This window comes from Pyrus communis, chromosome 11 (genome assembly GCF_963583255.1).
Source record: "Pyrus communis chromosome 11, drPyrComm1.1, whole genome shotgun sequence".
Lineage (NCBI taxonomy): Eukaryota > Viridiplantae > Streptophyta > Magnoliopsida > Rosales > Rosaceae > Pyrus > Pyrus communis.
This window is the reverse complement of record NC_084813.1, coordinates 7,944,533-8,016,621: the sequence shown is the minus strand read 5'-3', so window position 1 is coordinate 8,016,621 and position 72,089 is coordinate 7,944,533. Positions and strand designations below refer to the sequence as shown.

The 72,089-nt window shown below is 37.2% G+C and overlaps 1 protein-coding gene, 1 non-coding gene and 2 pseudogenes across 2 annotated transcripts; 1 reads left to right on the top strand and 3 right to left on the bottom strand.

Annotated features, from left to right (window-relative positions):
- Nucleotides 1-7,912: 7,912 nt before the first annotated feature.
- Nucleotides 7,913-8,023, bottom strand: LOC137709597 (small nucleolar RNA R71). Its single transcript, XR_011064889.1, has one exon. It is a non-coding gene; the product is annotated as a small nucleolar RNA R71 (small nucleolar RNA).
- Nucleotides 8,024-25,136: 17,113 nt separating this feature from the next.
- On the top strand, nt 25,137-29,623 carry LOC137708766 (katanin p60 ATPase-containing subunit A1-like). Its single transcript, XM_068447919.1, has 7 exons — nt 25,137-25,459; nt 26,496-26,967; nt 27,253-27,450; nt 27,871-28,115; nt 28,290-28,448; nt 28,590-28,677; nt 29,095-29,623. The coding sequence occupies exons 1-7, from the start codon at nt 25,338-25,340 to the stop codon at nt 29,374-29,376; spliced, it is 1,566 nt and encodes a 521-aa protein (XP_068304020.1). The 5' UTR covers nt 25,137-25,337; the 3' UTR covers nt 29,377-29,623.
- An 8,407-nt stretch (nt 29,624-38,030) lies between these two features.
- Nucleotides 38,031-39,277, bottom strand: LOC137708768 (uncharacterized; annotated as a pseudogene).
- Nucleotides 39,278-39,492: 215 nt separating this feature from the next.
- Nucleotides 39,493-41,222, bottom strand: LOC137708963 (protein ANTAGONIST OF LIKE HETEROCHROMATIN PROTEIN 1-like; annotated as a pseudogene).
- Nucleotides 41,223-72,089: the final 30,867 nt, after the last annotated feature.

Below are 72,089 nucleotides of genomic sequence, written 5' to 3'. Positions count from 1 at the left end.
GTAAACAAGCCTCTCGAGAGTGAAAAATTTGGAAATTCCATATTTCTTGGAGGAAGATGATGAACAGTGGTTCATCTCTTCCACTCTCACCCTGAGCAAGTACGAGTACAACGCTAGGCTTTTGGGGATGTTTGCTACACCGTTTGATTCATCTCAGGGAGTTCAATCCAACAGAGGTCAAAAGAACGACGTCGGATCGCTAGAAGGGGGTGCGTGTGTGTCATGCGCCACTTACGGCGAGTGGGTTCGCGCAATATTAAATTAATTAATAAAATAAAAAAAATTTTGCACCGTTGCTTTGGGCAGTTCGTGGGTCGTGTTTTGCGGACACGACTGGCGAGTGAATCATTATGGTTCACTAACCTATGTAGGTGTATATTTAGTTTTGGTATTTGAGACACTTTTAATTTACTAAAATTAGGGAAACGTTCTTAATTAACCTTTAAAAATATCCAACAATGCCATGATTTTAGGAAAATCAAAATGAGATAATGTCGATCAAATTTGCTCATGTTTATTGAGCATTTTAAATTAGCAAGGAATATTCTTTAGGAGAATATTTAAAAAAGATTACCTAATTAATAAAAATTGGATTGGGTTCACTAATGGTCACCTCTGATTTGATGTGGTGTCTAGGAAAAATCTTTAAGAAGACACTTTGGGTGTCAAAAATGTTCGGTTTTTAAAAGCTTCGCGCTGTCACCCCTTTCGGATTTGACCTGGCTGCACTTACGGAGGCTTATCTGTCAAGCCCATTGTCTAAAAACCCTAATTGTGCACTCAATTGGATATTACATGAAAAATGGATAAGTTTAAAACATAATCATGTTTAAATAAGATTTATTTCGAAAATAATTAGAAAATATGATCTTAACTCTTAGAATTGAATGGTAATTACGAGCGATTTAGCGGATTTTTCAATTTCAACCTAGAAGAAAAAGTGAAATGTTTTCTAGTAAGTTTTTCAAATAAATAAATGTAAGATGTGTAATTAATAATGTCAAAATTATTTCACCCTTGTAGAAAGAAATGGTTGCCAAAAATGTCGTTGCTGATTTGACCAAAGGAGAAAAGCTAGTTGGAACCAACTATGATATTTGGCATAGGAAGATCCAATATCTTCTTAATGAACAAGAGCTCTTGGAGCCTTTGGAGGCTTTGATGGATGAGCCTGATCTTGGGAGAGATGGAACCACTACGGCTCAGTATACAACGGCTAGAGTAAGGTCTTATAAATCTTGGTTCAAGAAAGATCGAAGTGCGTGCTTTACTATGTAGCAGCATGCATGATGATCTTATTGGTGAGTATGAAGGGTACTCGATTGCCAAGGAGATGTGGGACCATTTGAATTTTTCTTTTGGTACTAGGCTGAGAAGTCTAGTGCTAAAGTTTGAGGTTTACATGATGGATCCAAGCACTCTGTATTTGAACATCGTAGGAAGATGTCTAGCATAGCACGAGATTTGAAAGCTACTGTGAGTATCCTTACCCATGAACAACAAGTCCAAGTTGTGAGTAGGTCATTCCCAGACTCGTGGGGTGCCCTTAAACAAATCATGACGCACAATAATGAGATTAAGAACTTTCATGACATCTCGCGTCATGTTGAACTGGAAGATGAGTGCCGAGTGTCGATTCAGAGTACTGCCCTTTTGACTCAAGGTGGGTCTAAAAAGGGTAACCAGTTCAAAGGAAAGGGCAAGACCAAGTATGAGAAAAAAAAAATGCAAAGCTTGCTCCTAATTCTAATAAGATCAAGGCCCACAAAGGTAAACGTGGCAAGACAGACGAATCCAACTTAACGTGCTTTAACTGTAAAAAGAAGGGACACTTCGTTCGTAATTGCACTGAGCCGAATAAAAAGCTAATCCTTCACCCCAAATCTATCATTGTTTATGTATGTTCGCATATACATGTTGATCACACGTCCGATAATTGGATTGTAGACACCGAAGCAACCAAACATATGATGTGAGATAAAAGGGATTCAAAAATTATCAACGCTCTCTAACAAAGTCACACTGGGTGTACATGGGTGAAGGAAGTTGTACAGAAGCTTTGGGAGTTGGTTCTTATCGACTTTAACTAAGCATTGGGTGCTAACTACTTCTGCATGATGTCTTGCACGCCACTGGGATGCAATTTAATTTTCTTTCAGTTACTGCACTTTTATATGAAGGATATTGTTTTTACTTAAGCCCGTCTAGACTTGTGATCTATTTGGATTAAGTTGAAATTAAATATGGTTCAATAAAGGATGATTTTATTTGCTTGGATTTAATTGATTCTTGTTCTTTTACTTCTTTAGTAACTGTTATTAAACATGTTAATTCTGAAACATGACATTTTAGACTAGGGCATATAGGGCAAGATAAAATAACAAGATTAGTTAGAGAAGACCTGTTGGGGTCACTCACTAATGTTAATTTGTTTGTATGTGAGCCATGTTTAGTTGGCAAAGTAGTTAGAGTTAATCCACTATGACATCTGTGGATCGATAAGTGTGAAGGCCCATCATGGCGCCTCTTATTTTCTGACTTTGGTTGATGATTACAGGCGATATGGTTATGTGTACTTGATCGCTTATCACTATGAAGCTTTGGATTGTTTCAAATGCTTCGCAGTTGAGGTTGAGAATAAAAAAAGGAGGACTGTAAAAGCTCTTCGCACTGATCGTGGACACGAGTATTTGTCTGACCAATTCAAGGTTTTTTGTGAAAGGAAGGGGATACATAAACAACTTTCTATTCTTTACACGCCACAACAAAATAGTGTGGCTGAAAGGAAAAATAAAACTTTATTAGACATGGTCCGGTCTATGATGGTGCAGGCAAATCTCCCTACATCTTTTTAGGGTGATGTATTATTGACTGCGACGTATATACTTAATCGTGTGCCTTCAAAGACGATTCCCTCAAACTCATACGAACTTTGGAATGATGTAAAACCCAAACTGGGTAATTTGCGTCCTTGGGTTTGTGCTAAATTTGTTCATAATCAATCACATTGGTTTAGAAAGTTGGGTCCCAGAGTGAATAAACATATCTTTATAAGATATTGTGAAAACTCAAAAGGTTATGCGATGTTTGGTGAACATCCAGATGGAGGGATAACCGAAATCGAGTCACGTGATGTGGAATTAATAGAGAATGACTTCCCAAAACTTGGCGATACTGTAAAAAACCTTGGTTTTCATGAGTTGGAGAAAGATGAAGAACTCGTAACATCTTCAAGCAAAGGAGGGGAATTAATTTCCAATCCGATGGTTGCTGAAAATGGTGTAGGAGGACTTGATTTGAGTGGGAGTACACAACCCAGTGGGAGTTATGTACCCATAGACACTCAAGATAATATGCCCAATAATGAGAGCATGCCCTTTGAAACTGAATTGAAGGTCACACAGTTCGAATGAGCAAGAGAGGCCACATTCCCAACATCATTTTGAACAAAGAAACGCTGTCTTCAACAACCAAAGAAAAGTGGATAACTGCAATAGAGGAAGAGATGAGCTCCATGGACAAAAATACTGTTTGGGAGTTAGTTGACCTTCTGCCTGGGTGTAAAACCATTGGAAACAAGTGGGTTTTAAAAATCAAACGCAAGGCAGATGGTTTAATCGACAAATATAAGGCACGCCTGATGGCAAAAAGATACACTCAACAATTAGGTGTAGGCTATGAAGAGACATTTTCCCCTGTGGTGAAGTTTGCCTCTATTCGCCTCATTTTAGCTATTGTTGCTTAACTAGATTTGGAACTTTACTAAATGGATGTTAAGACAACATTTCTTAATGAAGAACTAGATGATGAGATATACATGGATCAACCTCTAGGTTTTGAGGCCAAGGGACAAGAGCGCAAAGTTTACCGCTTAAAACGTTCTATATATGGCCTCAAGCAAGCGTTTGAATAATGGAACATTAAATTCCATAATTCAATCACTTTATTTGGTTTTGAGATCATTGAGGAAGACCGTTGTGTGTATCTTAAGAAATCCAAGAAAAGTATTCTTATACTTTCTCTGTATGTTGACGACATCCTAACAGTAAGAAATGACAAAACCTTCATGATAAACCATGAAAGCATGGTTGTCATCCCAATTTGAGATGACGGATATGGGTGAAGCACATTATGTGCTTGGAGTTAAGATCATGAGAGATTGCTCAAGGAAACTTGTAAGTTTTGTCTAAAGAGACTTACTTTAAGAAGGTACTTAAACGATTTAAGATGGAGAACTCCAAACCCATAAACACTTCTATTGAAAGAGGCACGACATTGTCTTTAGAATAGTGTCCAAAGACAAAGAAAGAGAAAGAATAAATGGCAAACATCCCTTATGCCTCTGCAATAGGAAGTCTGATGTATGCGATGCTTTGCACGCGTTCAGACATTTGCCATGTTGTGGGCATGGTAAGTCGCTATCAAAGTAATCCTAGATAAGTTCACTGGCACGTTGTTAAGAGGATTATGAGATACCTGTAAGGAACAAAAGACTTGGCCCTATGTTAACAAAGAGGGGTAATGAAGTTGAGATGATATAGTGATGCAAATTGGGCAAGCGATAGAGATGAACGCAATTCCACCTTAGGTTATGCTTTTGTCCTTGGAGGTGGAATTGTTTCTTGGTGTAGCAAGAAACAAACTTGTATTACTCTACCACAATGAAGTCAGAATATGTTGCCCTTAGATCAGCTGTTCAAGAAGTTGTTTGGCTTAGGAGGTTTCTACGACAAATGTGAGTTACGGCTTATGCTCAAAAAGCTGTACTTGTCTATTATGATAGTACTTCGGCCTTAGCATACACTAAAGGTCCTAAGTATCATAGGAAATCTAAGCACATAGATACGCGATATCATTTGTTTAGGAACAAGGTTACCAAGGGTGAAGTAATGTTGAAGCATATCTCGACCAACAATATGATTGCTGATCCCATGACTAAACTTATAATTAGAAACTCATTTCTGACCCATGTAAAAAATATGGGTTTGTGTAAGGTTTGATGTGTTTTTTCTTCGTATTTGACATTATTATTGAATAAAAAGGCATTGAAGTTTTTCGTTTCATATTTATTTTTAAAATGATTGTTTACACATCTTTACGAGTGTCACCAAGCTAGAATCGATTTTTCTTATGAACGATTCGCCCTGGTGCTGAGATAGCAAGTAGGATGAGACATTTGTGTCCTCAACGCATTGGATTGTGAGACTGGACACTGGTATGTTGAACGTACCAATATGCACAAGGTAAATGTCGCCTTAGAAATGTCTAAGATGAGACTTAATAGAAGTCGAACATGAAATTTGTTTCATGTTTAAGCTTGTAAAGTCACACGTGAGTATCTAGGTGGGCGCTGAGAAGGCGACTAGGCTGGAAGACCTAGGTTAGGCGCTTGTGTAGTGACTAGACTAAGATCTGTATGGTGTATGTTGATAGGAGCATATTTAGGCGACTTACTTAGCTTGTTTTCGTGCATCTATGTTGTTAATTCATAATTGTTTTTGTAGTTTAAGCCATTTTCGTGTGTTTTTAGGTTCATATGGCTAAGGAAGCAAAAAAATGCATTTTGGAGCATTTTGGAGCAAAATTGGGCTTGGAATGGATAACATATGCTTGGAGCCAAAGTGTTGGACGAATTTGAAAGCCTTGTATGCACTTTGGACATAAAACAAAGGGCCTAGCCCAATCAAACAATCCTTTGAGCCATGCAAAACCTCTAGCCCAATCAACAACCCTTAGCCACATGCATTCACATGCATCACAACCCCAAAACCATCAAGAAACACCATTCACACACACATGCACTTACTCTTTCATCATTGCACCACCATTCACACACACATGCACTTACTCCTTCATCATTACACCACATTCTCCATCTTTATTCCACATGCATTCATCATAATTCACCCTAGCTACCACCATTCACACACACATGCACTTATTCTTTCATCATTGCACCACCATTCACACACACATACACTTACTCTTTCATCATTGCACCACCATTCACACACACATGCACTTACTCTTTCATCATTGCACCACCAATTCAACACATGCATTCACACACCAACAACCTAGCTCTTTTTCCATCATTATTTCATCCACATGCACTCTCAATCATAACAACCACATTCACTCTTAAACAATCACCCACATATTCTCCCATTCCCCCTATAAAAACCCATTCATTCATACACAAAAATCTCATCTCATTTTCATACACAAGACACCACAAACACATCCAATCTTCCCCTTTGCCGCAAATCCCCTTCCATTTCTACACAATCTCTTCTTGGCTTCATTCCATTCCATACACTCTCCCATTCGCAGAAACCATTCAACCTTAGCCGCTCCACCTTCATTTACAACACACTTGGAACACCCACACCGAAGGCAACTCTTAAGGGATTTCGACATCAGTTTTGCTTCAAGGGTTCTTTCTTCTTAATCCTATGTTCACTCATGTTATATATTTTTATGTCAAACCTTTTGTAAACATGTTGTGTAACTAATCTCTCTCTAGGGATTCGATGTAGCCTTGCAAGATTGTCATGTAGTTAATTCAGAATTCTCATTTAATCTATCTATTTCTTGTTTCATTCTCCGTTTTAATTGTGACTTAGTGTGTTGATTTTAATGCTTGATCATCATTTGAATTAACCACAGGTTGTTTAGCCAAGATTAAAGCACACATCATGCATAATCTTGGTGGATATGTGAATGAATGAAGGGAATGTTTTGCAAACATCCTGCCGAGTGTTCCCTTTGGTTTTGTGAAAGTTTCTTGTGCACTATATATTCTTGATTAGGAACCAAAGTTGCACATCACAATTAGGCTCATGATTAGAGACATTTGATCAAATCCACACATCATATGGTTGATCATATCTAAGTGAAACAAACTCAAGAAATAGGTAGATGGATGAGTATAATCTGATTCAACAAGCATGGCCTTGGGTTAGCAATGGTAAAATCGAATCCCTAGCTTCATCTCCATTGGTACTATCTCATTTTATTAGCTGTTGATTCATTCATTTTGTGTTTACTTCATTTCCTTATGCTTTCAAGTTACAACAACAAATCTGCCTACATTGATTAGTTTTATTTCTCTAGTAAAGAGTTCTTGCAAAACAAGTGATTATATAGGTCCAATTAGTCCCTGTGGATTCGACACCCTTACTTGTGCCATTATACTAAACATATTCTAGCATGAAGAAGGAAAACAACAATCAAAATGGCGCCGTTGCAGGGGACTAATTTCAGTCCCTTATAATTGCTTGTTTTGATATTAAAACTTGTTCTTTTCATTTTAAGTAGATTTCTGATTTTTATTCAAACTTGTTTTATCTTGTTTCAGGTAGTATATGTCAAATAGACTTGCTGAATTAGGCCAAAGAATTGAACGGTTAAAGGGCAACACTTTGGAAAGCTTTGTGCCAACAAGTTCCTCCATTGTCCGTGAAGAAGAGGAAGGGAAACCGTCTAGTCCAACAAGTGAAGGATCTGAGCACTTTAATTGGGAAAGAGAAGAAGAGATGGCGGGCAACCAAGATGATCTTCGAGCTTTGGAGGATTTTGCTCAACCAATCATACCAAATTCACCTTCATGCATCTTGCTGCCCACAGAAGCTAGAAACTATGATCTTAAATCTTCACATTTCTATATGTTTCCTTCTTTTTATGGCTTACCTAATGAAGATCCTTTAGCTCATATTAAAGAATTTTACAATGTTGTGAGTGGTTTACCTTTACAGGGAGTAAGTGAAGCAAATCTGAGGATGAGAGTGTTCCCTTACACCTTGAAAGATAGGGCCAAGGGTTGGTTAATGACTCTAGTACCTGGTTCACTCACCACATGGGATGCCGTGGCTAAGAAGTTTTTGGAAAAGTTCTTTTCCACTCAAAAGACAGCCACATTAAGGGGACAAATCTTCAACTTCAAACAAGATGATGGAGAACCTTTCAATGAGTGTTGGGAGCGCTTTAAAGGCCTTTTGTTGCAATGTCTACACCATGGGTTACCTCTTCACTTACAAATGCAAATTTTCTATGATGGACTAACCCAAACATGTCAATCAACTGTTGATAATGCAGCAGGTGGAGCTTTGAAGAAAAAGAATGCTCAAGAGTCATATAACATTTATGAGATGTTGGGATCTAATGCTCAACACAAAGATGTAAGGGGTAAGAGAGTTGGAGTATATGAAACAAGCTCTAATCATGATCTTTCTTTGCAGGTAGCTAACCTAGAAAAGAAGCTTGAATCCGTGCTCAACATGGTGCCAAAAGCAAGTGAAGTGTGTGCCATTTGCAACATACCAAGCCACCTTACTCATCAATGTCCATCTAGGGAGGCTTACCCCGAGTATGTCCAAAAGCAAGTGAACCTCATGAATTCTTACAATCAAAGGCCAAGGAATGATGTGTATTCCAATACATATAACCCAAGTTGGAGAGATCATCCCAATCTTTCGTGGAAGAACAACAATCAATTCCAAAACTTCCAACCAAAACCTACACTTGAAGCTACGGTTAAATTGTTAGCCCAAAATACCTTGCAATTCCAACAAACCACCAATAGCACTCTCCAACAACATTCGGCGGCTCTAACCAAAATGGAGACACAATTGGGGCAGATTGCAGATGCCTTGAGCCAAAGAGAGGTTGGAAAGTTTCCAAGCCAACCCGTGATACTCCAAAGGAACCAAGAGCAAGCCAAAGCAATCACTACACTTAAAAGTGGTAAGGTTATCAATAATAGAGTTGGCAATGAAGTTACTAATGAATCTAATCATGTGAATATAGGGGTTACTCAAGGAGAAAATGAGAAACCAAATGAGGAACCAAGCCATGCTACTCCCTCGTTTGAAGCACCAAATCTTCACAAGGCCGAGAAACCTTACACTCCACCAATACCATTCCCTGGAAGACTTGCCAAGAGCAAGCAGGATAAGTCATTTAAGGAGATTTTTGATATTCTAAGTAAGGTAAATGTTAACTTACCTTTGCTTGATGTCATTAGGAACATGCCAGCTTATGGGAAGTTCTTCAAAGAGTTAAACAACTACAAAAGGAAGTATGGACCACATGAGAAGGTAGTGGTGTCCGAGAATGTAAGTGCCGTGTTGCAAAGAAAACTTCCACCAAAGCTCAAGGATCCAGGAAGTTTTTCTATCAACATCACCATAGGAGACAAGAAGGTAGAGAAGGCGATGCTTGACTTAGGTGCTAGCATCAACTTAATGCCTTATTCCGTATACCTTCAACTAGGTTTGGGGGAATTGAAAGCCACCACCATCTCATTACAACTTGCGGACAGATCCGTGAAATATCCAAGAGGTATAGTAGAGGATATTCTAGTTCAAATTGATAAACTAATCTTGCCTGCGGATTTTGTAGTGTTGGACATGGAAGAAGCTCCTATACATGACCGAGAATTGCCTATTTTGCTTGGGAGACCGTTTATGGCCACGGCGAAGACCATCATTGATGTGCAAAATGGACTCCTCACTATGACAGTGCTAGGAGAGACCGTTCAATTCAAAGTGTTTGAGTCTCTTTCACATCCTTCTTCATCTCTTGATTGTTATGCCATTGATGTGCTTGATTCGCTTGTTTTCTCTAAGTTCTTGCAGGCACAATCTAATGAACCATTACAAACTGTTTTGAGTCAATCTCAAGATGAGTTTGATGAAGAAGATGCACTCATGGAAGAGGTAGCTGCCTTGGAAGCATTGGCACCGTATCCTTTGAATATTTTACCTCTTTTAGAGCCTTTAGAACCATCGAGGTCACATTTAACCCCTTCCACTGTTAAGGCACCAAAACTTGAACTTAAACCACTTCCACCACATCTAAAGTATGCATATCTAGCTGAATTTGAAACTCTTCCAGTTATCATAACTTCTGACCTCACCCCAAATGAAGAAGATAAACTAATTAGGGTGTTAAAAAAGTTCAAATCAGTTATTGGTTGGTCTATTGCAGATATCAAGGGAATAAGCCCTACCATGTGCATGCATAGGATTCTTTTGGAAGAAGGAGCAAAGTCAACCCGTGAACCACAAAGGAGGCTCAATCCACACATGAAGGAAGTTGTGAGGAATGAAGTGTTGAAGTTGTTAGATGTGGGGATCATATATCCCATTTCTGATAGCAAATGGGTGAGTGCTATTCAGGTGGTACCTAAGAAGGTGGGAATCACGGTGATGAAGAATGAAAACAAAGAGCTTGTGCCCACAAAGCCCACGGCTAGTTGGCGTGTTTGCACCGATTACAGGAAGTTGAATTCTAGCACTAGAAAAGATTACTTTCCTATGCCTTTCATAGATCAAATGCTTGAGAGATTGGCAGGTTACTCACACTATTGTTTTCTTGATGGTTACTCAGGTTACAATCAAATTGCAATTGCTCCGGAGGATCAAGAGAAAACTACATTTACTTGCCCGTTTGGCACATTTGCATATAGGAGAATGCCTTTTGGACTTTGCAATGCTCCAGCAACATTCCAAAGATGCATGTTGGCAATCTTTTCTGACATGGTAGAAAGATTCATTGAGGTATTTATGGATGACTTTTCAGTGTTTGGTTCCTCTTTTGATGAATGTCTTAACCATCTCTCTTTAGTACTTCAAAGATGTCAGGAAACAAATTTGGTTCTCAATTGGGAAAAGTGCCAATTTATGGTGAAACAAGGAATTGTGTTGGGGCATGTAATCTCTAGCCAAGGAATGGAGGTGGACAAAGCCAAAATTGACATCATCACCAATATGGCAGCTCCCACAACCGTGAAGGGAGTAAGAAGTTTTTTGGGACATGCGGGTTTTTATCGTCGTTTCATTAAGAACTTTTCAATGATCACTCGTCCATTATGCAATCTATTAGCTAAAGATGTTGTATTTCATTTTGATAAAGCTTGTATGGATGCATTCAATACTTTGAAACATGAATTAACCTCAACCCCTATTATTATGGCACCAGATTGGTCTTTACCTTTTGAATTAATGTGTGATGCCTCTGACTATGCTATTGGTGCAGTTTTAGGGCAAAGGGTGAACAAGCTCCCACACGTGATCTACTATGCAAGCCGGACTCTAAATGATGCTCAACTTAACTATTCCACAACTGAAAAGGAGTTGCTTGCTATTGTTTTTGACTTAGAGAAGTTTCGGTCATATCTTGTTGGATCTAAAGTTATTGTGTTTTCTGATCATGCAGCCCTTAGGTACTTGATGACAAAAAAGGATGCTAAGCCACGCTTAATTAGATGGATACTCTTACTACAAGTGTTTGACTTGGAAATTCGAGATAAGAAGGGAAGTGATAATGTTGTGGCTGACCATTTGTCACGGCTCAATGAAAATCATGGAGTTGGACAACTTTTGCCTCTAAATGAATCATTTCCTGATGAACAACTCCTTGTTATTCAAGAAAAAGAACCATGGTATGCTGATTTTGTTAATTATCTTGTTTGTGGTATAATTAGAAATGACCTTTCTTTTCAGGAAAGAAAGAAGTTCCTTGCCATGGTAAAGCACTACGTTTGGGACGAACCATATTTGTTTAAATATTGCCCTGACCAAATCATTAGGAGGTGTGTCCCAGAGAGTGAGCAACAAAGCATTCTAACGTTCAGCCATACATTGGCATGTGGAGGACATTTTGGTGCCAAAAAGACATCTCTAAAGGTTTTACAATCTGGTTTCTTTTGGCCTACTTTATTCAAAGATGCTTTTGATTTTTGTTCTAAGTGTGATAGGTGCCAGAAAATGGGGAACATTAGCCGAAGAAATGAGATGCCATTGAACAACATTTTGGTGGTGGAGCTCTTTGATGTTTGGGGAATCGATTTCATGGGACCATTTCCATCCTCTTTTGGTTACTTATACATATTAGTGGCAGTAGATTATGTATCCAAATGGGTTGAAGCCATTGCTACAATAACTAATGATCATAAGGTTGTTTTGAATTTTCTTAAAGATGTGATTTTTTGTAGGTTTGGAACCCCAAGAGCTATTATTAGTGATGGTGGCAGCCATTTCTGCAACAAACCCTTTGAATCCTTGATGAAGAAGTACAACATCAACCACAAAGTGGCAACCCCGTACCATCCTCAAACCTCAGGACAAGTGGAGATTAGCAATAGGGAGATCAAGAACATTTTGATGAAGACCGTAAGCCCTACAAGGAAGGATTGGTCACTGAGGTTGAATGATGCACTATGGGCATATAGAACAGCATATAAGACCCCCATTGGCATGAGTCCTTATCACCTTGTGTTTGGGAAAGCTTGTCATTTGCCAATGGAGCTTGAACACCGTGCATATTGGGCCATCAAGAAGTTCAACTTTGATTACAAGGATGCTGAAATAGCAAGGAAGCTCCAACTTAATGAGTTGGAAGAACTCAGAAATGAAGCATATGAGAATGCCAAAATCTACAAGGAACGGACTAAGCTCTATCATGACAAGGCCATCCTACGGAAGGAGTTTCACCAAGGTATGAAAGTACTGTTGTATAACTCACGTTTGAGACTTTTTCCAGGTAAATTGAAGTCTAGGTGGGTGGGACCATTTAAGGTGCTGCAAACATTTCCCCACGGAGCTGTGGAGATAGAGAACATGAAGAATGGCACCTCTTTTAAAGTCAATGGGCAGTGATTGAAACCATATTTGGAGAAAGTGGAGGAAGAACAAGTTTATCAAGTTGTAGATTTTCTTGAGTTTACAACACCGTGAACAAGCTACCATGTCTTGCCTAGACATTAAATAAAGCGCTTACTAGGAGGCAACCTAGTGTGGTTTGTGTTCTTTCCTCATTTTGTGTTTATATTGTCACCATTCCATATTCTTTGCCTACTTGCATTACATACAATTTTAAGCATCGAGGACAATGCTTTGGTTAGGTTTGGGTGTGGGATGGAAGGTTTGTGTTTTTTTTTTTTTTTTTTTTGTGTTAGTTGTGTTAGTTTTGGTTAAGTGTGTTTTTGCTTACTAATACGAATGTATATGAGGGCTATGTTTGTAGACAAACTATTTGGTTTGCTATGAAAAAGGGTTTTATGACACGGGACATGTCATAACTTTCGAAGGGGTGTTTTTAAGTTCATGTCGGAGCACAAAGGTAAGCCGCCTCCCCGAATTTCAATTTTCTTTTATACTAATATGTTGTTAATGATTCAGGCATCCACTCTAGAATTTAAACCATTACCGGATCATTTCAAGTATCACTCTCCATTCAAAGATCAATTCCATGCCGTTTGATTTGATTAAAAAAAAAATAGAATAAAAATAAACATGGCAGAAAGATGGAGCCTTCACAAAGGATGTTTACGTGAAGCCCCACTACGAGGCGTCGGAGCAGAAGGCGTCGAAGCGGGAGGCATCGAAGCGGGAGGCATCGGAGCTAGAGCATTCCATGCCTCAATACTAGGCCAAACGCTGGATGACCCAGGAAAAAGGTGCCTCTGGAGATAAGCCGCAAGCCTTTGACGGTCACTGTGAATTCGACCCTCAGATTCTTGCAGCTCATCAAGCTTCCTCTTCATGCCCGACGAATAGTTATTTGCAAGCACATGCAAACTTCTATTCTCGTACTTAAGCTGCTGTATCTCTTGCTTAAGACTTTCCACCTCTGCCATCAATGATTCCACCTGACGGGAGTGGGCAAGCAGGCGTTGGCCCATGTTGGACACAGAGCTCGCACACTGAACACTAAGTGCGAGGGACTCTTGAATGGCCAACTCATCAGACCGTCCTGACAGCAGCCTACTATCTTTTGGAGTAAGGAGGTTCCTAGCTACTATTGTAGCTGTTGTGGCGTCCTGCATCACGGAGTCTTCACCTGTAAGAAGACCGTTAGAAGATAAAAAAGAAGGGCGCCATACATTACCTTGACGGGGCGCAACCGGATCGCTGCTGAGACTCAAATCTAAGCTAAGGTTCGATGAGTTTGCCATTTTTTTCAAAAGTGTTCAAAGAGAAGGGGTGGAGGGAGTAAATTTTCAAAGGGTCGGAGACGATTTTCAAAGAATGGGAGATCTTCAGAGTGTGTATGTTGGCGGTGATCGATAGCTCTATAAAAGCCAAGGCGACGCGTCCACCGATTCAAAGAGCCGGATTTTCCGGCGTAAGTTAGGCGACGCTCCCTCGGCTTTTCAGAAAACGCGTTCAACTTTGTCAAAAGATTTCTGACAAAGCTGAAAACACGTGGAGGCCATCATCGCAACTACACATCTTTAGCCGACAAGTGCAAAGTCCGGCGACGCTTTCTCTGCTTTTCAGAAGACGCGTGCAGCTTTGTCAAAAGGAGCCGCATCCGCACTACTACGTGTCGTTCAGAAAGCAAAGGGGCGTTTGCTCAGAAATCGAAGGGGCGTCGTTCAGAAATCGAAGAGGCGCCTGCTATTTCAAAAAGCCGGATTTGCGGGATCAAAACGTTTGTCGACAATGGTAAAAGAACAGTACCACCACTTGATATTATCTCTATATATGTCGACCTTCGTCTTTTATGGCAAGGAAAACCTAAAGAAAATGCCCAACTCTCCCTCGCCTCTGAGGGCGCACTCCCAGCAAAGCCTTTCGAAATACTCAATTCTTTCTTCTTCCCCAAAGATGATACCAGATGCCTGGAGTACAGATGACCCAGGAGGAAACGGCGGATTGAAGTGTGCTGAGTCATTCACCGCTTCGTCAAAAGCAAAGGTATCTCATATCATCAAGGTCAAAAGCAAAGGTATCTCATATCATGCTCTTTCCTTGTCTGTTTCTTTGTCCTTGTTCTTATTCGCATGGCAAAGTAAAAGAAGCAATCAGCTGGCACTTGGAGTCAGTCTTCTGTTCTGGGGCCAATTGCCTGGAATCTATTCTTGATTGCTTACCTAGCGTTGCTCTCGAGTAGTCATCTTCAACGGTTGATACACTTCCAGAGAAGGGACCACTTCTGCAAAGGGGAGTAAGTAAGGCAAGTGAAAGTAGGGCATTGAAGCATGTAGAGACAAGCAATGCTGAGCTATCCTCTAACCCTCTTCAATACGAATTGGAGAGATTGAACAAAGAAACAGATAAAAGGAGGAAGCTCAGACCTTCGGGGGAGACCAAAAGATTCCTGCTGCCCAGTTCAAGAGTAGCACAAAGGAAAATCAACGAGTTGGAGGAGACCAAAAGAATCCTCTAGCCCAGTTCAAGAGTAAGCCTGTGGAATCACAAAGATCAATGCCTCAATGCAATTACCAAGGAGAAGATGGAATTTACACTCTATAACCAGATTTGCGTCCCTAAACTCTTCTCTTTGTTAGTTACATTCTGCCATGTTTAGTATGTTTAGTGCTGTTTGTGTGTTTACTTATGTTTTGTGTGAATCTATGCTTAAAACATTGAGGACAATGTTTGATTTAAGTGTGGGGGGGTAACTAAGTTTGTTGATGCAAATTCGTTGAATTTTATCACCCATAACTTCAAGTGTTGTTCCTTGCTGTTTTAAATGTTTTTAAGTTGTGTTTTAGAATGTTTTGTTTTTATAACTTCGAAAATCACATAAAAATTTAAAAAAAAAAAAAAAAAACATGTTTTGAAAAGCCTAAAAAGAGTGTTTTAAGTCGTTTTTGTGTGTTTGTGTCTTAGGGTACCTTCCAACACAATGATATTGCATGACTGTTAAAGAGAGTTATAAACATGGATGAAAGTTTGATTTACTCTTGGTATATGCTTGGTTATGGTTATAATGTATGACTTCACATGCAATCATAAAAAAAAAAAAAAAAAATTTGTGACATACTTGAAGGAAGGAACTCAAACAAACGCTACAACCCTGTGAGACTCGAGCCATTACCTTCTTTGGAGAGTTATTTTCTGTGATTCTTTGTTTTCTAAAGTTGTTGCATGATCTCATTATTCCTTGCTTGGTTGCTACTTAGAATGCAATTGTATCATGATAGAACTAAATGCTAGAACTTATATCCATTTCATTCAAAGCATGACATTGAATTGCATAACATATATCAAGATAAAGTTGTGTAGTTGCCACCATAGCCAAATAGCCTTACTTCCCATATTTCGTATTTGTTGTAAGTTTTAACCCCTTTGAGCCTTGTTTAACCTATGTTCTTTGTTAACCCATGTTATCCTTACCTAGCCTAGAATAGGACCATCCATGCCTTTGTTCTTAAAGCATAGTAAGCATGACGGAAAATGAATTCCTTTTTGATTAATATGTTGCAGAAAATAAGTGTGGGGGAAGGATTATTGATGAGAGTTGTTGTGCCATAGGCACGGCTAAAAAAAAAAAAAAAAAAAAAGAAAAAAAAATTGAAAAAAAAAAAATGAAAAAGAAAAGAAAAATAAGAGTTGTTTGAATTTCCCCTATTAGTATAAAAGTTGTTTTCCGCGCTCTAAAGGGAATTCTAAGTGCCTAATTCAATACTTTGCTCACTATTGCTTTAAGAATGTTTGTTTATCCTTCACCTTTCATTGTTAACCAGTACCCTAGCCCCGTTACACCCCTTTGACTTCTATCTTGATCGTTATGTGTTCAATAATGTGGAGTTTGGATTTGATATGAGCTTATGGAATCACTGGTTCTCATTCTAAGTAGTAGCATTCCATTCATGAGATCATATTCATGTCATTATCGTAAATCCAGAAAATGCTTTCTTTGTTATAACATATGTGAGATACTAGTCTTTCATGTTTACATCAATCTCTCACATATAACTAGTGTAGGGTGTGTAGTCAGAAAATTTGTGTGAAAATAGAGTGCATTCTAGTAAGGAATTGAGTAAATTCTCTAAAGCATGTTACTACATTTGAAATGTGTTTTAATTGCTTAATTGTGAACTAGTATGTGGTGACTATGATTAAGAATGTACTTAAGTGTAAAGATGACTAAAATCTGTGAGAATAATGATTTTTAACTTGTCATGTGCATTGGAAATCCCTAAGACGGTTGTTGGAAGGTTTAGGTTGTGTTTTACTTGTTTAATGTCGTTTTGTTTATTTGTTATTATTTTGTTTTGCTCGAGGACTAGCAAAAGCTAAGTGTGGGGGAATTTGATAGGAGCATATTTAGGCGACTTACTTAGCTTGTTTTCGTGCATCTATGTTGTTAATTCATAATTGTTTTAGTAGTTTAAGCCATTTTCATGTGTTTTTAGGTTCATATGACTAAGGAAGCAAAAAGATGCATTTTGGAGCATTTTGGAGCAAAATTGGGCTTGGAATGGATAGCATATGCTTGGAGCCAAAGTGTTGGACGAATTTGAAAGCCTTGTATGCACTTTGGACATAAAACAAAGGGCCTAGCCCAATCAAACAATCCTTTGAGCCATGCAAAACCTCTAGCCCAATCAACAACCCTTAGCCACATGCATTCACATGCATCACAACCCCAAAACCATCAAGAAACACCATTCACACACACATGCACTTACTCTTTCATCATTGCACCACCATTCACACACACATGCACTTACTCCTTCATCATTACACCACCTTCTCCATCTTTATTCCACATGCATTCATCATAATTCACCCTAGCTACCACCATTCACACACACATGCACTTATTCTTTCATCATTGCACCACCATTCACACACACATGCACTTACTCTTTCATCATTGCACCACCAATTCAACACATGCATTCACACACCAACAACCTAGCTCTTTTTCCATCATTATTTCATCCACATGCACTCTCAATCATAACAACCACATTCACTCTTAAACAATCACCCACATATTCTCCCATTCCCCCTATAAAAACCCATGCATTCATACACAAAAATCTCATCTCATTTTCATACACAAGACACCATAAACACATCCAATCTTCCCCTTTGCCGCAAATCCCCTTCCATTTCTATACAATCTATTCTTGGCTTCATTCCATTCCATACACTCTCCCATTCGCAGAAACCATTCAACCTTAGCCGCTCCACCTTCATTTACAACACACTTGGAGCACCCACACCGAAGGCAACTCTTAAGGGATTTCGACATCAGTTTTGCTTCAAGGGTTCTTTCTTCTTAATCCTATGTTCACTCATGTTATATATTTTTATGTCAAACCTTTTGTAAACATGAAGTGTAACTAATCTCTCTCTAGGGATTCGATGTAGCCTTGCAAGATTGCCATGTAGTTAATTCAGAATTCTCATTTAATCTATCTATTTCTTGTTTCATTCTCCGTTTTAATTGTGACTTAGTGTGTTGATTTTAATGCTTGATCATCATTTGAATTAACCACAGGTTGTTTAGCCAAGATTAAAGCACACATCATGCATAATCTTGGTGGATATATGAATGAATGAAGGGAATGTTTTGCAAACATCCTGCCGAGTGTTCCCTTTGGTTTTGTGAAAGTTTCTTGTGCACTATATATTCTTGATTAGGAACCAAAGTTGCACATCACAATTAGGCTCATGATTAGAGACATTTGATCAAATCCACACATCATATGGTTGATCATATCTAAGTGAAACAAACTCAAGAAATAGGTAGATGGATGAGTATAATCTGATTCAACAAGCATGGCCTTGGGTTAGCAATGGTAAAATCGAATCCCTAGCTTCATCTCCATTGGTACTATCTCATTTTATTAGCTGTTGATTCATTCATTTTGTGTTTACTTCATTTCCTTATGCTTTCAAGTTACAACAACAAATCTGCCTACATTGATTAGTTTTATTTCTCTAGTAAAGAGTTCTTGCAAAACAAGTGATTATATAGGTCCAATTAGTCCCTGTGGATTCGACACCCTTACTTGTGACATTATACTAAACATATTCTAGCATGAAGAAGGAAAACAACAATCATATGTCTAATGGACATGTGACACATTCATTGAAATGAGGATACATTATAGCATACAAATTAAACTGTATGTGTTATAACCGGCTGCTAGTGGGAGTGATAAATTGATCTCTGCTTTAATCACTATGTGAGCCATAAGGAATCTATACGATTCCACCTTTATGCCATTTGAACTAAAGTCTATGTCAGAAAGAGTGATCGCTACTTTAGCACGTTTATCTAAGATGGTCAAGTTAGCTATTGTCCCAAGAGAAGTGTCTAGGCAAGTAGTTAAACCAAATTAGACTGACGTGAGAGCTTAAGGAAGACAGTTCGAAGATAATACCATGTCATGTGATTCATTAGCTAGGTAGCATCTTTTGATATTTGTTATCAAACATAAGACATGGATATATAATACTTGTGAGACATGACATTGTTTTTTATTCCATAACGAGGGATAAAGAATGTCAATTCTGGTGTGTGACAAATAGTCCAAGTGATGCACTGTTGTTAGTTTAGTGATAGCTTAATGGTAGTGCTCCTAGTTATGTACGTTCTTTCTCGCGAGGTCATGCGTCCCATTTCATGTATGAAAGGATAGACTAGAATAGATGTGAACTAAGTGTGTTGATTGAAACTATGCCACATCCTATGTGGGTGAGTGGGAGATGTAGGATTTTATCTTATGGGATAAATAAATATCAAAGGATATTCCACCTACATGAGGATATTAACCTCCTAATTATCTATGCGATAATTAGATGAAAATCAAGAGATATTCATATTAGAATATACTTGGGATTTTCATGGACATTCCAGTCATTTTACGCTCTTCCCAACCACTATATAAGGATGCTTTGGGGAAAAGAAGAACACAAGAAACACAAGCTTTTCCATAATTCAAATATTCTAGTTAGGTCTTTAGGGCTATCACTTTATGCCCTAGATCTTGGGAGGCGAAAACCAAGGGGCAACTCGACATACTGTAGTCAACCCGACGACTTGCGAGGTACTAGACGTGAACGGAGGGTTAGAGCAGTTGTTTGTGTTTGTAGGAGCGTGTCGAGATTCAAGCTTCCACATAAAAGGTACACACGTCCTTCTGAATTTATTCATAGTCTTCCAACAACTACTATGATAGATGAGGAATTATGTGAACAACAATCGCACTAAGCACGAATTTCAAGTCGAAGACTTTGTCTATATGTGCCACCAGCATTACAGGAAGTCCACCATGAAGACGAACCATTGTCATAAGATGTCTTTCCACTACATTTTTCTCTATAAGATTTTGGACCGCATTTAAAAGGTGGCTTACAAGCTGGATTTGCCTCCATTTGCTCGATTCACCCCACTTTGTGATGCAGGACAGAACCAAGGGTATCGAGGATAGTGGAATAGATAACCTGGGATTTGCTCAACCAGGGGCAACGGAGCTTGCTCACGTTGCTAATCATGGATTCACTCACACGACCAAGCCAAATGCTTGATTTTAGAAGGAGAAACAGCCCACTTCAAATGCACAAAGCAAATAATATTTTAATTCATTCAAGTCTTGCCCCAAAGGCTTTTGATACATCAATATTTAAAGGAACTCAAGTTAAAGGAACATAAATATACTACAACTTCCTAAGAAACTCTCTAAAAATAACTTAACAAGTTCCTATGTCATTAAAATACACAGCCATATTATTCCAATGCATTATAGTGGTCTTCAAATTGTTTTCTTCAAGGTCTGCCTCCCGCATCATTCTCTTTTTCTTGAAAAAAAACTCGTCGTCGAGTTTCAATTGACCTCTTTTTTTCTTTTTTTTTTCCTCGATCTTTTGGATGTCCAAACAAGATGTTCCACAAGACCCAATTTATCACCAAAATTTTCCAAGTTCCTATAGACCATGCACAAATTAATCTTTTCTTCTTGAAAATAATCACCTTGGAATAGTGCTTCCAAATCACTATTTCAAAAGAGCCAAGAGAATTCAAATCATGTTGAAAAATTCTTCTATTAAAGAGCTCTCCTCTCGTATCTTGAGCAACAAAACTGTCCCAAAAAGGATCATGAATGCTACGGATATTAAGAGCTTGTACTCCATTATATAGTTGTCCATGGAACTCTTCAACCACATCTTCATCGCCTTCATACTGTTCATAAACCGGGGTGGAATCCCATTCGGCAAAGTTATCGACTACATCACTGCTTTCTGTATGTTCCCCTTTCATTACATGCACAAAAAATCTCACATAACCATCTGGACAATGATCAAAATTTGGAGGAAGATTGAGATATAGAAAATCATCACCTGAAAAATCAAAGACAGTCGTTTCTAGAATCCATCCAACCTCATTTACTGGAGGCAGCAACATGCTTTAGTAAATTGAAGATATTGTTTTGTAAAAATAACGGATTGAGGAATCGCTTGAGAATTTAGAAACTAGATTGGAAGGGCTTTCAAATGATATATGGCATGAAGGTCGAGAAATGCTTAACCAAATCGAAAACTGACCCGCAAGAGAACTGATTTTGTTTTCACGACAGCACTGATGCTCTGTGGTGTTTTGCCGATATCTACACACACAAAATTCGGTTTGATGCACGGGTTGTTGCGTTGGAAACTAGACTTCCATAGATTTCCAGTGATGTATGACTCTCTAGATAAAAGTCACGGGAACGGAATTGGTTTTGAGGACGAACACAGATGATGTGCGTAACCCTACCACCAGGATTTTAGATAAAAATCCAAAAACCCACTCTGATGGCATTTGATGCAGGATAGAACCAAGGATATCAAGGAGAGTGGAATAGATAACCTGGGATTTGCTCAACCAGGGGTAACAAAGCTTACTCACGTTGCTAATCGTGGATTCACTCACACGACCAAGCCAAATGCTTGATTTTAGAAGGAGAAACAACTCACTTCAAATGCACAAAGCAAATAATATTTTAATTCATTCAAGTCTTGCCCCAAAGGCTTTTGATACATCAATATTTAAAGGAACTCAAGATAAAGGAACATAAATATACTACAACTTCCTAAGAAACTCTCTAAAAATAACTTAACAAGTTCCTATGTCATTAAAATACACAGCCATATTATTCCAATGCATTATAGTGGTCTTCAAATTGTTTTCTTCAAGGTCTGCCTTCCGCATCACTTTGCATGTATTCTTGCATTAAAATAAAGTAGGAAATCACGTTCACTCATCTTCTCAATTACCGGCTCTTCAATCAGATGGAGAGGTCGTCTGGTAACCTGAACATATTTTGAGTAGATAACTCTTCAAACCCAAGAACAAACCTGTCACTCGACGTACAACTAATTTAGTGGAAAAGAATTCCATCGAGGATACTACGTGGGATGACGCTAATGAATTCCTTCTGCGTTTCCCGGACTTCAAAGTTTAGGACCGGGTGTTAAAACTTGATTAGGTCACAACCCGAATCCAACAATGAGGAAAGTCCTGGGCTTGGGGATGAATGGAGTTGATGGATGCCAAGCCCATTTGAGGTCTAAATCGCTACTATTTCTTTTCATTGGAAGTGAGAGGTCTTAGGTTTGAATCTCATGGATGGCGAATTCGATACCAAATTAGGTTGCCCATTGTGTGGTTTAGCCGAACTCCCCCTCCCCTTAGTGTAAAAATATCGATGCACTAAAAAAATCATCATGTATGTTCGTTATGGTAGTGCTGTGTGTCTATATCTCCGTGTTGTTTGGAATATCTCTCGATGTAAGCTCCTATCTGAATGTATTTAGAAACCCTGGCTTGGCATTTGAGGATACGAATGAACAATTGCTTTTTTATTTCCTTCTTATTCTCCACTTTATCAGTATGTCAATCAAGTACTAATTTAAATAGACTCGTAAATAGATCAAATTAGTATCAGATCAGCTTTGATCCATATATTCAAAGTCATTTATAATTAAGGTTAAATCTCGGTTTACTACTCTCAAGTTTCGTGGTTTTCAACATTTAGTACATGAAGTTTTTTCTGTCCTAGAGTCATACCTAAATTGTTAATTTTAGGACAGTCTCATACATCCGTCTAACTGTTAAGTCTCCCGTTAACTGATGATGTGGCGCCCATGTGGACAATGACTAGGCACCACGTGTTATTAAGGGGTCCACGTGGAAATTAAAATTTCAAAAAAAAAAAAACCAAAATTTCAAATAAACCAAATTGCCCAAATGCAAACTACATCCATGGAAAAAAACTTGAGAATTCTGAGACCCCAATTGCAATCCATAGAGGCTGACACCATTCCTTCATAGCCATGCTGCTGAAATCTGTGATTTTGAATTCTGGGTTTTGAAGAACTCAATTGGGTGCTGCAGTGGCGACTGGGAAACTGATAAATCTCCATGGAAGGAAAGAATCCAAACTCAGGTATGGAAAGTGAGTGGGAAAAAGGGCATTTTTTAATTTGGTAGGGAAAGCTGTGGTCGGAGAGATGGTGATATATGGAACTTGTTTTGCTGGGTTTGTAGGTTGAATTCAATTGGAATTGGGTTGTGGAAATTAAAAAAAAAAAAAAGAACAATCAAAATTTCAAATAAACCAAAAGATTTAATAAAAATTAAAAAAATTAAAGATGATTAGCCTTGACCGCTGAGCACCATTTGAAGAAGAAAAAGGGTTGGTGAGGGTGGAGGAAAGGGAATCAGCCATTTGATGTGAGGAGATCTAAGAGACCTATGAATCAAAAGGCTAATCAACACATCGCACCAATGATTTTAAAAAATAAAAAAGTTTCAGAATATCTGAGAGACATATGAGGAGGGTAAAAGAGGGATTCATGGACACCCAAAGTCCTCCTTCGTGTTCTCCGCTGAGCATCACCTAGCACATCACAACAACACATCGCACCAATGAAGCTCTTTGCCATTGGAATAGCAGACCAAATCCAAGGACCATGCACTGCAAGGTGCAGAGTCGGGCCTGGGCATCCTCTCTGGTCTGCGTGATCTTCCTCAGCGAGGTTAGGGCCTTCTCGATTTCGAAAACAAGGAGATCGAGTTGGGTTGGGTATGGAAGGATTAGGGGAGGGATGGGTCGGGTTGGGTATGGAGGGACTAGGGAAGAGATGTGTTGAGTTGGGAGAACGACGAGTGCGAGTAGGGAGAGGGACGGAGGAGGGAGACTCTGGTGGTGCTGATTTTCAGATCAGCTTTGGTGGCTATCGAAGAGAAGAAGAAAAAGGGTTGGTGCGGGTGGAGGAAAGGGAAGGCCCGCATCCCTTTAATTTTTAAAATTTTTTAAATGTCTTTTGGTTTATTTGAAATTTTGGTTTTTTTTTTTTTTTTGAATTTTTAATTTCCACGTGGACCCCTTAATGACATGTGGCGCCAAGTCATTATCCACATGGGTGCCACGTTATCAGTTAATGGAAGACTTAACAGTCAGACTAACGGATGTATGAGACTGTCCCAAAATTAACACTTTAGGTATGATTCTGGGACGAAAAAAATTTCATGTACTAAATGTTGAAAACCACGAAACTTGAGGGTAGTAAACTGAGATTTATCCTATAATTAAATGGGGTGGACTGATTCATGATTCGAAAATGGGGTGGACTGAATTTTAAACCGAATTTTCGTAAGTTCAACTATCGAAAATTCTGCATGGTTTCGATGTTCTTATAGCATCTCCTAAATTCTATAAATCTTGTAAAACACTTATATTATCTATTTCGACATCTCCAATTACCTTCGTAGCTAGTAACTACAAGATATTTCTAAAAATTACAAACGGCTAAAGCATTAGAATTATAAGTTAACAACAATAGATTAGAATTTTTCCCTTGGAAAAAAATAAATTTGAAGTGGATGAAACACTTGTTTTAATAGAGAAGAGTAAATTACTAAATGTCGTCATTTGGCTCAACCGTCTCCAAGGATTTACAATCTATTTCACTGCAATGAGATATTTTTGGTTTCCAAAAAATTTTGTCAGTCTTGCGTTCGTTCCTGTCAAGTAAATGAGTTAATTTTCCATCGTTTGTCCAAAAAAAAAAAATGTGAGTTAATTTTGCACTGGATTCGGATCCGGATCCATTGACTTGTTTAAATTTAGGGGACCAAAATCATACATTAGTTTAGCTTCTTTTGTCTCTTTAGTTTTTGGTTTTAAAAGAACCTGAATTTCAAAAAAAAGGAAAAAGCAAAACAAAAAAAAAAAAGAAATCATGAAACGGGTATTGGGTTTGGTCACCGCGGGCCCATCTCTTCTTCACCGGGTATGCTTTTACTCTAAGCCTTCCCGTTAGGCAAACCTACATAGGGCCACACCGTAACGACTAACCCCGAGGACAATTTGGTCAATTCAACCACACCCTTCCCCTCTTCCCTTCCACCTGAAAACGCTTAATTAGACGGCGACGTCGAAGCTCCTGGACTGCTCCATCATCCTAGAGAGAGAGAGAGAGAGTTCTAGAGAGAGAAACTGTTCGCGTTCGAGTGTGAGCTTCTTCGTCTTCCTCCTCAGTACATGAACCCTAATTGACGGGACCCTAGAAAATCAGAGCTACAGAGAGAGAGAGAGAATGGTGGGGCCAACCCTGGTGGGTCTTCAAGACCACCTGAAGCTGGCGAGGGAGTACGCAATGGAAGGGCTCTACGACACCTCCCTGATCTTCTTTGACGGCGGCATTGCTCAGATCAACAAGTACATTTCTTGATTTCTGATTTTCTTCTTCTTCTTCCATTTCTTCTCATTTCTTCTCATTTCGTTACTGTTTTATCTGTTTGGGAGCAATTTCTTGAATTTTCTAGGTTTTTGGGTTAGAAATTGTTTTGAATTCGAGCTAATTGCTTAATGTATGGGGGATTTTCAAATTTTGTTGTATCTGTTTGATTCTTGCGACTCCAAGATTTGAATTTTCCAGGAAAATGCTCATTCTGTTTGGGATAATTTAACTGCGCATAAGGTGGAAAGAGAATTTATGGGCGTTCTTTGGAAAATTTCGCAACGATCCGAGGGGCCCATCACTTCTAATTTTCTGATTTGTATATGAAAATGAATAAATGGGAAAGGATTAGTTCTAGGGATTACTCATAGAATTTGAAAGAAACAGAATAAGGTGTATAAACTCATGAATGTATTTGGACTGCCCACCTAAAAAAGTTTTCAAATTTGATAGGAAGACAACTTCTATAAAGTCATAGTTCAAGATTTGAACAAGGTTGAGCAAAAATGTAACTTTATAACTTTATGATTATAATCTTGTCAGTAACATCATATTCCTACCATTATGCCCTTTATTAATCAACAAGGCAAGTTCTACAAGATAACCGTATTTTATTTTTTGAGGGGTAGGGGGCGATTTCCATGTGCCTCAGCACAAGCGGCGTACTTTGAATTGCCCTAACGCAAGATGCTTTGGATTTTTTTTCTGTGTATTTAATTTGCATGACAATGAAAAGTATAATAGTGAAGAGGATGATTTTTGCCCGTTCTCACTATTAAATAGAATTATAGCAATCCAAAGATTAATAAGACCAGAAAGAAGCTTTGTCATTTTCTTGTCCTATAAGATTTTCTAGCTGCTGTATTCTACCAAACAACTGGATGGGTCTTTGCCAGACTATAGTCCGCTTTTAATGTATCATGGGATGGAATTCTGTTATTTATAGGATTACTTTAGCCACTGTTCCTACCTAAGTCTACGTGCAATAAATTTGAATTTCTTATTTTGTTCTAGGCACCTAAACACGCTCGATGATCCATTGATTCGTGCGAAATGGATGAATGTAAAGAAAGCACTTTCTGAGGAAGCAGAGGTTGTGAAGCAATTAGATGCAGAGAGAAGTGCATTTAAGGATAATCCTGTGGGCCGGCGCCCTTCGTCACCTCCAATTCATGCTAAGTCGTCATTTGTTTTTCAACCCTTAGATGAATACCCAACTTCTTCTGGTTTTCCCATGGATGATCCTGATGTGTGGAGGCCACCAAGTCGGGACACTTCGGGTAGAAGACCTGGAAAGGCTGGCCAAGGTGGTATGAGGAAGTCACCACAAGATGCAACTTGGGCTCGTAGCTCTGCAACCAAAACAGGCACACCTGGCCGTGGTGCAAAGGCTGGTGGATCAAGTAGGACTAACTCAGGGGCTCGAACTTCTACTACTGGAAAGAAAGGCACTGGTTCTGGCAAATCTAGCAAGGCAGATTCAGCAGTAAGTTCAATCAAATGATATATTTCACTGTACTATATTTAGTTCGTTAATGTATTTGGATACCAGGATTATTTTTGAAGCGAAAGGCGCTGATCTTTACTTTTGCAAATACCTATCACTAGTTAATTAAGTTGTGGTAAAAACATTTATCTTATACTCTAATATTTTGCTTCATTTAAAGACAGGGTTATGACCTTGTATTGTAGTTGTTTGCATCAAAGTTGGAATCTTTGGTTTTGGTACCTTTCATTGTCCAGCTTACTGATTTGTTTTTGGAATTTATAGAATGGTGATGTTGAAGATGGAAAGTCGAAGAGGTCACAGTATGAGGGACCTGATCCTGATTTGGCTGAAATGCTTGAGAGGGACGTACTGGAAACCAGTCCTGGAGTGAGATGGGATGATGTTGCTGGTTTACAAGAAGCAAAGAGACTTTTAGAGGAAGCCGTTGTGCTTCCTTTGTTAATGCCGGAATATTTTCAGGTATCATTGAATGGTTAAAACCAAATTAAGATAATAGTATATTGCATCATTTTTAGTCTCTTTGGCATGAATGGCATCAATTAATGGTTAGGGTTTCCTTGTGAAGTTGGGTACCTGGCTTTTGGCATGTGATCTTTTCTATGGTACCACATAGCTTTGGTTAAGAAGCAGCACTTCCTCAGGACCTACTTTGAATTTGTAACACTTTTGGAGCTACTTTTTGAATGGTTCATGTCTTTTATGGAGATGATTTGACAACATTTACATAGGGAAAATGAAAATAGTTACATTAATATGTCCCAATAGTAATTTCACAATTCTACATTTCACCGAAGCAATTGATTCTTTTTCTACATGCTGAAATGTCTCGATCCTGATAGGCCATTTCACACATTGAATTTATTGCTTCTTGGATTGTAGGGAATTAGGAGGCCATGGAAGGGTGTTCTAATGTTCGGTCCTCCTGGAACTGGGAAGACGTTACTTGCTAAAGCTGTTGCTACTGAGTGTGGCACAACTTTTTTCAATGTCTCCTCTGCTACTTTAGCTTCAAAATGGCGTGGAGAGAGTGAACGTATGGTACGGTGCTTATTTGATCTTGCAAGAGCTTATGCGCCAAGTACCATCTTCATTGATGAAATTGATTCACTCTGCAATTCCCGGGGGTAAGATTTTATTTCAGTTTTACTTAAAAGAGCTTATTGCATGTATGTTACGTTTGTTGCATGTTTTGTTTTAAACTGTATATCTTCCTGTTTTTAACATTTCAATTGTAAAATTCATTGTAATGTGGGATTTTTCCTTATGCTGACCTAAATTGAAAATATCCATTTGTCTAGGGCATCAGGGGAGCATGAGTCATCCAGAAGGGTGAAATCTGAACTTCTAGTTCAGGTAGATGGGGTCAACAATACTGGTACGAATGAAGATGGTACTCGTAAAGTAGTGATGGTTTTGGCAGCTACTAACTTCCCATGGGACATAGATGAGGCACTCAGGTTGGTCCTCATCTTGTTGTATTTAAGTTTCAGACTCCTAACTGCTCTTCAAACTTTGAGTTGGAAAGAGTGGTAGGCTTAAAAAACACTTGACAATGCCTGTTCAGTCTTGATATTTCTAACCCGATGTTATTCATTCAGGAGGAGGCTGGAGAAACGTATATATATTCCCCTACCAAATTTTGAGAGCCGTAAAGCACTTATTCGGATAAATATGAAAACTGTCGAGGTACTGCAGTTACTGATATTCTATTATGGTTATATTATGCATTTTGCACCTTAATTCTATACCTTTCTGTAACTTCATTGTAATTCTGTCACGGCTTAATAACTTAATATGGCTCACATGGTGTCTTCTTATGCTATTAAGGTGGTGATACCAATTAGAAAATGAAAATAGAATAAAAGCATGTGGCATCTTCAACGGCGGGACAGCAAAATCACTAATTTCCTGGGGTTTTTGGTTTTTGTTTATCATATAGATGGACAATTAGAATCTAAGATGTGTCAGGGAATTCATTTTGTAATTTGAACAAGTAAAATGTCTGTAGTAACGTCATAAAGATAAGAAACAAATGATATATATATATATATATATTTTTTATCCTAGATAAATTAAATCTAAAAAATGCTTCTGATGCATCAGGTGGCCCCTGACGTAGATATGGATGCTGTGGCTCGTCGAACAGAGGGATATAGTGGTGATGATCTCACAAACGTTTGCAGGGATGCTTCCTTGAATGGGATGAGGCGCAAAATAGCTGGAAAGACACGTGATGAGATTAAGAGCATGTCCAAGGATGATATATCAAAGGATCCTGTTGCCATGTGTGACTTCGAAGAAGCCTTGGCGAAGGTCCAACGGAGTGTTTCTCAAGCTGATATTGAACGGCATGAGAAATGGTTTCACGAATTCGGATCAGCATAAAGTTTATCAACTCATATTGCGGGTGATGGATTGTTGCAGTGCATGGTCGAGTTTCCGAGGGATTGGCTTGTTGTCCGTGACATTCCCATTTGAGTTTAGGCAGAAATTAGTTGGTGTACCCCAAAGCGTTGGAAAGGTGTCAGTGTTGTGCTATTTTGTATCTGTAACCGTGTATGTGCATAGAATCTGCTTTTCGCAGAGCTTATTTAAATTTTTATCCATGCTAATACACTCCAAATTTCATTCAGCGATTTATAACTAGACATTCAGTGAAAAGAACGATGCAACATCCATGTGATTTAGTGTATGTGCTATCATCCAAACATTGGTCTTATGGACCGATTCCCTAACCAAGACCCAAGTTATCAGAGGGCGTATATCATGATGAACGAACAAATAGATTACAAAACTAGAAATATTATTGATATCAAACACTACAAAATCGTTGAGACGGCTACATAAACTCGAAGAGGTTACATTCTGACTAACTTGTTATTCATACTAAACTATAAGTTATATCTATAGAGAGCAAAACCTCGAAACCCTAATTCTCATGGGCTAGGCCTAAACTAACAAGCAAACCCAAATAATCAAATAACCATAAACTACTAATATTTTCCAACACCCTGTCAAACTCATGGCGGTACACGACAAGAGTTTGCCAACAAGTAGATGTGGATGCAAGTTCCATTATGCTAATTCGATGCCAAGTCCAATACGAAATTCCATCCATGCAAGTGCAAGATTTCAAATGCCAATACCAGTGTCAATACTAGTGCAAGATTCCAATGCCAGTGCTAGTGCCAGTGCAAGATCAATACCAATACTAGTGCAAACTTTTCCAATGCCAATTGTGAGCTTCCAAACAAACCTAAATAAACAAACAAAAAATCCAACTTTTGCAACATCACTCGAGTGGTCACCAGTCCAAGCACTCGAGCAATCGTTGCGGTGAGCAACAACAGACAAGCCAAACAACATCAACAAACTCATTGTGGGCCTGCAACTTCAAACAACAGGTGGACCCCAAAGAGCTCTAACCACCAAATTGTTTTGGGAACTTTAACGAAAAACTCCCGGTACTGTTCACTTTAACGAAAAACCACATTTTTACACTAAAAAGTCAATCTTGGTACTATTCACTTTACCCTTTATTTTGTCCTTATCGTTAAAACTCAAAGTTTTCAAACCATTTTCATTAGTTTTCCTAATATTTTTTTCCCTTGCCCGTGTGGGGCTTTTTTTTTTTTTTATTTTATTTTATTTTGTTTTTTTTCCCTTCTTATTTTCTCCTTTGTCCCCTTTTTCCCTTATGTGCAAACAAGTGCAGGAACTTTAGTGCAAAACACGCGGGGTGCAAAGGGTGCGGATGCAGTGCAAGAAACGATGTGGTGATGCAGCTGATGAGATGCAGATCAGAGCGGCGGCGATGCGGGTGGTGCAGGTATGTGGTCATGACAGTGGAGATGGATCCAGATGAGGAAACGGTGTGGGATACGTGCAGTTGCGCGACGGTGGTGTGAAGGTGGTGTTGAATGGTGGTGGTTTTAGATCAGTGGATAGCTGTAGATACGTGTTTATTAAATCAGCTTTGCAGGAACCAGAAGTTCAAGTGGAGACGAACTCGATTCAAGTGGGTCTTGGGTCTGGACTTCGTCTACAGGTGCGGGTGATCAAGACAAATACGGATTGCGGGGAAGGAGCAGAAGGCCATCATGCAAACCAAATTTTTTCTAAAACAGACCTTTTTTTTCTTTCTTACAAACTATAAATCAGACAACTATTTGGTGGATAAGCATGGAAGCTGGATTAGATGCATTGCAGCTGAAGAATGAAAGAAGGAAATGGACGTTCGAATGGTCGAAGTGTTAGATTAGTTGAATTTCAAATAATGTAATGAACAGACAAGATTATAACATCTCTACGGTGTATATCTTGCCACGTGTCTAGTTTGTTAGGAGTTAAATAAAAGCATGTGATGTGAACGTGATCATAGTCACGCTGCAAGCGTGTGTGGGTATGCAATGGCTATAAATCCCACCATGTATGCCGACATTGATGGATCGAATCCAACCTAGATTCGAGGAGCAATGCACTCATTCTCTCTCTAAAGTTCATCTCTGATATTCAATCTTTGAATTCATTTCAATTACTTGTTGAATTGATTACAAATACATAGAGAAATTTTGCTGAAAAGTAGCTTAAACACTAACATGGCCTCAGAGCCAGGTTTGGATTTGAATATGAGAATGAATATGTGAGTGTTCATCTGGGTTTTTAACGAAGAACTCAGAAGCATAAAAATGGTTGGATCTAGCATCGATCTTTGTGCACTAGTATTCACGGGAGTCAATTATGAATTATGGTATAACAAAATGAAGACTATATTCAAGTAGGCCTGTCAATTCCTGACACGACCCGATAACCCAACACGACACGACACGACACGACACGACACGAAATTAACAGGTGTTCGGGTCGACACGATAACAAATTGAGTCGTTATCGGGTAACCCGATAAGTACCTGTTAAGATAACGGGTTGGTTCGGGTATACACGTGGGTAACACGATACACGATAAGCAGAATATTAATTTAATAATTTTATAACCCTAAAAAAATACTATAATAATTATATATTCGGGTATACACGTGGATAACACGATACACGATAAACAGAATATTAATTTAACAATTTTATACCCCTTAAAAAAATACTATAATAATTATATATATATTAAATTAACTATAATAATTATAATAATTATATATACTATAATAATTATACCCCCAAAATATTAACTATAATAATTATATATATATATATATTAAATTTAAAATTAAATTTTATACCCCTAAAAACTATAATAATTAATATGCAACTGCCCTTTGAAGAAAAAGGGAGGGAAAAAGTTTTTTTTTTTTTAAAAAAAAAAGGAGGGAAAGAAGAAAATTATAAGAAAAGGAAACAAAAAAGAGAGGGAAAGATGGGTGTAGTGGTATTTTGCTTGCTACTAGTAGGGCGGGTTTTTCCACCGTGGTCTCTCAAGTGTGCACTTGTTAGGATAAGATCCGACAGCTGTGTTTCTGACACGTGTATGTCATTTACCTCTCTCTCCCCTTTTTTTTCTTGAGAAAATTTTCATTGTAACGGGAACACAAATAGTACACCATGTGTTTTAATAGAAGTGGTGATAAATTTTATTTTTTAAGTTATTAACTTTTTATCACACATATCTCACTATTTTTATAATGACACGTGATGTATTACTCCATGTACCGGTCAATTATACGTACAAAATAAATAGATTTAAATCTACTTAATAAATATATATATATATATATATATATATAGTTATATACCATTGAACTAGATGGGATACGAATTATACAAAACTAATTTTAATGATCCAACCGTCAAACTTGTTGGTATATGCTTCGACATCGCATCAGCAAAAAATTGCAAAAAAAAAAGATTCAGAGATCAAGTAAGGGGACAAAACTTTTCGATAGTTATAAATGAAAATGATGATTTAACGGTTATTTTAACTCTGATTTTGATGATTTTTTCACAGTTACACTCTTTGACCCTATACGAATACAATGAATGAATTTGATCTTCAATTTAAAATATTTACACTAGTAGATACCACAAAATCTTATGTTTTACATAATGAAAGTATAAATAAACTCTAAGTGTTAGTGAATCTATTGTTTTGATAGGATATGCACCCTACGAAACTAATTTCAACGATCCAAACCTTCAAACTTGTTTCTATATGCTTCGAGATCACATACGCCAAAAATCACAAAAAACAAACATTCAGAGATTAAGTAACAGGATAAAACTTATTGACGGTTATAAACGAAAAATCACGATTTAACGGTTATTTTAACTCCGATTTTGATGATTTTTTACAGCTACACTCCTTGACCCTATATGAATACAATGAATAAACTCGATCTTCAATTTAAAATATTTACACTAGTGGATACCACAAAATCTTATGTTATATTTAATGAAAGTATAAATAAACTCTAAGTGTTGGTGAATATATTGTTTTGTTTGATGGGATATGCATCTTACGAAACTAATTTCAACGATCCAAACCGTCAAACTTGTTTCTATATGCTTCAAGATAGTATACGCCAAAAATCGCAAAAAACAAACATTCAGAGATCAAGTAACGAGACAAAACATTTCGACGATTATAAATGAAAATCACTATTTAACGGTTATTTTAACTTTGATTTTGATGATTTTTTATAGCTACACTTCTTGACCCTATATGAATACAATGAATGAACTTGATTTTCAATTTAAAATATTTACACTAGTAGATATCACAAAATCTTATGGTATATGAAAAGTGTTAGTGAATTTATATATTAAATTAAATTTAAAAAATTGGTGACCATTGGATTGGATTTTGGATCATCTTCTCTTCTCAGACAGACTTCTCGAATCTCTCCCGCTCAGATCTGCATCTCCCTCGCCTTCGCAAGTCGCAACCTTCCTCCTCATCCTCTTTCGTGTAGTGGCCCTCTCTGTGAACTTCAGCTCTGCATCTCCATTCAAGGTTCGATCTGTATTTTGTATTTTGTAGTGCCTGATTGTGATTGTGTGTGGCGGCTGTAGCCTCTCGGTCTCACTCTGTGAACTTCGCGACCTTCCTCCTCACCCTCTTTCAAGCATGATTGTCCTCAGATTTATTGTATGTTAGGGGATATGCTGTAGCAGCTTCCATTAATCCATTTAACTTAATTAAAATTAACAATTTAACACCAACCCATTTCTTCTTCGTATAAAAAAACGACATGGGAATCATCGTCGTACTATGAACTCACCTCCATCGCCATACTATGAACTCACCTCCATCGCCATGGCTGACTTGCTTCCCAGCTCGGTTTTTCTGATGAGCTTCCAAAAAAAATAAAAAAAATAAAAAAAAACTAACAAACACTGTTTAGTATGGGGGTGTAGGTTTGTTGTTTTAATATTATACATGTGCATAACTCTTGTAGTCATTATTATAACGATTAATACAATGATGCCTCAGATTTTTTGTGGTGAATTTATATTGAATTGAACAAATATTACATGAATTTCTCTTATTGCAGCACATATGCATGAATCAAAGTAGTTAAATGATTACAATTCAGCATGGGGGATTAGGTAGCTAGATTTAACCTGCACCAAGAGCATGTGTATTTTTTTAGGCTCTTATTTTCGAATGTAGATGTAGTACTTAAACAACAAATGTATTTTAATGTTTTGAAGTAATATTTATGTGGCAATGTGTGGTATGTGCAAATTTAAGATTTTTTTTTTTTTTTTTCTTAACGGGTCATAACTGGTCGGGTCACTTTACCCGTTGGGTAAAGTGACCCGACCTGTTAAAGACCCGTTAAGATAATAGGTGTGACACGACATAATCCGTTAAGATAACAGATGTTACACTAAAACGACACGAACACGACAGACACGACCCGTTTGCCAGGCCTATATTCAAGTCTCACAATCTGTGGAGCTTTGTTGAAGATGGCTTCACATTATCGAAGGAAGGGAAGGAGACAGATGAGAAGCAAATTCTTACTGATTAGGATCTCATCTCCAGAGATGCAAAAGTGTTGGGATTGATACAAGGAGTTGTGAGTGATGAGATCTTTTCCAGAATCGTAAATCAAGAGACTGCAAAGGGTGTTCTTAAGCAAGAATTCAAGAGTGATGCTTAAGTTATGATTGCGAAATTACAAGGTATTCGTGGTGATTTTGAATATGCTAGGATGAGAAATAATAAATCTCTCTCTGATTATCTAGCTAGATTATATGCTCCTGTGAATAAGATGAAGATGTTTGATGAAACTTTGCTAAACAAGAGACTAGTTGAGAAAATGTTAATTAGTTTGACTCTTGCATATAATAACATTGTGTCTGTCGTTGAGGGAACTAAGAAATTGGACGAGATTGATCCAAATGAGGTTGTTGATCCAAATGAGGTTGTTGGAACTTTGAAATGATTTGAGTAAAGGTTGAAAAGGCATACTAAAGATGAGGAAGTGAATGATAAGGTGTCTAACAATCTTAGTATTCAAAACAAAAGTGGATCACAGACCACTGGGTACAAGGGGAAGAAGCCTTTCAAATTTAGAGATGAGATGGGTGATTTTAAGGCTAATGATAGGCCTCAATATGCTACCAAACCTTGGTTTGACAAGGAGAACACAAGAAAGGCACGTAAAATCTGTGGGAATGCACACTATGGTGAATGCATGTTTAAGGGAAAGACAAAGTGTCACAATTGTGGCATATTTAATCACTTTGCCAGAGATTGTAGAAGTAAACTAGTTTAACAGGTTCAAGTGGCACAACAAATGGAGGAGGAAACCTCTATGTTCTTTGCTTGTAATTCTGCTGCAATAGTCAAAAGTGAGCATGTTTGGTATATTGACAGTGGATGCAGCAATCACATGACTTCACATGAGTCTATGTTGATTAATCTGGACATAAGTGTTTCAACAAGAATCAAAATGGGTAATGGACATATTGTTCAAGCTAGTGCAAAAGGAACCTTAGTGATTGAAACCAAGAAAGGTACCAGACATAATAAAGAAGTAATGCTAGTGCCAAGAATGGATGAAATCTCCTATGTGTGGGGCAAATGATGTAGCATGGTTATTTCTTATTATTTGGAGATGACCAGGTTGCAATCTTTGACAATAGACGCTTGAAGAGTCATGTTGTTATAATACATATGACTGGTAATAGGTGCTTTCCACTACTTATGGAGGATATGAATGGTTCTGCACTAAAAGCTAGTATTGAGGGTGATGTTTGGGAGTGGCACAAAAGGTTGAGGCATTTGAATTTTAATAGCTTGTAATTATTGTTTGATAAAGAAACGGTGTTAGGTCTACCCAAACTCAAGAAATCAACTGGTGACTGTGAAGAGTGTATTGCTAGAAAACAGCACAAAGATGAGAGTTGTTTTAGAGAGCAAGCAAGCCTCTGGAACTGGTTCACTCAGATGTGTGTGGGCCAATGCAAGTTACAACATTTGGAGGGAACATATATTTCTTGACATTCATTGATGATGCCACCAGAATGTGCTGGGTTTATATCCTAAATCACAAATCAGAAGTGTTCAAAGTGTTCAAGAAATTCAAAGCCATGGTTGAATTGCAGAGTGGCAACAAAATTCTAAAGTTAAGAAGTGACAGAGGTGGAGAATACAATTCTCATGAGTGTATTCAATTTTGTGAAGACTTAGGGCTTGAGAGACAGTTTATTATGGCTTATTCTCCACAACAAAATGGTATTGCTGAGAGGAAGAACATAACCATTGTTGAAATGGCTTAAGAGTATGCTTCATGACAAGCATTTACCCTATGAGTTTTGGGGAGAATATGTTAACACAACAATTTACTCAACAGATGTCCAACAAAGGTTGTGGAACACAACTCCATTTGAAGCTTTCAGTGGCAAGAAGCCAGGTATTCAACATTTAAAGGTGTTTGGATGTATCTGTTTTGGCCACATACCTGGACAATTAAGGCAGAAACTTGATGAATCCTCTATGAAAGGTATCTTTGTTGGATATGGAAAGATGGAGAAGAGATACATGATCTACAACTTGATTACCAAAAAGATATTTATGTCTAGAAGTGTTGTATTTGATGATAAGGGTACTTGGAGTTGGAATGCAAAAAATGGTGAGAAACTATCATTTCCTGTTAATCTGAATTTACCTGAGATTGATTCATTACCATTGAGAGATGATATTCAACTAGAAAGGAGTGATTGTGTAACTCAAAGAGTCACTGATTCTCAAACTGAGAGTGGTGAATCCAGTTCTGCTAAAACCACACCAGTTAAAGAAAAGTTACTAAGTGAAATATATGCTAGATGCAATGTTAGCATGATTGAACCAGCATGCTTCACTGATGCAGTCACTGATGTAGCTTGGAGGAAAGCAATGGATGCTGAAATCAAGATGATAGAGAAAAACAAGACCTGGAAATTGGTTGATAGACCATCATGCAAACCTATTATTAGAGTGAAGTGGATATAGAATACCAAATCGATTATGGATGGGACAATTCAGAAACACAAGGCAAGACTTGTTGCCAAGGGTTATACACAGAAGCTTGGTGTTGATTTCAGTGAAACTTTTGCTCCTGTTGCAAGATTGGATACCATTAGTACTTTTAGGGTGCGTTTGTTGCACCGGACCGTCTCGGACTGGACTAGCTGCAGGGACTAAGTTGGACCGGCTTAGACTAGACTAAGCTGGACTAACTTAGTGAAGCGTTTGGTGCAGTGTCGGACTAAGAAGCAAGATAATGAAAACAGGATTATTCACCATATTTGTGTTTGCTTAGACTAGGATTACATTATTGTTCTATTTTAATAGCTCCAATACATGTGTCCAACGCCCTAAAAATTGGAGGGTTTGGAATTGGAATTGGGGTTGGCATAGGTGTAGCAACATTGAAATTGAAATGGGAGTAACAATCTTACAAATTACTACAAATATTTGGGCACATTGCCCTGAGTTTAATCTCCTGAATTGTTATTGTAATCAATCCACAACTTGCCCTTAAGTTGATTTAATTTGTCTTCTTATCACACATTAAACGTCATTAGCCATCAAATACTTATATCAACATAACTTGATCCAAGGATTTCTTAGTCCGACAAATACATCATTCACTAAATTTTCATCCAGGATATTTTACAAAATGCCAGTTAACTATAGTATAGCATTCCAAAGTAGATCTCCATACTTTACAAAATCATAGTTAACATTAGCCAAAATACCTCATAGTGCAAAGCTAAGTTAGAAGCCATAACCTAAGATTGTACGATTAATAAAATACATCCATGTCTAAGGGCACCACATAATATACTCATCCGCTTGCTTTGTCGCTTAAAAGCCTTTGGACGAACACTTTCTTGAGTCCCGAATTGATTGCCCTGAACACTCCCACATTTTGTGGTTTTTCCAAAATAAGAGTCAATGCATCAATTTGATCCATAGGAGAAAGACCCATTGCTTCAAGTTCGTTAGCTATGTCAGTATGATTTGCAGTACCTTGAACTAAAGCTTCAGTTACCATTTGCATCCTCTTCCCACTTCCAACATAAAATTCTTTCAGTCCACTAATAATTGCCTCGGTTCCATCACTTGAATTTCCCATAGCTCTTTTCCTCTTTCTTTGGCTATTTTCAGATGGGGTGCTTTGTTGGCTTTGTTGGTTCATTGAAGATACAACATTTTCACCTCCAATATCACTTGCACCAACCTGAACATGACTTTGTTCCTCCATCATTTCAGCAGGGGTTTCGGCTACATTACCCGTAGCCCGATCTTTTCCAAATATATATGCAAATCTATCGTACAGTGGAAAAGGTTTGCTTCTCCATCCATCAGCTTCTTTATTTTTCTAAGATTATATCAACATAGCAAAACTAAAATTTAGCATGCATAACAAATATAGCAGCAAGAATATAACTAATGTATAAATAAAATAGGATATGAACCTGCACATAAGTTTGCCATGCGTCATCACTGTCAACTTCAACGCACTTTTTGACATCATTCCATGCAAATCCACTTGTGTTTATCATGTCAAGGACCAAACTATATGTTTTTTTTCCATTTCTTCAACTTTGACTCAATATGTGGAGTTGCCTTTATATTTGAATTAGGACATAAAACATTGACAGCTTTCGCTATTTCAATCAAAGTACCTTGTTTGAAAGCACCTGTGTCACATCGTTGCTTCTGAGCAACAAAATCCTCAAGAACGGATAGTAATACTTCTTCCTCAAATGCTTCCCATTTACGCCTTCTTCCTTTTGGCTCTTGAGAAGCATTCAAATTAATGTGGTTATCCATACCTAAACAAAAAATATTTGAATGTACTAAAATACAATACAAAGAATCAATTTGCATAATATCCAATCAATTTGCATAATATCCAATTAATTTGCATACCATCCAATCAATAAATCAAACGACATTCACTGATGAGCAATGTAATCATTTTAATAATATCCAACATATGCATGATAAAAAGGAAAACTAAAATAAAATCTTATCAATAACACATATAGCTAGTTCGGTTGCTGGTTCCTAATTGCTCTCCACTCATTATACATTTCCTGAGCCATGGCATTCCTCTTTGCAGTCCACTGGTCAGATGTTTCAACACTACCAACATATTCACCTTCTTCTGTATTTTGTCCATCTTCTATTATTGGCACATTCTCTATTGGATCTACAGACATCTCTTGCCTAATAAGATTGTGTAGTAGGCAACAAGCGGTAATTATTCGACCTTGTGTCCTTATCGGATAGAAAGATGGACTCCTTAGTATCCCCCACCTTCCTTTTAGCAAGCCAAAACAACGTTCAATTACATTCCTTGCCTTAGAATGCTTCATGTTAAAAATATTCTTCCTTATTAGAAGGTGTTCGTCCCTCCCATTCAGATAAATGATAAGGTATTCCTCTATAGGGTGCAAGGAATCCTTCACCATTTGTATAACCACCATCTACAAGGTAATAATAACCTAATAAAAAAAAAAGACCTTATATTAGTATTTTGTAGTTCACAAACAAAACTAGACCTAACTTACAAAGTTGAGACTAACTAATAGTCTTACCCGCTGGTACCTTAAAACCATTAGGCCTAGTAATTGCATCATGTAGCACTCTAGAGTCTGATGCGGAACCCTCCCACCCCGGAAACACATATATGAACTGCATATCTCCTGAACACACACCTAATACATTAGTTGCGACTCGACCCTTTCTAGTTCGGTATCTTGGTTTGTCAATTTCAGGTACATGCACATCAATGTGTGTTCCATCTAATGCTCCCAAGCAATTCTAAACAAAAAAATAAGCTTTTGTTAATTTATACAAGGGAATGAAGAGTTAAAGCTTAGGGAAAATGAAAATAATTATCAACATACCTTAAAACATCGCCACCTAGGATCTGTAGAATCAATAGGCACAGGTTGAGGGACTTTTAGTAGGATACCTTGTAATCGCAAAATTCCTTGCAATACAATATTGAAATACCTACTTATAGTCTCTCCCGACCTATAAAATCTACCACCAACACTACGATTCTTAGTATGATGTGCTAGTATTTGTAAAGTCAAACACACCTATTCCTCTACAGAGACCAAACCATCCGTTTTTACCCTCCCATCTTGACGAAGTAAGTCACATAATATGCCAAAAGTCCTTCTATCCATTCTCAATTCGTTGACACATTCAACATAGTATTCCCTATTATACCATTCAGATAACACAAACTAATCTCTCGTCTACCAAGTGAACGGTTAGTCAAGGTGCGTCGTTCAACATGTCTCTATTTTGCCCTTAGCATCAGCAACACAAGAATCGTACAAATGCAAATCGTCTCTAAATGAGACATCTCTAACAATAAGATCAATAAAAGCTTCCTTCGATCCATATCTATCCAAACAAAAAAAAAAAAAAGGAAAAAACAATTAAGGACATTATGGTACTGCACACTTTCCATCTGGCACAAAGAACAAACCAAATAATATAATCTAGCTATGCTATATCAACTGATAAAACAACATTACCGCAAATATCAAAAGAAAACTGAAACAAGTACAAAGTTTCTAGGTATACTTATAAAGCCAATTCAAGAAGCCCCGAAAAAATGTGTTAAAATAGAGAGCCATTCAGCTATAATATTTCATTGGAAAGACAGAAAAGTGTCATTATTGTGTTTACATCCAACATCAAAGTAGCTACATACCATGGTGAGGCTAACTCCTAGAACTGTCGAGAACGACATCACTGATAAACATTTCCAAAGATTGAATTCCTATCAGTATATAAGTTCTATAAACAACAAAATGGATCCATACAACATTCGATTACCTTCCTTCGACAAACCAAAATAAAATTTGAGTATATTAAGAACACAGCAAGCTAAGCAGGCTACTTCTACCAAGGTTGCAGATTGACAGTGAATTTTAGTGAAGTTCAGATGCTCTAATCAATCTCAAGTACCCTTATGTATGTAATATTTACTGTTATTAAGGGTGATGGAAATAAGGCTCCAGAGCAATCTGCCCCACAGAAGGCTCCATGGAAATAAGGCTCCATGGGGCATGCACATCTCAATCTGCCCCATAGAAGGCTCCAGAGCAAGAAGCTCCCAATCCACAAGGAAGCGATGGGATCAGAAGGATGAGCTTGCGGTGCAATTGGCACACAAGTATGCTAATATTCCAATGGCGGACTACAATGCAGCTTGCTCGGTGACAAGCAAAGATGGGCTGAAGTTGGTGTTGGCAGAATGGAAGAAGAAATTTGGTTGAAATCATGTTTGTGGTTTGTGGAGGTTTGATATCATGGTTTTGTTTTTGTTTTTTTTTTTTTTTTCTTAAATCTAATTATTACACACATAATTAAGCTAATGACATTATAGAGGACACACCAATATCAACTTTATTTGTTCATTAATTAATACCAAAGCCATTAATACTTATTAATATCCAAGGACTACATTCTGTCATATTCACAGAGATGCAACGCAGACTTTCACACATCCAAGGACTACATTCTGTCCAAAATTGATCTATGGTTTTAGGAAATATACCTTCTTCTAGACTCGAGGGTTTTGAGTCGTTTGTTACTTGTTTTCCCTTAGGTTCTGAGCACTGCCCACTTCAGTTTATGCTCCTCTTCTCTGCAACCAACAACCATAGAATATTGCAGTTCAGCATTAACCCCACACAGTACAAAACATTCACATTGTAATATCATGGTTGGGCATTGACAGGACATATGGAATTGCTTCCTGCCTATCTCCAATTGATTGTTACTTTTATGCAAATAGGGAAAAAAGGACATAAAAAAAAAGGAGCCATACCTTAATGTAAAGATTGATCAGACATCCATAACTGATAACTGAAGGTGTAAAGCCACATTCCTATATGCCAATCAGCAAGTATTAGTATACAGAGAAGAAATATGGCAAATCTTTATGGACAATGAACAGTCACGTTATTGGATGAAGACATTATACATCCCCTATAAGAAATAGTAAAAGGTTGTATTTAGGGCCTTGAAAAACCACCTCTTGAAGTTTTATAAGCAAGAGTTAAAAGCTTGACAGACAATCTAAGAACCCTTTATAGGCAAAAGAGAAGAATAGGCTGCGTGATAAGCAAACAATTCTTCAAGTTTTCTGTTTTAAATTTCCAAGCATTGTAAGCAAACAATTCTTAAATTTCATTTCTCTACTAGTATACATTAATCCTATATTACATATACTTGCAACAAAGTTTTCTGTTTTAAGTTTCCATAAAAAGCTCGTTTAACAAACTCCTATATTTAAATTCTCTATCAACAAAACTATTTCATAAACTTGCAACAAAACAAAAAAATAAAAAATAAACATCTGTTCTAACTTTCCCATAAAAGCTCCTTTTATTAAATCATTGATTGATTACTAAGCTGGCAACTATATCTTGATTTCATACTTGTTCTTTTATCAAAAGTTGAATGCGCATAGACATCTTTCATACCCGATTAAGTAATCATTGGTCTTTGTTTATAAAGAAGTCTTCTATGTTTTCAATCAAAAAGAACATTTTTAGTCAGAATTACAGTTCTTTCCTCCGTTTAACCATAAGATATTTTTTTAAATTCTACAACATAGAAAAGAAATCTTGTTAAAACTTACCAGTATCATCTGATTAAAAAGAGTAATGAGACTTCTTAAATTGAATTGTTCATAAGGGAACACAAATTTATGCTAACATAACAGAGATGGAAGTATATATCCCTTCTGCAAAAGAAACTTGTCGATTTTATGGCCATGCATGGTTTCTAAGTTCAGATTTGAAAGAAAAGTTGAAATATGAAAACCCCAAATTCTAATATCAATTTGACCTAAAAATCAAAACCCTAATTTGTTCAAGTGCAGAGGTCTAGGATTCAAAATTTCTCAAACCCAAAACAACAAAATCAAATAAAGCTCAGTAATATCACGATCTGCAAAACAAATGACGAAATAAATCGAAGATTCGAAGTTTACCAGATAACTCGGAGTAGATGAGGGCGAGCAGATGCAGATGAGGGAAGACGTAGAGATGAGGGTGAGGAAGACGCAGAGATGAGGGTGAGGAAGACGCAGAGATGAGGGTGAGGAAGACGACGATGCAGATGAGGGAATCCTCGTTAAGACCTCGTAAGGAGGTGTTTAATCTGAGCAAGTCCCACCTAAGCTCATTAAACCAAATCCTGCAGCAGACCAAACAAGGGACTATAGTCCAGTCCAGTCTAGTCCTCCTTAATCCTATCAAACAAACGGGCCCTTATTGCCTTAGCAGCTCAAAAGAAATAGAAGCTATTTCAACTTGATGTGAAATTAGCTTTCCTTAATGGAGTGTTGCAAGAGGAAGTTTACATTGATCAACTTCAGGGATTTGTAGTGCAGGGTGCAAAAGACAAAGTCTATAAACTGAAGAAGGCCTTGTATGAGTTAAAACAAGCCCCAAATGGCATGATATGAAGAAATTGATACTTATTTGCACAACTGTGGATTCACCAGAAGTTTAAATGAGGCAACCTTGTATATTAAGTCAAGGGGAGAAAGTGAAAGCATTATTGTCTCTATCTACACAGGTAGCAACACTGAGTTGTTAAAAGAGTTCAAGTTTGACATGATGAACATATATGAAATGATAGATTTGGGACTGTTATATCACTTTCTTGGCCTGGGAATACTACAATCTGAATCGGGGATTGTCATTAATCAAAGGAAATATGCAGTTAGTTTGTTGTAGAAATTTGGATTGAAGGAGTGCAAACTTGTTAGCACTCAATTGGTGGTGAGTGACAAGCTTAAGAAAGAGGATGAATGTGAGAAAACTGATGAGAATGTATATAGGCAATTGGTTGGGAGTCTGTTGTACTTAACTGTAACAAGACTAGACATTATGTTTGCAGCTAACTTACTTGACAGATTCATGCATGGACCATCAAATAAGCATTTGGGAGCAGCAAAGAAGGTTCTCATATATATACAAGGCACATTAGACTATGGGATTGAGTATGAGAAAGGCAAAGAATCAATTCTCATAGGCTATTGTAATAGTGATTGGAATGAGGATGAAACTGAGCATATCTGGATATGTTTTTTCTTTTGGAAGTAGGGTTTTCTCTTGGGCCTCAGTTAAACAACATATTGTTGCTCTGTCAACAGTTGAAGATGAGTACATGAGTGCAACTGAAGCAACCACTCAAGCTGTGTGGTTGAGGTTTGTACTTTAAGATTTTGGTGAAGAACAAACTGAAGCTACTCATCTCTACTGTGACAATACATCTGCCATTGCTATGACAAGAAATCTTGTGTTCCATCAAATAACAAAGCATATTGGAAGAAGATATCATTACATTCAAGAAGCATTGCAGTAAAACATTATCAAGCTAATCTATTGCAAATCTGAAGATTAGCTTGCATATATTTTCACCAAGGTCCTGCCAAAAGATAGATTCTACACACTCAGAGGGAAGATTGAAGTTAAACCAGCTACCAGCTTAGAAGGGAGTGTTGGTGGATAAGCATGGAAGCTAGATCAGATGCATTGTAGCTGAAGAATGAAAGAAGGAAATAGAGTTCAAATGGTCTAAGTATTAGATTAGTTGAATTTCGAATAATGTAATGAACATACAAGATTATAACATCTCTACGGTGTATAACTTGCCACGTGTCTAGTTTGTTAGGAGTTAAATGAAAACATGTGATGTGCACGTGATCATAGTCACACTGCAAGTGTGTGTGGGTATGCAATAGCTATAAATCCTACCATGTATGCTGACTTTGATGGATTGAATCCAACGTAGATTCGAGGAGCAATGTACTCATTCTCTCTCTAAAGTTCATCTATGATATTCAATCTATGAATTCATTTAAATTACTTGTTGAATTCATTACAAATACATAGAGTAATTTAGCTCAAAAGTAGTTCAAACACTAACAAACTAAACAATCTAAACACAAACAACGACGGACACAGATAAACTAATAGAACCCTAACTAACAGATAACATATGCGACAGACAAATGAATATCAAACAAGCCGATCAAATCCCGGATCTAACATGCACTGATACCAAGTTGAATATCAGAGTGCGCATACCACGATGAATGAACAAACAAATTACAAAACCAGAAATATTATTGATATCGAACAGTACAAAATCGCTGAGACGGCTACATAAACTCCAAGAGGCTACATTGTGACTAACTTGTTATTCATACTAAACTATAAGCTATATTTATAGAGAGCAAAACCTCAAACCCCTAATTCCCATGGGCTAGGCCTAAACTAACAAGCAAACCCAAATAATCAAATAACCATAAAATATTAATATTTTCCAACAATATACACATGTTATAATATGAATAGTCGGCGTGGTTCATATTCATGTATCTGGTATTGTAGTTTATTGGTAACCTACGTGACGGTACAAGAGTCATACCGAAAAATTCTCAAGCATATAGCAGACAGAACTTCAACATCTCAACTTCTTGCTGATCAAGATATTATTAAATTTTAAATTCCTCTTAATCGCTACTTGATTGGATCTCAAGTTTTTAAAATTTTGATTAATTTGTTTTTCTAAGACACCTGTTCCTCGAACCCATCTTCGGAGGCGTGATCACTTGAAAGTTGAAACAACAAATTCTAAATCTTGTTTATCAAACTGATCGGACATCCTTGTAGCCAATAGCAAATCCCAAATATCAATCGTAAAATTTATTACAAGAAGATGGAAAATTATGAAAACTTCTTATTGTTTCTTTGATAAACGATATTATTTACACTAAGAGGGAGGGGTGAAAGCTTCTTATTGTTAGTATAGATTAATGAATTGTATGACAAGCTGTGTTGATTGAGATGTCCACTACTACACAATATTGTCAGTCCCATTAAACTTACTCCTGCCTATAACAAACACATGCCTACATTAACATATAATTGAGTCTAATCCAATGAAAATTAACGAAGCCAAACAAACACACCCTAAGATTACAAAATGCATCCTTTAGCCTTACCCCCACAATCTAAAATTTTCGGCCTTTGGCTGCCTCTTTTAACCTAAAACAAAATAATGGAGTTAAAAAAAAGTCTTTGGTGATGTGATGCCCCAATGCAAGTGCAAGGTGGCTTAATTTCATAGAAATTTTAAAGAATGTGAAACAGAAAAAGGGCGGCAATGTGGTGTGCATTTTGAGGGAGCGTAATTCCACAGTACTAATTAGCTCTTATAAAATGCTTTTTCTAGTTTCTAATTAATTAAGTTTGCTCCACTAAACCTTGTCTCTCACACCAAATCATGATCATGAAAAATTTCAGTTTGAATTTCAATCTAATTTATTTTCATTATCTTTTTCTCCTTGCCCTCTTCACCTTCTACTCTACAATCGGTTCCACACAGAAGATTCCAATTCCATCAGACCCAATTGGAGGTAAAATACATATATGCATGTGTATGTGTGTGTGTGTGTGTGTGTGTGTGTAGAAACGATATATTTTCCCTTTGAACTTGATCTTAATTGGTTCACTTAATTTGTTGCTTGGTGTGGTTAATATTGCTGTGTTGGTAATAATATGTGGCTGTTTTTCTTTTGGTTGTATGCATTGCAGATATTGTGTGTGAAGCGGTACATTGTGGGCAAGGAGTATGCAAGGCTTCTAATGAGACACTGCTTGGTTTTGATTGCGAGTGTAATCCTGGTTGGAAGAAGATTCCGATTGGTCCCTTTACCTATCCCGCTTGTGTTATTCCAAACTGTGAGTCTCTCTCTCTCTCTCTCTCTCTTTCTCTCTCTCTCAAGTCTTGATGCAATAATTTCCCTTTTCTTTGGTACCTAAACAGAGAGCAATAGTAGCGGAATGAAAAGTTTAAGGTCATTATTTATACTGTTTACGACAAGCTTCCTATAATTGTGTTGTTTAAAAAAAAAAAAAAATGATATTGGGGATAGAGGGATTCAAACACAGGACGTCGGATACATGAATAAACACTCTTAACCAATAGAGCAACAAACCCCTCGCAAGTTTCCCAGATTCTTTCATTTTAAAGAGAAGTGTTATGAAGGTTAAGTAGTGTTCAAACCACTTGCTACTTTTAGTGGCTGATCAAAATTTACTCGTAGTGTTGAAGGATAATCATGTTATAAACTCGTATCACCAAACTAACAGTAGTTTGAAATCCCATCGCGTGGGAGACTCCGCTATGCAGTCTCGCTAGTCACCTTTGTCTGTGAATCTGATACTGTAACTATAATCTAGCATTGCCAATGTTTTAGCTGCAGGCTCTCGGCGGCAATTCTTTACTTTCAAATAAAAAACAGATGAACGCTAATCACAATGCCAGGAAACTGATTTGGGAAAATGCAAAAAGATAAATTGACATATTATATTTTGGTCATTGTTTCAATCGACCATGTGATAATTGAGCAAATCAGATCAGTATTTTATCAAGAAGTCACGTACATAGATATTATCTAAACTTACTACTGGCTATATAATTTTCTTTTTTCCTAATTATCTGGACGGTAATATTCTACGTACAAAATAACAATTGCAGCATGAACTTATTGTCTGCTTTTTTTTGGCTTATTGATATTTCAACTGCTAAGTATATTAAATTCAGAAGTTGTCACTCCACAGTTAAAAAAAAAAAATTAAAAATAGAAAGGAAAAATACAATAACAGTTTTGTGAATGATGATAATGCAGGCACGGTAAATTTCCAATGTGATGGATCTGCCTCACCGCCCCCACCACCTGCTCCTATGGTTCCTCCACCAGGTGATTTAGCAAAATATTATATTCATCCATTCATCTATCACACATAAAGTTTTTTGCTTCAAAATGATTTTAAAGTGAGTAAAAATATATTAATCACGTTGTCCGATCACACTGTTAACAACGACGAAACTGAATCCTGCCTAAAGTATGATCGGTCAGAAAACGTGAATCAAGCAGTACGTGTATTGAAAGCTTCATACGAGAAAAATCTTTCACTTATGTTTCATGAATTTCGGAGATTATTATACTGCATCAGTAAAATGAAATGACTTAATTTCCAGGTTGTGAATTTGTTTGGTGTGGCGATGGAACCTGCGTAGCAAATGGAACTGGACACGTATGCCAATGCAATGAGGGCACGTGGAACTTGTTGGATATGCCAGGATTAGCATGCTTTAAAGCATGTAAGCTAATTTTCTCCAAACCCTAATTCTTACTTCACCATTATTAAACATACTGGAAAAAAGTTAAAGGAATGAATTTATGAATGTTCACTGTCCGGAGAAAGTTGAGGTTCTACCATAAAACTAAATGACATTATGAAAAATTGCTTAATTACGTATAAGCACTGCAACGTTCATTCTTTTCTAGATATATAGGATTGATACTCTCAACACTATCCTTCTAGTCACTTTGTTTATTTTTCCCCTGTAGGTTATCTTGGAGGAGATTGTAAGAGCAAGGGATTTGGTGCACCTGCACCAGAAAAATCGTATACTGATAGCTCTCTGAAAAATAGTGTAACATGTAAGTACTGTACATTTTACAATTTTTGGGCTGACGTACTAACACAGAAACTGATAAATAGTGAAGGATAATTATAGTGACACACGAGATTAATACCAAGGAAACTAAAAACTCCAGTATTCGGTGGAAAGCAGCCAACTGTTTTTAAGAATTTCAATTGCTAGTTACTGAACATGTGCACAGTTTCCGGTTCGTTCCAACCGAATACTAGGACTCTTGGACTTCAAGTATTCAATGAAAAGCAACCAAATATATATTGAGGATTTTCGGTTGGTAGTTACTGAAGTACAGTTACATAATTTTGGATTGGTCACCACTGAATACTGGACTCATGTTGGACTTGCTTATAAGGCATAGTGCAGTATAGACTATTGGTAATGAAAAATGATCAATTCATACTTGGTATGTGTTAAGAATATAATTTAGGGTAATGCTAGAAAGACTAAATTTGTAGATAAAATTTTGTAAACTAAATGACATGGAAGTTGAGTGGATTATGACTTAAGCGTTGATAAATGTGCTCATTATTATTTGTTATATATCATTTAGTTGGCAAATTTTGTCTACAAATTTAGTCTTCCTGACATTACCCATAAATTTAATATTGACAAGAGATGACATGGTATGTGTTAAGATAAATTCAATATTGATAAGAGATATGAACTTATAAGTATATGAACTAATTCTTATATTGCCAATTAACTTTGGAGTAGAACCTCAACGTTTTTCTGCTTGTGACAATCATAATCTTTGCTTTTGAGTTAGGTGTCTATTGTGCTTAAGTTCAATTGAGCATATATCAAGTGAAAGATAAAAATAAATAACTTTTATTACTTTGAATTTAAGAAATTCTTTAACCGCAACAGTCATCTCGACAAATAAGTTTTAGTATTAAAAATTAATTTAATGGGTGCCTTCAATAGATAGAGGTGTGGCAATAATACCACCGTTTCTGTAAAATGTGGTCTAAAATTTTTAATGAGTCTTCAAATTTAGTTTAAACATGTCTACTTAATTAGCGTTATCCTTTTTGTAATTATATGTTCCATGGGTGCCTTCAACAAATAAATAATTATAATGGGTGTCTATAACTTTGAATGGTGCTTATCTGGTAGGTCACTTTCATATCTTTCAGTTAGCTTTTTAGTCAAGTATGTATTGTGCTTAATTTCATCTCAGCGCATGTAGAGTGAAAAATAAGATAAATTTTCTTATTACCTTGATTTTGTTCAGAATCAACATACTGGATGTGAATGTGCAATGACTTGTTCTAATTTAATTGTTAATTTCATTTTTGTCAAACATTCTTTCAGCAGAAGATTTTATGATTCTGCACACATGCACGGGTGCATACGGTCATAGCTTTATGCATGCATATAACTAATATAAGTGCATATATGAATATAGCATGGATTTATGTGATTAAATGCAAACACATTTTATATCTATTTGTTTTTTTCAATACATAAGATATATCTACATTAAAGGATACAGAGAGTGAGAATGAAGTAAGTCTCACAATGGAATAACCATAATAATTTAGTTTGAATTCATCAAACCTAAGATCAACCTCTCACTTATAAATATAGATGAACATCTAAATCGTAGTACGTGACAACACTCTATGTCTATTATCATGGTCAACAATGAAGTACGAGTAGTAATTCTCACTCATGTTATTTCTTATTGCTTATGTCCGCTAATCTTTCTCTAATTTATTCAAAACAAAGGCTAAAGTGGTTTTTTTTTAACCAAATCAATTAATGGTCTTGTTTTTGGTTTTTTGGTACAGTAACCGTTACCCTGTTGATATCGATCCTTCTAGCATGGATCTGACAAGAAGCATTCAGATGATGGCCATGGTTCGATTATTCTGCACTTTTTTTCGTATTTTTTAAACGTTGGAACACAGTTATTTTGGCTTAGAATATATACAGTCAAAATTTTACAGCCAATTTGTGAAATAAAAAAAAAAAAAAAAATCTCCATGAATTATTGTACCTCATGAACACTTTCAAAAGATAAACCCCAAATCTATGCATTCGTATGGATTGGTGGACTTACTACAGTATCTAAATGGGGTGTTGTGGCAATATGAAAAGGAGCAAAGAAGACAAAGGACAAGGGCAGTGACAGTTTACCTCGTTTGTTGTTTTCTTAAGTACTAGAGAACAATGTCATGTGCCCAAAGGAGGATTGCTCTGCATATATATATATATATCGAACCGTTTCAAACTACATGATCATTATTTTTTATTGTACTTTCAAGCGTCATCTCTTAGGGTCCCAACAATTCCTGTTCATGTCTGAACTGGATTAACACAATCTAATACACAATTGTTAGATCTCTGAAATTTATTTTGTTTGGTGCTTACATAGAAAACTTCATTCCACTCCTTAAATAAAATCACGAGTCAATACCTGAAAATCCTTATGTCTGAAATAGAAGAATTTAATTCAAGCACAAAATTCATCACGAGTTAATTTGAATTTGAAGATCAATTCTCTCCAAAAGTAATGATCATCATGCAATTTTCACTTGAAGTTTCTCGGGAACGAATTCTCCTCAATGATGGCCAGGTAAGGGATTTGACGAGCAGGCCAGTTTGTTCGTCGTGGCATCAACTTAGCGTTGCGCTCGACTATCCTTTGTAGTTCCGCCATCTCGTCTGTTGGAATAAAGTTCATGCACTACCGCGTGTAAGGAGATGCACAAACTCTTTTAATCTGCAAAATAGTAAACAACTATAAGTAGCCAAAGGCTAATGAAATATGTGAGACTCAATCATTAGGCAAGAGTGTGCGATAATTGCGTAACCAGAGATGAAACCTAAAAAGGTTTATTTATGTCAGTCGAGATAGAGACCATTTAGGATATGGAATCTAATTAAACCAGAAGAATCCCATACGATATCTAGAAGTAGATATTGCATCATCTTAGGAGTATGATTGCTTGCGGCGCACGCCAATCCTTAGATTGTAAGGATTTCAAGAATATAGAAAAAATGACTAATTTCTGTTGGAAATTATATGTTTATATAATATTATAATTTCAATAATTGAATAAAAAAAATAAAATCTCACTTGTCTAAATGAGTGTGCTAATAGGTAGTTATTGTTGAAATTTGAGTGAAAGGTTTCATTCAAATGATACATAGTTTTATTAAGAGTTGCCGTCCTTTTGCAAAGGCTTGTTATGTTTTTTTTTGTTTAGATATTGAGTTACATCTCTTCATAAAACAAGGCTTTGAGTTCTATATAAGTTCATAGCCATTGCTTGTTGGCAATAGAGTTTAATCCCCAAGACTTTATTGTCTCTCTCATTATTAAATATCTTCCGAGTCGTCTCTTGAGAGTACGGAATATATAATGTTTGCCAGAGGTTTCTAAGATTGAAGTGCTTTGATTTCGGATTATAGATTGTTGATCCTGGAAAACGGACGCTTACCGAATTACAAGTACAAGAGTAGGGGCGAAATTCTGTCTTTAGAACATTGCATTTATGCAAGCCTCAATCTCTAAGTTTGTCAGTATTTCTAACTTTCTCCCTAGTTGTTTTTATTAATCTCATACATAATTGATGTTGTGATTTTCTTTATGATTACTTTCATTGAAATTCTTTTATTATTTTCATATTTTCTAATATTGCTCTAACAATTTCTTACTGGATTATGTTTTTGTATCTTGCGGAACAAGCATGGTCAATCTTAGCAAAGTTGTCAGACTTTGCCCATTGCTCTGGAACAGGATGATGGTTGTATTGCTACTGACGGAACAGCTATGCTCCGGTAGCCGTTAAGTCCATGACCGAACTTCTAAGGTACTCGTATTCCATTCCGCCTTACTATAGCCTGGAAGTTCATGGTCCCACAATTGCCCCTAACTATGTATCTGAAATGACTGTTCTCATTGAGGATGTATAGTTGTCCAAAGACCATATCTTTCGGAGTAAATTGGAACACATACCGTTTAAAATCTTTTTGATGCGTGGTAACTTGACTTCGTAACTCGTGAACTATGACGTTTCAGATTTAGACGTGTGGCCTTGAAAGTTGTGGTGTGAAGACATTAGTGATGAGCGATGTCATGTTACTTGTGCACAATAAACAAGAGATGGCTCTTTGCATTATCAAGTGACTTCGGCATTCAGACACACGAATCTCGAGGCAGGGCATTCCTAATTCAATGACGAGATCACTCATCATCTGCTCTTTAAATACCTTAGACTTAGTCTTATTTTGTCCAAAGTCTTTTCTTCAGAATTTCAAGTCAAAGCATGGATCTCTTTCTTCCTTTCAGCGCTTCAATTTTCAAACCCATTCCCTACTTGAGCCTTTGATGATTATGATATATGGCCAAGGAGTTTGCCACATCTCTATTTACCATGGTTAAGAAATACTATGTACCTTTCTTCCCTTAATGGGTTCCTTAGCCTCCACACTTCGCTCCATAACCAAAAGCGACTTCCTCCTTGAAGTCTTTGCATACGGGTTTCACTTGAGCAGAGTGTTGAGATCCTTCTACAAGTTCTTCTTCATTGGAGCCCTTTAGGTGCTTTCTCAAAGTGAGCCGAGCAAGCTAGAACAACAAGTACCCTTATAGTAGAAAATAACACCCTTAGGAGACTTTTTCCAAAGTAGACTAACTTCGGAGTAATGAGTAATGGAGTGAAACATGAGCAAGTTTGTAGGCCCGAGACAGAGCTCGAAGTTTCCCTTGGCAACAATGATTTCAGAAAAATATACCTCTCAAAGTTGGTGCTTGTAAAGATTTATCACTGTGACAATCAGAATACCACCTCACTCTAACACCGAGTATTAAGCACATGAAAAATCTTTTATCTTGGATTTGCCAGAATGCATTGGTCGGATTAAGGATGAGAAAGTGAAGGGTTTTGCCTGGAATGATCTCCGACTCTTATCTTTGATGTGGTCCTTTATATTCAAGTAAAATTTTGTTTATTTGTTCGTTTACACTGCCCCATTCTGGGTCTGAGGATTTTAGAGATCACAACATGTCATCGCGAAAAAGCTTCCTTCCCAGTTTGAATTCCATGTCCATCCATAGTGAATCTTAAACGAAATTTTGTAGGGGACTTAATCACCTGCATGTGGTTCGGAAACACTTTTAGAATCCTTTTGCAGACTCTATGCGTTGAACCTGAACATTTCCGATTAGATTACACTTAGCTGACTTGGCTAAGAACATTTCCTTACATTAGAGCTCATTTGGAATAAAATTCCTCTTGAGGATTTCTTAGTCTAGATGCCTCTTTCGAACTTGCATTAGACACATGATGCCGCATAATGTACTTGACTTAGTACGTTGGGTCGGAGCCTTGAACATTCAAACATGGCTCTACACATGATAGAAGTAATCATACTCAGGGTTGGAGCTTTGAACCATCCTTGGATGATGTTTGAATGTTATAACCCACTACCCTTAGGTTGTATAAACTTTCGAAGGCTGGATGGTGTGATGGACTTCCAGATCTGGGGACCATGTCCACATGCCCGTAACTCGCCTATCATAACTACGCTTAATATGCGAAGTTTCAAAGTTGTGTGTTATTCTAGATTTGGGCTATAGGAGACTCCTGACACTGTCACTTTGAGTTTTTAGACTTGCAATTATGTGAAGTTTCAAAGTTGTGTGTTATTCGGGATTTTTAGGGTATCCCTTGCATCTCCAAAAAGAAAAAAAGAACAAACAAATATGTAGTAGATGTGGATGATTAAACTTTGAGGAGTCTTTATTGATGAAGAGAATAAGATTTTGACAAGGGGTGTGATGGAATCCAAATATGACGGTTACATATCTCCAAGAAGGATAATCAAATCGCTGGTGTAGTTTTAGTTAAAAGATGATACAACGTGTGTCTATATTAGGGATCATCTTTAACGAATAGCCTACTAGGGTGTTAAAGAGATGAGTTCTCCATGGACTTATCTTTGCGTAGACATTGGCGTTGAAATCTTTAGTAATATCATCTAAGCTTGGCAATTTTCCACCTTTTGGTACTTAGAGTTCCATCCATATGTTGTAGATTGTACGTTCCCTTACCTCTTCCTCCATTGACTTTGTACGGTCCTTCCTAATTTGTTCTGAGTTTGCCTGCACGTAGTACTTTTGTGTTCTCGAAGACTTCTCTTAGGACAATATGTCCTAATTGAAGACTTCGGGGTTTGACGCCTTTGTTTTAGTATGACCGAATTTTCTGTTGGTAAGTGACAAGTCAAACTCGGGCACATTCCATGCGCTCTTCTGCAAAATCTAGGTCGAACATGAAGATCCCAGTGTTCTCTAACTCAGTTCGCTCTTTAGTGTACAAGTTCGGCATTGTAGTAAATTGGCATGGATGATGGCTTTTGTTCCATAAGCCATGGAGAATGGAGCTTCTCTAGTTGCTTTTCGAACAGTTGTGCGATATGCCCATAAAACCCAGGTAACTCCTCTAGCCACTTATTTTTCTTCTCCAGCCTTGGGGGTACCTTAGAGTTCTTGTTTGAGCCTTCCACTTGTTTATTGCCTTAGGGGTACCTCATAGTAAAGGTAAGATGACGGATTCCAAACTCTGTGTACTAGTTCGTAACTTCACAACTAGTGAGTTACAGTGCATTATTTCTGAGTATGGTGTGGAGGATTCCAAAGCGACAAATAATGTTCTTCCAGGTGAAGGATTTTACCACTGCACTAGTAATTCGAGATAAAGGATATGCTTTGATCCACTTGGAGAAATAGTTTGTTGTTACTATTAGATCTTCCTTGTTTCATATGGTTGTCTTTCATGGATTGACAAGATTAATGCCCTATTGTATGAAAGGCTATGCCGCAGTCGAAGTGTTAAGTTCCTCCATATGTTGAGGGTTCATTGGCGCTTACCTCTGACATTTCTTGCAAGCTTGGGCATAATCCAAAGCATCTTGTCTCATGATAGGCAAGTGGTATCCACTTGTTGATGCTTTTTGTAGGAGAGGCTTTCCACCGTCATGATTTCTGCATATGCCATAATGGATATAGTTGAAGATCTGTAAGCTCATCTTCGGAGTTATGTACAGGGTATTTGGACTAATTTCCTGGTGAAGTGGCAATCTTAACAAAGTTTCCCATCTTGGATGTAACCAATGATCTTGTCCATCTAGTTCTTTCTTGTACCAATAGTAACAACTATGTCTAGCTCTAGTTCATGGATGCTTGGGGCGGCGAGGTACTCGAAAAGGATTGTCCATTCGAGTGAGTAATCCACGATGGATGTGATGTTTGTTAATGTAGCGGTATGGCCATTCTTATTCCTTAGAATTTCTTGGATCTCACATTTTTCAAATTCTTCAAGTAATGCCTTGGACTTAGTCAGGTAGAGTCCTATAGTTGGATTGTGAGCAGCGTAGTCTCCCTTGACTTGGTTCACAATCAACACTGAATCACAATGGATTGAAAGATTTTTGACTTGGAACTTTGTTGCTACCTTAAGGCCGGAGAGTAGTGCGTTATACTTTGTCTTATTGTTGCTTGCTCAGAATCTGAGGTTTAAGGCATGCTTCAGTATGTATCCATTTGATGTCATCAAGATCAATCCTACCTTAGCTTCATTCATGGTTGGCAATCTGCCCACATAGAGTTTCCAAAGACGAGGATTCTTGAGTGTTTTCTGCAAACATGTGAAGGGGTAAATTCTGCTACGAAATCCTTATGCATTTAGGCTCTGATCGAAGTTTTCCACCAATAGACGATTTCATGTTGCCCCAATTTGATAATCCATTTAGTGATTTTGGACGATGCATCTAGACTAGTAGGATGTATCAGAGTGGGTATTCGGTCATGTAGACAACTTATAATGATTGAAAGTACAGCCGGATCTTTCTGGTTGTCATCACTAATGGAAGAATAAGCTTCTCCATCTTTGGATCTCTAGTCTTTGGTTTGAGAATAGCTTTAGACATGTAGTATACTGGTTTATGCTACCCCGAGTCTTCTCAAATTAGAGTCGCACTAATTGTGCACTCCGACACTTATTAGTATAAGTACAATTCCTCCTTATCTATTGGTTTGGCTAAGAATGGTGGCTAGGATGTGTGCCCCTTTAATTTTATGAAACCTTCCTCATATTCCTTTGTTTTTCTTTATTGTAATAATGAAGGGTTCCATTTGAAGAAACCGACTAAGAGTAGCTGCCCTTCTAGTCAAATCTGGATTTCGTTTACGATGTGAGGTGACTTCTTCTTTATGATGTGGTCTGGATTAGCTTTGATTCCGCTCTTTGTAACTAAGTAACCTAAGCAGTTTCCTGATGCTACTCTGAAAATGCACTTTGCCGGATTGAGCTTCATGTTGTACTTCTAGAGTAGGTTGAATGACTCTTGGAGGTGAGTAAGATGATATTTCTGCAGAACGCGCTTCTACGACTAATAACTACACTTTTGAATTCGTAAAACGCTTTTAGCCATTTAAAAAAATTTCCCAAACAACACCTAGCTAATAACATTAGACAAAAAGAAGAAACTTTGGTCATTAGAATTTGTAAATTGAGGTTAAAAACTCAATGTGAAAGCTCCAATGAAGCTTTAGGATGAACTTAATAGGAGTTTTAGTCCCATGGTTTTTCTTGGATGGAAAATGAAATGGTTATAGCTCTCACTCACTCATAGAAATTAGAGAGGCATCCATTAATGTGTGGGATGAGGCTTGGGAATTTCTCATCTAGGTTGAAAGATTCAACACCTCCAAGTGTTGCCAATTTGCACCACAATTTTGAATTGGGGTCGTTGTGTTAGGGCTCTATTGATTGAAAACATTGGTGATTAGATCATCAACCTTTCTTGTGAAAGAAAAGGTTTCTCTCGTGTCAATGACCTACTAATATTGCTCTTTCCCTCTCTTTATGTTGGTAGGAATCCGTTGGCAATGAGCAGATCGACATAGTCATTGCAGCAAAAGCCTCATGTCATCGATGTATACGTCTATTATTCCAATAATTTTTCCTTGAAAATTCGGTTGACCAGCGCATCTGATAGGTTACCCTTGTGATTTTAAGCCCAAAAGGCATAACCTTAAAATGTACCTGGTGCCCCGTTATGGCATCGACCAACAAGTCTGTCCAAGGCACATGATAAGGGTCTTTAAGGTAGGCTTTATTCAAATCTTTGAAGTCCACACATAACCTCTATTTTTCGTTCTTGTTTTACCAAAACACCATATTGGCTAGCTAGTTTGGGTGGTGGACTTCAACAATGAAGTTAGTATCTTTGAGCTTAACAATTTCTTCTTAGATGATCTTGCTTTACTCTGTCCCATGATTGCATTTTCACTGGATAACCAACTTCGAGGATGGCAAATTATTAAGGGGTCAATCCTTATGTCTTTTGCGAACCAAGCAAAAACTTCTTTGTTGACTTGCAGGAATCTGGTAAACAGTTCTTTCCCTTGATCTGATAGTTTAGATCAACTTCTGGCTTTGCGCTCCGACTTTTCAAGATTGAGCTTTATGTATACAACATATTCATCCACTTTAGATTGTGTTTGCTATGCCGATTCGTCCATGGGAGCGGTAGAGCTCTATTTTCCTTTGCGAATCTTGCTTTCCATTAACTAGCATTGAGCTGCTCCTTGATCTTATTTAATTTCTTTTACTCCGCTAGGTGCGGGGTAACAAAGTAGTTAGTAGTAGGATAAAGGGATTGCTTTCATCTTGTAAAGCCAGTTTCGATTGAGTATGGCATTACGAGTCCATGACATGGAAAGCCACCAAATAGTTGCACAGTTTTGCCTAAACTGCAAGCTTCATTGTTCTAAGCGATTAGCCGAAGTATCATTGAAGGTATGCACGGTGGTTTTGCACTTGTTGGTTTTTCTTTCCTTTTTGGTTTTACCTAGATACTTTTGTTCTCCATAAATGTAGTTGACGTCGAGAACTGGTTTTTCCATCAGACTTTGATCTCTAGAAGATCCCTAGTTCTTCTATTTTTTGCAAAATGTTCTAGGTGTGAGGCGACGATGCTTCATACAAAGGTTCAGATTAGCAGTTCACTCTAGGGTCAAAATGGGCGTTACCTTAGCTAGTGGCTCCTAAAATTTTTAGATGATGACTCTAAGAGCCTTTTCATTCCATTCAACAGAAGCATTGATCTCTATCAGTATTTTCCAGATTTATCCATGGTGGAGACATCTACGCCACCATAATTATTGTTGTGTTATGAGGCAACGAATGTGCTGGGACATTGCTTTGAAATATCCATTATTGTGGTAGAGTGGTTTGGTTTTGGGGGTGGGGGAGGGGGGGGGAGGGAACTCGAGTTCAACTCTCAATTAAAGCACCAATTGTTTGAACAAATTCACGCACCACCACATGTGGAGGAAATACACAAACGTGTTTAACCTGTAAAAGGCTCTCCGATGGTCAAGTTAGTAAGCAAATATATGAGACTCAAGTGGTAGGTAAGAGAATAAGTGTACAATAATCGCGTTACCAGAGACGAACCCTAGAATGGTGTATTTTATACCAGTTGAGGTAGAGACCTTTTAGGATGTGAAATTCATATTAAGCTGAAATAATCTCAGAGGATATAGAGGAGTAGATGTTGCAATCTCTTAGGAGTATGATTACTTGTGACGCATGCCAACACTTAGGATGTAAAGATTGTAAGGATATAGAAAACTTGGCTGATTCCTTACTGGATTACGTTTCCTATGTTGCAGAAAAGGCATGGCCAATCTCAGTGAAGTTAGCGTACTTCGGCCACAGCTCTGGAACAGGATGATGGTGGCATCGCTGCTCTATCTATATAGCTCAATTGTGGAAGCTGGTGAGTCCATGACTAATCTTTTAAGATACTTGTATTTCGATCCGCCTTACTCGGGCCATAGAAAATCATGGCCACAATTATTACCATGAAAATTCCCATGTTAGTATACTTAGTGGAAATGGCATGGATTTACAAAAAGTGTTTTTTTTACTAATTATTGTTTTTAAATTTAGTCATCGATCTAATTTTATGAAATGTAGTTTGTTATGCATATTTGAAATGTTTGTGAAATGACTAGTAGAGAACCGTTAACGCATGGTTATGGGGAGCTATGACATCGAACTTGTATCCTATCTAGTTCCATTAAACTATTTTAAACTAGGTTCCTAGAATTCTACTCGGTTCCATTGATTAGACCAGACACCTGTTCCGCTTAGGTTTTGTTAAGTGGTCCGAAACCTTGATCCAACTGAATTCCGTTGAGTTGTCTAGAATCCCATTTTCTATTCAGTTTCGTTAAGTTGGTTTGGAATGCTCATCCTCTTGGATTTCGTTGAGTGGATTGAAATCCCCCTTTTTACGTGGTTTCTTTGAGTTAGTCCAAAATCCCTCATCCTCCTTTTGGAATTGTGTTATGTTCGGATATCATTGAGTGATCCGCAATCCTTTTCTCGTTTTGGTTCTGTTAAGTGGTCTGAAACCCTATCTTCGTTGGATTCCATTGAGTGGTTTAGAATCCATTTTTTGTTTTGGTTTCATGTAATGTTCTGAACCTTATCTTCATTGGATAATCTAGAATCCCTATTCCTATTCGGTTTCTTTGAGTTGGTCCAGAATGCGGAGACTTAGGAGTTGTAGGCTTTGGCTGAACTGTATCACGTTAGCCCTAGTTTTTTTTTTGCGTATTTATGAATTATAGATTTAAGAACTTTTGTGGTTTAACTTAGAAAAACCGATAGATGTCTGGCCTTTGAGATTTTTAGCGAATTGTTTATGATTTTATAAAGTATGGTTTTATAATTGGTGTATCAATATTGAGATTGATGCACCTTTTGTTGTTATTATTATCACATATGTTTTATTGTAACTTACACAAGCTCTACAACTAATCCAGGTTGTTGATTTGCCCAATGCAACATTCCCACGTTGTAGGGGCAATTGTGCTAGTGATAGGGATTAGTAATTACGAGGTACTTCTTAGATAGCAGAGCAAAAATCAAAGTCCTTGGAATGGTTAGGTTACCCTTGTACATTTCTTTGTATTTCTTTTGGTTGAACATTTTTGGGAGCCTACATGGATTTACCGTAGTGAGGGCTGGTTATATTTGTTGTATATTTTTATGGAAGATACCTCACTAGCTTCCTTGACCTTGAATTTTAGTTTCAATATTTGTTGTTTGTATTTTTTGCAACCTTTATGTTCCAACATCATGTGTTGATCTTGAACGTATATCCGGATCGGGGTGTGACAATTTTTGATGGTATCAGAACTTAGGCAATAGGTTACTATACTTGTAATTTTACCTTCAAGTGAGGAAGCCTGGATAGGTCATGGGTAACTAGACCTTTACATATGTAGCGTGGGTTCTTTCTCGAGTTATTATTCGCTTACGCTGAATTCTTCTATTTATCAGACGTACGATGACGACCTCATATGGTCCTACTCAACTGCTTGGGGATGACATCCCCAATGATGATGGAGTTTTTATTTCTGATAAGAAGGCTGTACATGACTATGACAGGCCTGACAGTGTTTCCGGGCTATCGAAGATTTGAAATAACTTATTCATGCTTATGTTTGTACGACTTCTACTAGAGAGAAGTCTTTGTATGAAGAGTTTCATATTCATAAGCCGCCTTCGTTTGATGGCATTACTGATATGTGGACAATTGAGTCCTGGATTAACTAGGTTTCCAAGGTTTTAACCGTTCTACATTGTTCATTTGATGAACAGGTAGACCCTACAACATATATGTTGATGGCTAAGGCTTACAAGTGATGACAGATAACAATTGACAAGTAGTATTTTCTAGAGTCATTTTGAGATGAGTTAGAGGCGGAGTTCGTCACTATTGAGCCGAGCACGAATACAGTAGTTGAGTATGTGGTCCACTTCACCAAAATTTACCATTTCTCTAAGCATCTCTATGAGGAAAAGAAGATGAAAAGGCTGATTAAAGGTTTTCAACCGAGCATTCAAGATCTTTGTCGGTTTAGAGATTGATCATGTATACACATTAGAGCTTGATGAGGAGCTTAAGGCATAAGCGAGTGAGGATCACAAGAAGATGACCCTTATAATCATTCGAGTAAGGACCAAAATTGATTTGGGTTTTTGTCTGGTGGTTCTTATGGCTCTTCTTATGAAGGACAACATGGGCTTACACGAGCAAGCTCTTTGACTAATTAGGGGGAAAGTCTCAACATTCCACTAAGGGAAGTCTGTACAATTGTTTTCGGGGAGATGTTCAGTGTACCTTTAGGTGTGAACCCCATAGTTTGTTTAGGGAGGATTATAGGTGCAGTCTCAGATGATTGTACTATGATTATGCGCGCATTGCTGATGTTGACTCTCATGCCCATGTAGGGATAAGACTAAAATGTGCTTTGGTGTGGCCAACCTCACATTATTAGGGAATGCAGATGTGGTAGCTAAGGGTACGAGCGGAGCCACATTTAATGTTGGTGGCTTAGTTGCACTTCAAGCTCAGAGTAGGCTTTCTGGAACACCTTGAGGCTCAGGCCAGCAGAGAGGTAGACAACTTGGAGGAAGTCAGCATGGAGTAAGGGCTTATAGTAATGGAGCTGGGACATCGGAAGGAGGTTCTCAGCGAGTTAGCAGGGTTTGCGAACTTTCCGCTGTGGAGGCTGAGATAGGGCCTGACATGAGCACATGTACGGTGAGTTTAGGGGCCTAAACACTTTTTAAGAAGGGAAAAATGTGAAATCCCACCCCAAATTTCACTATTTAAATTCTTTTTCATAGTTGTTACGATTCTTCCTTAATTATTAGCGTAAAATTTCCTTATAGCTCTAACTGAGGTTCTACATGGACATTTAAGATTCTTTCATGTTTTGTCTCTTTTCTTATCATATTTGGGTACTACATGTCCATACGAATACGTGGGTACAAACGAAACAAAAATTGAGGGCATTTTGGTAATTTCACCTTTGTTTAGACACATTTTGTTGTCTTTTTCTTGGCCTTGGTGTGTGCCACTGGGATCCACTCTTTCATTTTTCTGGACTCTTCTTTTCTTTTAGCTTGCTTTTCTCTCTTCCGTGTCTAATTTCTCTGTCTTGCCTATTCTCTTCCCCTAGAATACAACCACCACCTCCAAATTTTGGTCAGTTGACCACCAAACCAATAACACATCAATTTTCCTCTCTTCACAAGCTCAAACTTGAGCTCTAGATCATGAGAAAAGGGCTAAGGGCTAAAGTTCTAGAAGGTCCGACGAAGACGAGAATTTTCCTGCTGATTTAGAACGAGATCATGTTCCTCAATCTAGTCATCGTTATCTCAGAAGACAAATTCGAGCATTGGATGTTCGAGTCTACCTCGAAATATGAAGATCACACAACGCCGACTTGAGCTAAAGTTTTTTGACAATTTTCTGGCCATCTAGGACCATTTCTTGGACTCCTAAAGGGATTTTGACAAAATTTCTTAGTTTTCAACGAGATAGATGACGGCAAACGGCGGCATTGACAACCGAAGGAAGGAAGGAGAACCTAGTATCCTTCATGGTGATAAAATATTCCTAACGCCGTTAGGTGTTGATCGGGTGTGAGTGCTTTGATCCTTGTGCTAGGGTGCTTTAACCCAGACTCTAGGTGAGTGACTTTAATATATGTGGTATGATTATTACCCACAAAATTCCCATGCTTGTATACTTAATGGATATGGCATGGATTTACAAAATGTGTTTTATACTAATTATTGCTTTTAAATTTAGTCATTGATCTATTTTTATAAAAGGTAGTATGTTATGCATATTTGAAATGTTTGTGAAATTAGAGGGCTTGTAGAAGACCATTAACCCATGGTTGCAGGGAGTTGTGACATCGAACTTGTACCTAGTCAAGTTCCATTGAGCTGTTCTAAAAAGTTTCTAGAATTCTTCTCGGTTCCATTTAGTTAGTCTGGAACCGTGTTCTGCTTGGGTTTCGTTGAGTGATTCGGAACCTTGCTTCAACTGGATTCCTTTGAGTGGTCTGGAATCTCATATCCTATTCGGTTCCGTTGAAGTGGTCCAGAATCTTGCTCCGCTTGGATTTCATTGAGCGGCCTGGAATCCATCTTCTTATATGGTTCCGTTGAGTTGGTCTGGAATCTTATTCCTTTCGGATTCCGTTAAGTGGTATAGAATCCCTTCATTTTTCAGTTCTATTAAGTGGTTTGGTACCCTATCTTCGATGGATTCTTTGAGTACTCCATAATCTCTTTTTTTTGCTTAGGTTCCGCTAAATGGTCCGGAACTCTATCTCCATTCAATTCTATTGATTTGTCTTGAATCCATCTTCCTATTCGGTTCCATTGAGTTGGAACCTTTAGAAATCTTTACGGTTCCCTTGAGTTGTCTAGAATGCGGAAACTTAGGAATTGTAAGCTTTGGTTGAACTGTGTTGCTCTAGCCTAGATTTCAGTGTATTTATGAACTAGAGATTTGAGAACCTTTGTGGTTTGATTTAGAAAAGTTGATGGATGTCTTGGTGACTACTTCAAGATTTCCAACGAGTTGTTTATGATTTTATAATTGATGTTTCTATACTGAGATTGATGTACTTGTTTTATGGTTATCACATACGAATTATTGTCACTCACACGAGCTTCTCAGCTTATTTGGGTTGTTGCTTTGCCCCGTGAACCATTCCAATTTCCCATGGTGTAGAGGGCAATTGTGCAAGGACAGGGATTAGTAGATACAAGGTATTTCTTAGGTAGCAAAGCAAAGATCAAAGTTCTTGGAGTAGTTAGGTTACCTCACACCTTTCATTATATTTCTTTTGGTTGACTATTTTTGGGAGCCTACGGGCATTATACCCTAGTGAGGGTTTGGTTACATTTATTGTACAGTTGTATATTTTTATGGGAGAGACCCCACTAACTTGTTGATCTTGAATTTTAGTTTTAATATTTCTTGTTTGTATTCCCTCGCACCCCCCACATTCCAGCATCACGCGTCGATCCTCCACGCATAGTCCACCACCAACATCATCAATATTGTCCCCACTTAACCCTTTATTATTAAGTGTAGTGTTTATCATAAAAGACATTGGTGATATTAGGGGTGGAAATTCCCATATATTTACTTGTACATTTTTTTGTCATTTGTTTGATGTGGAAACCTATTCTCTAACAATTTGGGCACACTTTCTTGTGGTTATCACTTCATAATTTGTTTTTTGAGAATCTGAACTGTCTATATTTCAATTCATCATTCATATATCATTCTTACAAAAAATTAAACAAGCTAAAAATCATTAAGATATTAAGAGAATATTTAAAAAATACAGTATAAATGATCTTTTAAAAAATATCTAAAAAATAAAAGATCGGTCGCTGAAATATATTACGAAATGCCTCTTAAAAAAGTGTGGCAAAAAATGCGCATACCTAATCCTAACCCTTACATGGATACACAAATATCGAAGATGCTTTCATGCAATTACTTTTGAATGTGTATTGCCTATCAACCGTTGGATAACTGAATACGAACGGACATGTTACTGCTCGCTCACTATTACGTAAAAATGGTAATCATACATGTATTGTTGAATAATAAAATCATTCAACAAAATCCGAATGGATATATATATATATATATATATATATATACACACACAAACAGACCTTTTAAGGAAAGGGATCCTCATTTTAAAAAAAAATGAGGACACCCTTTTGACCATTACACACACACACACACCCTTTAAAGGAAGGGATCCCCATTGTTAAAAAAAAAATTGGGGACACCCTCTTGACCATTAGATTTGACCTTAATGAAATTCTGTGGCTGTGATTAAATCACAAGCCACAGAATCTCAAATCTAATGGTTAAGAGAATGTCCCCTTATTTTTTGAAAAATGGGGATCCCTTCCCTTAAAGGCTTCCTATATATATATTATGTGGAAGATTCACTACTAAAATCACCGAGACGTGTTGTGATAAAACTCGACACCTAATAATTAGTAGTTAAGTTGATAATATCGGTAATGTTGGTGGTACGTCACATACTACTACTGAGCCTAAAAGTTTATCACAAATGACATGCAAAAGATGAAAAAATGAGAACATATAATTTCGAATGTATGTAATTTTCTCTTTCCTTCTCTGGGTTAGGACTAGGATCGAAATAGGCTAAAATTATTGTCTATATTTATTAGTTGTTGCAACTTGCAACGTCGCAATTTTGAAATAAAGACAAGGAGCATTGGTACCAAAAATGGGAGTTGCCCCTTCAGCTCTCGATCTGATTATGTGTGTGTAAGTGTGCAAGAGGAAATAAGACACGGGTTACCTTTCCTGCTTTCTGCTCCTCGATAAGCTTTGTTTAGTGTTTTAAAGGACTCATCTATGCCAATTATCCGTGTCTAAAGATAACATTGCAATTCTGCAGTTGTGAATGATGAGATTTCCCACATCTCTATGTAGTATGTATTAAACTACTAGAATCTAAAAATAAAATATAAAAATACAGACATAAATAGATGAATACTTTAATATTAAAAGGCAAAAGCAAATATCCAACATATCTGATACCAGTATGGCAATCCGTCAAGAATGGAAAATTTTGCTTTACAATAATGTTCTTCGACTAACTGCCAAACCGAAATTTAGTGGAGTCGACTAAAGAAGATGGTACTTGATGTGTCAAAATACTGTCCCTACATTAAATACAAAGGATAAGAGAAATGGCCATATTTTGTTCTATCGTAACCTTCTTCTTGGACTTGGTGTTTCCATTGGTTTGCTGCTACACCATGTGTGTTTGGGTAAGAGTTACGGAGGAAAAAGCAAAAGAGCAACTCTAAAGTGCATTAAACTACATACGTACACTACATAAACTAATCATGGCATACGGTGTCCAAAAAGTCTCCATTTTCTTACATGATCTTCACGTTCTTGTCAGTGTGTGCACAGTAATATTTGTGGTCACTGTTCTAAAAATTCCTGCATAGCACCGTCTAGGTGTTAGGCAGCTTGCCACCATCCCGATCGCCTAGGCACCTGCTAGGTCACAACTCACTTAGACATAAAATAGATAACTTTCATTTTGCTTTTTATTATTTTTTTCAATAAGTTTGTAAGAAATTGTTGCATGCTTAAATGAACACATATTATATCCTTATTCCCCATGTTTTCATCATGTTCCAATACTTCATAATATATATATATATATATATATATATTAATATAATTTGTAGTTTATGATGAAATTATATATATTTTAAGTACAAGCAGATACTTATTTGCACAATATATAATAGATTTACTTAAAATCCACCTAGTCCACCTAAGCGCCCACCTAATCCGTCTAGACACCCGTCTAGGCCCCGCCTAGCAGCCTCGGCACTGGCCCCAACCCGCTGCCTAACATTGTTTGTAGTAGATAATTATCACATACAAGGATAAGATGATAGAAAAGGTAGTGAGAAGGTAATTTGGTTTGTTGTTAGTTTGGAATATTTTACATCTTAAAACTATATATTCTGGTATGACGAGTACTATGATGCTTGCTTTCCCATCACTAGGGCTTAGAAATGTTTTGTATTTGTTTAGGTTTAGGTCTTCCTAGTAATATAGAAATAAAATTTGATAAGATGTATGACTCGTTTGGGAAATGATTTTAAATGACTGAAAATGCTTTTATAGAAAATATTTTTTGGGTTCCAAAAACACACAGTTCTTACAAGAAGCACTCCAAGTGCTTTGAATTTGCATTTTTACTAAGGATGAGTTTCAAAAACATTTTCTCCTAAAACGTTTTGAATCATTTAAAAGCACTTCCCAAATTAGCCTGTAATCATTTGGCTATGTAGCGGTGATGGTAATATGTAGTGTTTTTCCTTTAGTGCATGAAATAAGAATTAGAGCTTGTAATCAATTATTATTTTTCCGTCCTTTGATTTGTTACCAGTTAAACTTTAATAAGTTTAGAGTGAAATGCAAGAGAGATTTAATATCAGAAAAGAACAGATATATATATATAGTTTAGCAGTATTTTCTAATACAAAATTAGTGCTATACGGATGTGGAACAACCGCAAGGCTCTTAGGATGTGTGTGCATCTTTACCCATGGAGGTGTTTTTCGGCGATCTATGCCATAACTTTTTAATCTAATGTCTTGTATGAAGAAATAATGATGACACATTAAGCAAGTAGCTAGTTCTTTAAGGTGAATTGCATAGTTATTGAATTATAGCTACAGAGCGGTTCCTAAAGGACCTAAACTAATTAAAACTTTATATGTTAGTTACTAATTAGTTTTCCACCCTAAGGCTTGCAGCTTTCAATGAATGCGGATGAAAACTTGAGAGATTATAGGGATTTGTATCACTATAACATAATAAAAACTGAGTTTCTAGAACGATTAGTACCCATTCTTGTTTATTGCGTGATGTGTGATGAATTACTAAAACACTGAAACATATCTTTTCTCACACTTGATAGGACTCTTCATATACCTCCTTTCATTTTCTTAGCTAGGGGAAGAACGCAAAACCTACTTGCTTCCCTATCTTGGGTAAATCTAGTTAGGGTTGTATATTAATTTAATATAGCTTGAGTTCATGTCGTGTTATCAAGAACTTATTACTTATATTAAGAAACGCAACTTCACACCTTTTTTTTAACAAACGGTAATATCTACACTAAGGGAGTGGTGGGGTTGGCTAAGCCTCACAATAGGCTAGCAATAATGTGGTTCAAATTCGCCTTTGGCAAGAATCGAACCTAAGACCATTCACTTACAAGTGAAGAAGAATATCACTAAACCGTATTATTAAGTAACTACAACTTCACACTTATAATTTCATCATAAATACAATATTACAATTCCTCTGTCACAGAGGATCCACATCCAACCAACTGGGAGGATAAGATTTACGAGCTCTACACATTGTAAGCCGGAGAATTACCGCACCACCCTCTAATGATCTTAAAATCGTTGACAAACATTGATCAACATCAAACCACACTCGATTTTTCATATTTTAATATAATGAAACCAAATATAAACAAAAAAAATTTTGGACATACAATAACCATATAAATACCCTAGTACTCGACTTGACATACTTCCACAGCAATCTATGTCTAATACGTGAACAGTAACTTACGTGTGTCATGCATTCAAACATGAAAAGATTATACATTGATTGATCGAAGGACGATGTCATGATGTGAAACCCTAGAATTAGAAACAAGTATGACTTAATCTATTCAAGTCAACTAAATTCCTATTGCCTGGGCCTATTGCTTGGGGTTGTACTTTGATTGATTTTACCTGAATCACTAGGACGGTCCAACTCAATGAAGACACGTGCGCTACTCCATGATAGTTCAGTGTGCATGTCTTATTTGATTACCATTTTAGGTTATACAAACACGTACCTATTTGTGGTGACTGTAGTGGAAATAGCTAGATTCAAAACCATCGTATATTTTCGACATTGCCGATTTATGTCAAAATGCCGAGTTGAACTTTGTAATTGGATTTAAGTGGCTATGAGTTAAAGTATTTATCATAGCCACTTAACCCTCAATAATGGATTTAAGTGGCATTTGTATTTGTTATGCGTTTAAAAACTGTCTAATCTATAACCACTTTATAATACAGTCTAGTGCTATTCTTCTTCACTTGAAAATGAGAGTTCTTAGGTTTGATTCTCGCCAAAGGCAAATTTGAACCGCATTATTGCTAGCCCTTTGTGAGGTTAAATCCACCCCCTCCCGGTAGTGTAGATAATATGATTTTTTTTAAGAAAAAAAATGTCTAATCTATATAATATTTCTCCATGTTACTCAATTATAGCGTTTCCTTTTAAATTTTGGCATTTTCAACCCACTTGATTGTTTGAACAGTATCAAATTGATTAATTATTTGGAATAATGTGTCTAATTAATATTAATAGTTTAATGTTTGGAAAACAATATTTAGTGTTTGCTGGAAAAATTTGTAAGTTTAAATGAAATAAATTAGATTTTCAATATCATTAAGCACAATTTTTTTTAGGAAAAATTAGTATCTGGTCCCTAGTTACTAAAGTTCATTAACTGAAACCTTATTAGTTTTCAGATTTTGATCCAATTCCCTAAAATTAATGTAATAATGAATTTAAATGTTAGTTACATAATTTTTTAAAATAAAAATTAATAATTCATTTAGAATTTTAATACTCACACCTTTATTAAACTCCTAACTAATTGTCAATTCAAAACATTTCTAAAATAAATAAAAAATTAGAATAAGTTTGTACCCATTAGCTTTTTTTTTTTTAAAAATGTTTTCAATTTTTTAATCTTATATGTAACCCATTCATGTAATTTTTTTTCAAATTTTTAATCTTAAAATGTAATCATTCTTAAATATACCAATTTGTTACATGTAAAATGTACCTTTATATATATATATATATATATATATATATATATATATATATATATATGTGACAGCCCGTCCCAATTTTTGTACCGTTAGTGTGAAATGACGATTTTGCCCCTGGACGTATTTCGTGTTGTAGGGTGTGTTAGTGATACCAAACTGACACACCCTGAATCTGAAAGTGGAGCGTGTTGTCCATCACGTGAGGGTGACGTAGCCAAGTTCACAATGCGGAAGCAAAAGAGTGAAAATATGAGGAAATAAAGTCAACAGGATAATTTACAATAAAAAGATCAGTGAGTGCTAGTGACAAACACGGAAGGAAAAAGGCAAAGTAGAAGTTCAAGTATCCTAGGTGTAGTCCAGAATAAACAAACACTACACAAGTGATAACTGAAAATCCTACATGAAGGGTGCTTTGTCAGAAATGCCTCGATACCTCTGTCCTCACCCACCTCCTCGCTACCTAAAACCTGGAGGGGCGCAAAACAGAAAACGTGAGTGGGCAAAAACAAAGTTGTTTTTCAAACCATTTCAATATCAAGTAATAACCCCTTTTTGGAAAACCTGTATACTTTCTAGAAAATATTATACATACTCGTATATCAAATCATGCTAAAAACAATAAAGCTCAAATATGCCATACTAGATATATGCCATGTCAAAATATCCGATCAACAATATAAGCATCAAGTAGGTGAGATAACACAAATCATAATATGCTGATAATATCAACACGTCAGCCGGAGTCAGCTAAAGTGACATGTACGGCTGAAACTATAGCTCCTCAACCACTATCCTGCACATGAGTCGGAACCACCTATGGTGGTCTGTATGATAGGCTGGGTGTAAATAAATACGCTTTAGTGCTACGATCACGTGAAGGCTATGCGAAGTATCGCAAGTCACTTACGAGTCGGAACCACCTAAAGTGGTCTGTACGACAGGTTAGCACCTGCCTTGGATCCAAGGTGAGCGTACGGTGCAGGAGGTGAACGATCACGTGAAGGCTAGGCCCTACTCTGGCGGAGCGCAATCACCAAGGTGCAGGACTATAAACTATATCTCAATCTCATCAACACCACATCTATCACTAACAATATACTCACCTGACCTACCTTAGCGTCCGCGACACCAAAGCATACATATATGCAACTACTAATGCATAACTAAATATGCAAACACTATGCATGGCATTTAAAAAAACATATAAACATTTAATTGCATTTTCTGGAAAAATTCTCAAGTATATAGGTATATACGGAAAACCAAAAGCCCACTCACTGATACGTAGAAGGATCGTAAGCCCCGAGCCTCGCGTGGCTGCGCTCGTCCTCTGGATAGTCCTCACCTATATGCGAAACAACTATAAAAACGTCAATTTAATGCACATAACCAACCTTAGATAATAACTTCTCATACATTGCTCAAATGGGGTGTTTGAATATACCAACGTGCTCTACTGAACCTCACGAACATCCCCATATTTTTAAAATAATTTTCTGACCTCCCACGCGACGGCCACAAGCAGGCACGTGCCTAGCACGCGTGTGACGCGTGTGGAACCCTAATGGCTTTAGGGTGTCACGCTCCATTTTTAGATTCGGGGTGTGTCATATATAATCTATTCAATTTTTTTCTATTGATTTGAGAATGTATCCATGTCAAGTTTAATTGAAGAAATTTAATAATGTCATTAAGCTGAATATCTTTTTTTTTTTTTTTTTTTT

Excerpts from the sequence above, each read along its gene's own strand:
- LOC137708766 (XM_068447919.1), top strand. The coding sequence starts at position 25,338 with ATGGTGGGGCCAACCCTGGTGGGTCTTCAAGACCACCTGAAGCTGGCG. Across the intron at positions 27,451-27,870 it reads TAATGCCGGAATATTTTCAG|GGAATTAGGAGGCCATGGAA; the intron begins GTATCATTGAAT and ends CTTGGATTGTAG. Across the intron at positions 28,449-28,589 it reads GACATAGATGAGGCACTCAG|GAGGAGGCTGGAGAAACGTA; the intron begins GTTGGTCCTCAT and ends TTATTCATTCAG.